Source organism: Trichechus manatus, unplaced genomic scaffold (assembly GCF_000243295.1).
Source record: "Trichechus manatus latirostris isolate Lorelei unplaced genomic scaffold, TriManLat1.0 scaffold00048, whole genome shotgun sequence".
Classification (NCBI taxonomy): domain Eukaryota; kingdom Metazoa; phylum Chordata; class Mammalia; order Sirenia; family Trichechidae; genus Trichechus; species Trichechus manatus.
The window spans coordinates 1606677-1660550 of NW_004443984.1; the positions used below are offsets into that span (position 1 = coordinate 1606677).

At 41.9% G+C, this 53874-nt stretch overlaps 2 protein-coding genes across 3 annotated transcripts; one reads left to right on the top strand and one right to left on the bottom strand.

Annotated features, from left to right (window-relative positions):
• Positions 1-3751: 3751 nt before the first annotated feature.
• ATP5IF1 (ATP synthase inhibitory factor subunit 1) lies at positions 3752-5814 on the bottom strand. Its single transcript, XM_004377039.2, has 3 exons — positions 5659-5814; positions 5472-5563; positions 3752-4012 (listed from the first exon to the last, which is right to left on the bottom strand). The coding sequence occupies exons 1-3, from the start codon at positions 5743-5745 to the stop codon at positions 3871-3873; spliced, it is 321 nt and encodes a 106-aa protein (XP_004377096.1). The 5' UTR covers positions 5746-5814; the 3' UTR covers positions 3752-3870.
• Positions 5815-10262: 4448 nt separating this feature from the next.
• DNAJC8 (DnaJ heat shock protein family (Hsp40) member C8) lies at positions 10263-37866 on the top strand. Of its 2 annotated transcripts, XR_002824236.1 has the most exons (10): positions 10312-10416; positions 12901-13014; positions 13611-13712; positions 23384-23440; positions 27587-27653; positions 28242-28336; positions 29974-30045; positions 34687-34778; positions 35702-35777; positions 37042-37863. XR_002824236.1 is itself a non-coding variant. In XM_004377041.3 (9 exons), the coding sequence occupies exons 1-9, from the start codon at positions 10339-10341 to the stop codon at positions 37162-37164; spliced, it is 762 nt and encodes a 253-aa protein (XP_004377098.1). In that variant the 5' UTR covers positions 10263-10338; the 3' UTR covers positions 37165-37866. The 2 variants fall into 2 exon arrangements, 1 of the variants encoding a protein (XP_004377098.1); XM_004377041.3 differs by lacking the exon at positions 12901-13014 and having other exon boundaries at positions 10263-10416; positions 37042-37866.
• The last annotated feature ends 16008 nt before the right edge of the window (positions 37867-53874 follow it).

The following is a 53874-nucleotide window of genomic DNA, read 5'->3' on the forward strand; positions in this document are numbered from 1 at the left end:
ATCTTTTCCTTGTATCCTGTTCTCTTCATTCTCCCTTGCTCCCGAAGGGATGAGACCAGTGGTGTATATTAGATGGCCGCTCACAGGCTTTAAGACCCCAGACACTACTCACCAAGGTAGGATGTAGAGCATTGTCTTTATAAGCTGTGTCATGCCAATTGAGCTAGATGTTCCCCGAGACCATGGTCCCCAGATGGAAGGATTTTTTTATGCCAGTGGTTCTCAACTCTTTTCTACATTTTGGAAAAACTGGGGGAGCTTTTTAAAAATACCCATGTCCACGCCCCAATCTCAGAGATTTGGGTTTAATTGGGTATTGGAGCACTGGTTTGTTTTTAAAGTTCCCCAGGTATTTCAATACGCAGCCTGGGTTGAGAAATGCAGCTATAGACTTACTGTGGTGAAAGCTTAAAGTAGGTTCTACTGCAGTTGTGTGTTTTCATCACATAGGCATGCACTGACATGCTGATAGGGATTCATGTCACAGCTGAAATGCTAATGCCAATGTCAACCGCTGGCACCTCTAGATTTACTGCCAGGAGCCTTCTCCTTTAGCACACAACCTCAGATGTCCAGGCATGTCCCCCTACCTATCCCACATTGAGGAGGAAGCTAACGGCCAACTAAACCACCATCCTGGAACTGCCACTCAAGATGTGGGGGCAGGAGTTCCTAAGTAAAATCCTTGCTCAGCACAAATCTGGTTGTGTGACCTTGGGAAAGTTACTTATCAATTCCCTGCTTCAGTTACCTTGGCTATAAAATTAAACTAGTGGTATGGACCCGATTCAGAAATATCATGAAATTATATGAACAAAAAGTTGTAAAGTGTTGGTTCCATAAATGTAGATTGTTATGCAATTGTTAAATAATTTTATTGTGTAAACTCCATAAAAATCTAAATTAATAAAGCACCCTGATGATTCTGAGATAGATGGTTAGGAAGTGGCTTTGATAGATCTGCTCCTGTAGTTCAGTCTTCCCTGAGTTTTGTTTGTTCAAGTCTTCTTGAGTTTCTGTGAGACAATAGCCCCTATTCTTTCAATAAATTATGCTTTTTCTCTCCCCCCTTAAACCAGCCACTGCTGGTTTCTGTTACTTATAAACAGAAAGGATTTTAAGAAATACAATAAACCAGTGTAGCATGTCCTAAATTGTGTTCTGTGGAATATTATGTTCTAAAATGTTAATATGTTTTGTGCAACAAGTTCTTAACATATTTTTATTTTAAAATCCTAAAATACCACTCATATTAAGAACTATATTAAACATGTATAAAGTTATTCTGATTATATTCAATAATCTGCCTTTATAGAAGTGTTCTATGCCCAAGAAAGTAGCCCCTGGGTGGCGCAAGTGGTTAAGTGCTGGACTACTAACTGAAAGGTTGGCACTTTGAACCCACCCAGAGGTGCCTCGGAATAAAGGCCTGGCGATCTGCTTCCGAAAGGTCACAGCCTTAAAAATCTTACGGAGTGCAATTCTACTCTGCACGCATGGGGTCTCCATGAGTCAGAACTGACTTGATGGTAACTGGTTTTGTTTTTTTGTATGCCCAAGAATGCCAGCAAATTCTCTTGAGAAACTACCTGTAGTTTCACCTGGAGGGCTTGTTAAAACACATTGCTGGGTCCTAGCCCTAGCTTCAGCAGGTCTGCTGTGGGCCCTGACAATTTGCATTTCTAACAAGTTCCTGGAGTCCCTGGGGGGTGTAACCATTAATAAGCTCAGCTGCTAATTGAAAGGCTGGAGGTTCGAGTCTACCTAGAGGGGCCTCGGAAGAAGGGCCTGGTGATCTTTGTCCAAACAATCAGCCACTGAAAACCCTGTGGAGCACAGTTCTACTCTGACACGCATGGAGTTGTCATGAGTTGGAACTGACTCTACGGCAATGGTTTTTTTTTTTTTTGGTTAAACAACTTCTCAGGTGATGCTGATGCTTATGGACACTTTGAGAACCACTGCTGTAGTATTTTCCAAATTTGCCTGATTCTAAGTACCACCGGGGGTGCTTCTGGTTACTAAGTGAATCTTATGACTTGGGCTATTTGTCTGATAGTCACTGGTTCATATGACATAAATGATCTTAGGATTTTAACACACATTTTGATGTTACTCAATATCTGTATCTTGCTTTTATTGCAGCATAATAGAAAATGTAATCACAGGTATGTCATAACAAAAAGACCATGAGCTACCATTTTCACAATGTTCAGTTATTTTTAAATTAAACCCAACCCAACCCATTGCCATCGAGTTGATTCTGACTCATAGCAACACTATAGGACAGAGCAGAACTGCCCCATAGGGTTTCCAAGGAGCAGCTGGTGGATTCAAACTGTCAGCCTTTTAGTTAGCAGCTGAGCTCTTAACCACTGCGCAAGCAGGGCTCCATTCTTAAATTAGGTTGGTCCAAAAATTATTCATTTAATCTTTTTAAGAACTCAAGCTTATAACTCTTCTTCACTTTAACTAAAGTTTCAACTTTTTGCTTGCTTTAGTCAATCATCGTTAGACTTATTTTTCTTTAAAATAAAATAGAAGAGTAGATTCTATGTCCCTATTGAGGAATCACCTCAGGAATATCACTCCTAATAAGGCAAGTGTTGATTAAAAGAAGTCACAAAAACACTATCATCTACAGACTTAAGGGATTAAAAAAAAAATTATGGTGATATATATAACAAAACATTTGTCATTGCAACCATTTTTACGTGTACGATTCGGTGACATTTGTTACAGTCCACAAAACTTAGGGGATTTTGTATGTCTTTTTTTGGGGGGGGTAGGAGGGTTACAAAAATGCAAAATGGAAGATATACTACAACTTATCTCTAATATTTAAACTTTTAAAATTTTGTACTGTTGTTAAAAAAAAAAGGATCATTTCTTGCACTTCATCTTTGAGGTCATTCTGTTACTGATCACTTGGATCCTAGCGCACACCTCAGAAGCATGTATAAACCTTCTATCAGCAGCACAGTAATTCAAAGTATCCTGTTTCATGGGAACACTTGTGTTTGGTAAACAGCCATCTAATGTCTTGAGTATATGGAGACGGTCAATGTTTTCTCCAAGCTTTTTTCAATAGCCCTTAAGACTTTTGTGATATAGGGTCTTGAAACAAATAGCCAGGGAGCTCTGGTGGTGCAATGGTTAAGTACTAAGCTGCTAACCCAAACGATGGCGGTTCAAACCCATCCACAGTCTCCACAGGAGAAAAGACTTGGTGATCTGCTCCTGTAAAGACTACAGCCTAGATGTACATAAAAAATAATTGATTCCGTTAACAGATTTGGATTAGGAGTCTCAACTCCAACATACTGAGTGACCATAGGCAATACATTATTTCCAACTTTAGTTCTTTCAATCTACAAAATTTGAACATGGTCACCTGATAGTGCATAAGGTCATATGAAAAATTCTCTAAATCATTTTTTAATTGCAAAATGGTGCCTTGAATCGCATCTTTTTAAGCAATCATCCTCCTCTGTCCTCCAGGCAGTTCCTGACCTCTATGCCTTGGATTCAGATTTCTCCTTCAAGCTTTCTCTGAACACCTTAGGATAGACTGGGCAGGGGCAAGCTTGTGTTACACACCCCACCCACCCCGCAACACACAGTTGTTTATCAGTGCTTTAATTGTCTGTGAGCTCCCTGTTGCAGGGACCCTGTCCATTCATTTTAGCAGCCCAGCAGTGTCTGTCCTCCTACTGTCCTCCAGATAGTAAAAGGCATCAAACACAGTTCACTGATGACCATTTATTATAATTTGTTGGTAGCACACAGACCCATATTAATTAAAGCAGAACTGTGTCCACTAGGAGTGGACAACGATTATGTAGTCATTCTCTGGCAAACGGTGTGCACTTAATCATCATGTTTTAGTTTCTTTATCTTCTGCTTGTGCCGCTCAATTTCTTTCTGAAGACGCTCAATCTCCTTCTTACTATGAACGATCTCTTCTTCATGGTACTTCTTCAAGGCTGCCAGTTGTTCCTTAGCCTGCGCTCTATAAGACACAGTGCCTCTGGGTTTAATCCCAATCCTTTACCCCAAAGAGATCTCTGAGCATAACCCAAAATACCTATGGCAAAAAAACAGGAGTCCCTGGGAGTCTGGCTGGTCATCCTCCTCTTTCCCCTCCCCACTAGTGGAAGAATATTCCATGTTAAGGAAATGACCAAAATGATTCCATTTTCCTGGTGCTAATGCCTGAAATTCCACCATTAGAAAGCTGTTCCTTTCAAATTCCTCTTTAGAGGAGAAAACTCCAGAGAGATGTGACGTATGTAAGTCCCCAATACCTTATCAGAGGAAAAAAGGAGTAAAACGGGGGGAGGGGAGGAGTGGGCAGACAAAGGAGTGTGGTTAAAGGACAAATATCCATCTATCCTAATTTTGTTTAGGGCTCTCTTTGTCTAGAGAAATGCATGGCCCACTGTAAAGGCCAAAAAGAAAGAATAAAGAAGCCTTAGGGTCTCTTACATGGGCAGTACTGGACAGTCCAACCTAGGTCTTAATGTTGGTTTCGTTACTTTTAGGCCTTAGTTTTCCTTAACCTTAAAATTAATATAGGGGCCCAATTAGACGATCTCTAAGGGCAGTATGCAACAAAGGGTTCAAACATATCAAAGATCATGAATACAGCGCAGGACCAGAAATGTTTCCTACTGTTAAAGTCGCCAGGAGCCGACTCAAGGGCATCTAACAACAGCAAGGGAAGTATCTTGGCCTGCTGGTACGGCAGGTGCCATGGACATAATTCTTAAGACTGAGCAAGCGAGGGCAGAAACGAACAGACAGGCCAAAGGAGAGGCAAAAGCAAGATTAGTTCCACGCTCCTCCCCAGCATGGATGTCAGTTAAAGATAACGTAGGGCTGGGAAAGGGATAGGGCCAGCCCACTTCCTACTCCTAAACGGAAGAGGGAAATCTACAGCCCAGGGTCTGGTCTGGGCAGGGCTACACAAAGGGCTTCAGAAGAGGGTGAAGTCCAGCTTTGCGCAGGTGCCCCCAGTTCCTATGACCCACACTGTCTGGTCGAGATGGAGACGCGTGGAGGTCTAGAAAGGGTTGGGAGAATCTGAAGAGTCAGGGAATCCATACGGGGCTTGCAAAGCTAAGGGGTGTGCGGAGAAAACAGAGCGTGGAGAGGGTGACAGGTGGGCAAGGGACAAGGGAGTGAGGCTCAAAGGGCCGGCAAGTATTGGCTGGTCGGAACTAGATACTGCGAAGAAATCTGGGGGACGCTTCATACCACCCTGGGAGAACTCCACGGCTGGAGATGGCAAAGGATACGGGGGGGTTATGCCGTTGGTGGAGAGTTCTGGAGGCCTGACGGTGGAAATGGCTTGGGTTTGGGGGCCCTAGGACTCTGCGGGCGCCCTATAGTGGCAACTATCGGGACCTCAAGTGTTGAGGTGTAATGGGTTAGGGGACCGGCTGGACTTGGAACCCCGTGGCCCTCACCGGAAGTATCGCTCCTCTTCAGCCGCCTCTCTCTTTGCAAAGGCCCCCCCGGCCTCTCGGATAGAGCCTGCACGCCTGTCGAGATCCTCCGACTGCGGAGAGAGACAGAGGCAATGGTAAAGATACCGAGAGGGAGACTGGGCCTGCGCTCAGGGCTGGGAAACAGCGGACACTGCCGCCGGCGTACCTGGTCCGAGCTGAAGCCTTGGGCTTGCATGGCCCTCGCTCCCAACGAGTAGAGCCGTACCCGCGCCGCCAACGCAGTGACTGCCATTGCTGCTACTGCTGCCCCTCGCTCGACACTGCCGCTGCAGCGGCTCTGTAGGCGCTAACCGCGAGGATGGCCAAGCAGCCAATCTTTTCGGTGGAGGGGCGAGATAAGCATAGGGGTAGCGAATCATGAGAGGGAGGAGGCGGGGTTTCTGGAATTAGCAGCGAATCTCGAACGAGACGCCTATTAGCCAACCCCTAGTAAGGGCTCTGCGGGCCGAAGGCCTGAATAGTAACAATGGGGTAGGGTGGAAATTGGGGAAAGGAGACTGTCAGAAGCCGATTTTGGCACTTGTACTAATTAGGACTTAACGATTCTAATCCTAAAGTTATTATTATTAAAAACCCAAAAGACACCTTCCTGGCCTACTAACATCAACAACGTGCGTAAGCCTTCTGTTTCCTGGCCTGCTAGCATCAATAGGGTTTGGAGAGCTAGGTCCAGGACGCTGACGCCTGGGGTGACCAGATTTAGATGATTAGGTCCGGAAAGGACACACGTGGGCGCGCGCACACATAAACACACACACACAGACGCACAGACACACACAGACGCACCGACACACAGACACACATCATGTTCATCTCGTAAGAGGTGTCCATGCTCTTTTATTGCTTTGACATTTCATTCTCTCAAGTCTCAGCTTAAATGTCACCTCAGAAAAGCTTTACCTGACCACCTTACCTAAAGAAGCTCCCATCCCAAGTAACCAAAAAAACTTAAAAAAAACAAACCCTTTGCCATCAGGTGGATTCCAACTCATAGTGAGCCTATAGGACAGAGTAGAGTTGCCCCATTGGGTTTCCAAAGCTGCAATCTTTAGGGAAGTAGACTTCGGACATCTCGCACAGAGCGGCTGGTGGGTTCAAACCGCGAACCCTTAGGTTAGCAGCCAATCGCTTAACTGCTGCACCACCATCCTGAGTAATTCTATCATATCTCTGTTTTTTCCTTGCTCTCAATCTCTCTCTCTCTCATTTCTGTCTCTCCACACTTTTTGCTTTCTGTAGTTATCAGGCCTAGTTCAAATAGGTACTGAGTTAATATTTGTGGAATGTATTAATATGTTGTTGAATGAACTTGATAACTTTACTTTTGACAGTATGGTACAATTAAGTGGAAAGAGCACATGTAGGAGTCTAAGGAAGGCTTTACCTTGACTTTCCTTCATCCAACCAACAAATGTGAACAAGACAATTGTAGTCTTTACTTTCACGAAGTTTATAGCCCTTTCCCAGGTCATTTTCTCTCTCTGGACCCAGTTTCTTCTCCTTTAGATGAAAGGGTTGGGTCATGATTATAAAAGTACTTTCTTTGCTTTCTGTGAAATAGTAGCAGAACTGGTTTTATTGATCATCATGGAAAATACCAGCACTGGTTTGTATGACTTAAATGGGAGGAAATGCCTGCAAAGCATATTTTTGTATGTTCATTGCAGAAAACTTGGATAAACATAAAAGCAGAAGAGTGGAAATAATACAGTAATCAACTGTAAGCCCGTTTCCTAATGATAATAGTTAGATGCGTGTCTAGAAGATCTTTAAGTGCCATTCCAGTTTCAGAAACTATTTCTAGTCCTCAGATACCTATTTCTTTCTCTCTCTTTTTTTTTTTTTTATTGTGCATTATGTGAAAGTTTACAGAGCAAATTAGTTTCTCATTTGATAGTTTGTACATAAAGTGTTTCATGACCTTGGTTTAATGCCCCACAGGGTGTCAGCATTCTCCCCAGTTCTGCCCTGGATTCCACGTTTCCTTTCATTTTGATTTTCTACCCTTTCCTGCCTTCTCATCTTTGCTTTTGGGCAGATATTGCCCTTTTGATGTCATATAATTTCTTGTTTTAGGGAGTATGTTCCTCTCTAGTGTTATCGTTTATTTTATGTGGTTGTCTATTGTTTATCTGGGGAGTGGTCTCTGGGAATGGCTTCAGTTCCTGGTCAGAAGGGTATTTTAAGGCCACAGTCTCGGGGTTCCTCCAGTGTCCGTCAGACCAGCAAGCCTGGTCCTTTTTGTGAATTTGATTTTTTTTTCTACAATTTTCTCCACTCTGTCCGGGATCGTCGGTTGTAATCCCAGTCAAAGCAGTTGGTAGTTGTAACCAGGCACCATCTAGTTCTTCTGGTCTCAGGGTCATGTAGGTTGTGGTTCATGTGATCCATTAGTCCTTTGGACTAATTGCTCCCTTCAGTCTTTGGTTTTCCTCACTCTCCTTTGCTCTGGATGGAAGAGACCAATAGTTGTGTCTCAGATGGTCGCTTGCAAGCTTTTAAGACCCCAGACACTACTCACCAAGTAGGATGCAGAACATTGTCTTTATGAACTATGTTGTGCCAATTAACATAGATGTACCCCGAGTCTATGGTCTTTTGTCTTCTAGCCTAGGAAATTCATCCTGTGAGGTGTTTGGTTATGTCTAAGAGCTTTCCCTGACTGTACCCCTGTGTGCTCTATATGAGCCACACCTACAGTCACGTATATAGAAATATCCATCACCAAACCTATATCTACCAGTGGGTGTGTTCCCATACACTCTCCCACACCTCTTGGCGTATCCATTCACAGATTATTGTTTGTTAACACTATTGTTAAGGCGCCCTGGTGGCACAGTGGTTAAAGTGATCAACAGCTAACTGAAAGGTTGGCGGTTTGAAACCACCAGCGGCTCCACGGGAGAAAAGATGTGGCATTCTGCTTCCGTAGAGATTTACAGCCTTGAAAACCCTGTGGGGTCACTATGAGTTGGAACTGACTCCATGGCAATGAGAACACTATTGTTGCAAGATTGTCTAAGCTATAGTAGTTACCGTAGTTGCCCTTTATTCTTGCATTCCTCCCAGTGTCCTCTCTTGCCTTTGTCATGTTGTGCTGACGCCGCCTCACATTATGTATTGCCTTTCCCTTCATCAATATTAACTCGTGTCTTCTACCTAATTGGTAATGTTCCCTTCCTCCCCTTCTCATGACACTGCTGTTTCTTCATCATCTTCTAGGCTGAGTATCCAGTGGAGGATCTTGCTGAGTACCAGGATGTTAATAAATAACAACAACAATGAAAAACAACAAGTGTTGTTGAGGCTGTGGAGAAATCAGAACCCTCATTCATTGTTGGTAGAAATGTAAAATGGTTTGGCCACTGTGGAAAACAGTTTTGGGGTTCCTCAAAAAAGTTAAACTTAGACTTACCGTATGACTCAGCAGTTTCGCTCCTAGGTATATACTCAAAAGAATCGAAAACAAGGACTCAAAGAAATACGTGTACCTGCATGTTCATAGCAGCACTGTTTCACAATAGCCAAAAGTTAGAAACAACCCAAATGTCCATGAATGGATGAATGGATAAATAAACTGTGGTATATACACATAATGGAATATTATTCATCAATAAAAAGGAATGAAGTACTAATACATTCTATAACTTGGATGAATCTCGAAAGCATTATGTTAAGTGAAAGAGGCCAGACACAAAAGGTCACATAATACATGATTCCATTTATATGAAGAATACAGAATAAGAAAGGCAAATGTGTAGAGGCCAAAGTTCATTAGTGGTTACCGTGGGTGGGAAGGAGGGAGAAAGGAAGAATCATTGTTTAGGAAGCATTCAGTGTCTGTTAACGGTGATGGAAAATTTGGCAATGTTATGGGTGATGGTTGCACATCATGGTTAATGTGTTCTTGCTGCTGTTAGTTGCCTTCTAGTGGCTCCCTCCCTACTCATGGGGACTCCATGCACAATGGAAGGAAATGCTGCCTGGTCCTGCACCCTACCCATAGTTGGTTGCACATTGGGCCATTGTGATTCATAGGGTTTTCATTGGGTGATTTTCAGAAGTAGATCACCAGGCCTTTCTTCCTAGTCCATCTTAGTCTGGAACTTTGCCAAAACCCGTTCAGTATCATAGTAACACACAAGCTTCCACTGAAGGACAGGTGGTGGCTGCACACGCATGAGGTGCATTGGCCAGGAACAGAGCCTTCATGGAAAGTGAGAATTCTACCACTGAACCACCAATGCTATGATTAATGTAATCAATGTGAAAAACAACAACAACAAAAAAAGTTTTGAAAGTAGATAGTGGTGATGATTACACAACATTGTGAATGTAACTAATGCCACTGAATTCTGAGCTGTACGTTTAAAAGTGGTTAAAATGGCAAATTTTATCACAAGAAATTAAAAAAAAAGGGGGTAGGAAAGTAAAAAAAAAAAAAAAAGAGAGAGAGAAGTATCCAGAATAGGCAAATCCATAGAGACAGAAAGTATATTGGTAGTTGCTAGCGGCTGGGGAGAGGGGGAGTAACTATTTAATGGGTACAGGATCTCCTTTTGGGGTGATAAAAATGTTTTGGAACTAGATGGAGGCGGTGGTTGCACAATTTGTGAATGTACTAAAGTCCACTGAATTTTTTATTTTAAAATGGTTATTTATTTATTTGTTATTTCATCTCAAACAAACAAACACCCAAAAAAGGTCCATCTAAGTTAGCAGCGTCTGGCTGGGGTGCGAGCCCTTTAAGAGTCGTATCAAAGCGGGGCGGAGCTAGAGGGTCAGACGTGTAGGAACCACGTGAGGCAGTGGCTGGGCAGGGAAAATGGCGGCTTCAGGAGAGAGCGGGACTTCAGGCGGCGGAGGCGGCACAGAGGAAGCGTTTATGACCTTCTACAGTGAGGTGAGTTCGTGATACAGGAATCCTGGCGTCGCGGCGACCCCGCGCGGGCCTAGTCTGTCGGCGGGCGAAGGCAGTGGGCCGCCTGGCCTGGGCCGTTGGGCGGTTCCTCCTGTCCGGCCGTCGCGGCGGCAAGCGACTGAGGGTGCGTGTGTGTTTCCCTTGATAGCTGCTGGGGGATCCCGGAGCAATGAAAGCGGGGTCAGGGTCTGACGTAAGGATGGAGAAGGCGAGTGAGGCCAACAAAGTGCCTGGGGCCGCGCAGGGTATCCGAGGTGCACGAAGTCAGGGGCGGCAGAGCCTGGGCCTCCCTGGGGGTGACTTAGCTGTCTTGGCCCCATTTTTATTCTAAACAGAAGTGATGTCTTCTTTTAGTCTTCTGTAATGAATTGTATTAGTGGTTATTGCTGCCATTCACGAACGCCAGGCACTGTGCATCATGCCAAGGAGGGATTATCCCCATTTTTCAGATGACGAACCTGAGGTTTAGGGTGGTTGAAGTTATTAGTTCGGGGTCTCAAAACAGATAACAGCTTGGTATCATATTAAGGCCGGAGTAAGCTTGGCCTTAGCCATGTTTGTTATCGCATCCCCAGCTCCTAGTACACAGTTAAAAAAAAAAGCCCCAGAAAACCAAACCAGTTGCTGTTGAGCAGATTCTGACTCATAGCGACCCTACAGGACAGGGTAGAACTGCCCCACAGGATTTCCCAGGAGCGTCTGGTGGATTCGAACTGCCGATCTTTTGGTTAGGAGCCGTAGCTGTTAACCACTGCGCCACCAGGGTTTCCAAGTACATAGTAGATATACAGTAATATTTGTTGAGTAAATGAATGAATGAATAAATGAAAGAAAAGCATGCCATTTGGAGCCAGAAGACCCTAGGCAGTTAACTTGACTGGGAGTGAATTCTTTTAAGGCATTAATTTGGCAGAGGCATTAATTTTGCAGATCTGTAATTTCCACGTCAGTGAAATGAGAGGGTTCACATTAAAACGAGTTTTTTTTGTGATTGAAGGAGTTAATAATAAGAAAGGATTTCATAAAACATAAAGCATAAACACCTTTCTCAGAGTTAAGACTGGAGATGGGACCTCTTTTAAGTTAGAGTGAATTTGAGTAATAGAGTTGCTCCCCATTAGCTGTGAGCTACTGAAAGTTGCAACCATGTCACATTCATCTTTATTTATAGCGTTTTTAACAGTGAGTGTTACATAGTGGGTTCTCCAAAGGATTACTTTATTTTAAAATGGAAAGTAACACATGCTCTACAGTCTGTCTTTTTAAAATGCTTAATTCACCTGAAAGTGTTAATGCCTTGGTATCAAAGTTTATTGGCCTCTGATGACCCAAAAGACCTCTTAAAAGTGTTAAAAAAAAGGGGAAAGATGGTATTTTGAGGTCTAAGATGTGCCTCTCTCAAGCTATGGTATTTTCAGTCGCCTTATATGCATGTGGAAGCTGGACAGTGAATAAGGAAGATCAAAGAATTGGTGACTTTAAATTATGGTGTTGGTGAAGAATACCGAATATTCCTTGGACTGCCAGAAGAATGAACAAATCTATCTTGCAAGCAGTATAGCCAGAATGCTCCTTGGAAGCAAGTATGGCAAGACTTCCTCTCACATACTTTGGACATGTTATCAGGAGGGACCAGTCCTTGGAGAAGGACATCATGCTTGGTAGAGGGTCATGGATAAAGAGGAAGACCCTCAATGAGATGGCTTGACACAGTGGCTGCAACAGTGGGCTCAAACATAGCAACGATTGTGAGGATGGTGCAGGGCCAGGGAGTGTTTTTGTTCTGTTGTGCATGGGTTCACTGTGAGTTGGAACCGACTCATAGCACTTAACAACAGCAACAGCAGTGGCACTTGTTTCACTTACCATCTCTTAGTTAAGCCAAAAAAAAAAAAAAAATTGCAACCCTGGTTTATGTGAAGGAAGCCCTGATGGTGTAGTGGTTAAGTGCTCTGCTGCTAACTGAAAGGTCTGCAGTTTTGAACCCACCAGTTGCTCCGCAGGATAAAGATAAGGCAGTCTGCTTCTGTAAAGATTACAGCTTTGGTTTCTATGGGGCAGTTCTACTCTGTCCTATACTGCTGCTATGAATCGGAATTGACTCAGTGGCAGTGGGTTTGGTTTTAGGGGTTTGTGTGAATTAGATGGGAGAAAGTACCTAAAGGAGGACACTTTATCATTTAACCAATGTTTATCATGTACCTGACATAGTACTAGGTACTGTTTAGGTGCTGGGGATATGGTAGTAAACAACAGAGAAAAATACTTGTCTTCATAGAGCTTACATTCTGTAGAGGAGGATAAACAATGAAGAAATATGTAATATAGTGTTAGGCAGTGATAAGTGCTATGAGGAAAAATAAGTCAGTGGGGGAGTGGTTATGCTATTTTAGAAAGAATGAAGATGCTGAGAAGGAATGGCTTTTTATGTTACTGAATTTCTTTCCAACCCCGTTTTGGCCATAGGAATAAAGATGGTATACCAGAGATTCATTTCAAGTAGCATTCAACTCTGACAGTGGCACCAAGGATGTTTTCCTGGAACTACCTGGTGTTTGTTCTCCTTAGCATTGTCTTCAGGTCAGGGATTTTTCTAATTTTCATAAAGTTATTAGGTAGGCAGAGTTCATTGCTCCCCCCCATGACCCTTTTTTATATGTTGCTTTTAGCACATAGTTTAGTGTAACTGTATTTTTCTTTTCTTAAAATAAAATGTTGTAAATGGAGTATAACCACACACAAGTACGTCTTCCATCATTAGACTGGAAACTTTTTGAAGGGGAGGGCTGTGAGTTATTTCTATTTGAATCCTTTTGATGCCGGCTCTGGAATCAAACTGCTTAGGTTAACATTCTGGCTTACAAATTGGGTAATTGGGAGCAAGTCACTTAACCCTGTAACCCTCTGTTTTCTTATCTGCAAACTGGGGATAATAGTAACATCTACCTTATAGGATTATTGGGAAGAATAAATACACATAGAGTTTTTACATCATTGAAGTTTAATAAATGGTAGCTGTTGTAATTATTCCCCAAAGGTGTTAGCAAAATATCTTGCACACTGTAAACACTCAAATAAATGTTTGCTGAACATGTGAATGAATAATGTGTTAAGATAGATAATTCAGAGTTTATTATTGAATTTTACTAATGAAATTTTTATCTGCTTTATTTTAGGTGAAACAAATAGAGAAGAGAGATTCGGTTCTAACATCCAAAAATCAGATTGAAAGATTGACCCGTCCTGGTTCCTCCTACTTCAATTTGAACCCATTTGAGGTTAGTTGACTGATATTGCTGTGGCCTCTGTGATGGGGAGCTTTGAATATCTGCAGACAGATTTACATCAGAACACACATCTAATTTGTATCATAGTTGGCACGGAGAAAAGTGGTGATGTAAAGTGACAGTATATAGAGTATGGAGGTTAACTTTGAATTTGGGTGGTTTTATTGTGAGCAGAGCTTGAGAGAGACAGCATGCTAAGGAAAATGAGATGGTTTTTGCTCTGTCAAATGTTCTCCATCTTTTAGCCACCCAAATATGTGTGAATTTATTTTCATACGTGAAGAGGTAGCTAAACGAAAACCAAACCCGTTGCCATCAGGTTGATGCTGACTGATAGTGACCCTATAGGACAGAGTAAAACTGCCGCATAGGGTTTCTAAGGCTTTAATCTTTACGGAAGCAGTCTGCCACATCTTTCTCCCTTGGAGCTGCTGGTGGGTTCAAACTGCTGACCTTTCGATTAGCAGTCAAGTGCTTAACCACTGCACCACCAGGGCTTCTTGAAGAGGTAGCTACCCCCTGATAAATATAGGATCTTTGGTTTAAACCACTTGTAAAAACTTTTTTTTTTTTTTTTTTTTTTTTGGGTTTCTGTTTTTTGAAGACTAATTTTTGAAGAATTTTTTCGTTTTGAAACAGTTTAGATTTATAGAAAATTTGCAAGTAGAGTATGAAGGCTTCTTTTTTTCTGAACTCTTTGAGAGTAAGTTGTCAACATGATGAACCATCACCCGGAAATATTTCAGTATGTTTTTACTGCAAATGAGAACATTCACCTACAGAACCAGAATATAACCATCAAAACCAGGAAATAAGCAGTGGTACACTGTTACTATCTAATTCAAAGAACCCATTCAGGGTTTACTGATTGTTCCAGTAAGGTCTTTCTCCAAAAGGATCCAGTCCAGAATCTCTTGTTACATTTAGTTGTGTGTCTTTAGTCTCCTTCAGTCTGGAACGGTTTCTCAGTCTTTCCTGGACTTTCATGACCTTGACACTTCTGAAGATTACAGATCCGTTATTTTGAGACTGTTTCTCAACGTTCTAGGTTTGTCTGAATGTTTCCTCATATTAAATTCAGTTTATGCATTGTTGGCAAGAATATCACACAAGTGATGCTGTGTTCTTCTTTTTCCAGTGTATAAGGTAGTACATGATTTTGATTTATCCTATTACTAATGATGTTGATCACTTAAAGAGGTGTCTGCTAGATTTCTCTGTAAAGCTATCCCTCCCTTTTTGTAATTAATAAGTTTTTATGGGGAGCTACTTTGAGGCTGTGTAAATACCATGTTCCTCATCAAACTTTCAGTTTACTCATTTATTTGTCAGTATGAATGTATGGTTTCCTGTTTTATTCAATCCGCTACTCATCTGTCAGTTGTACTGTGGTGGCTTGCGTGTTGCTGTGATGCTGGAAGTTATGCCACCAGTATTTCAAATACAAGCAGGGTCACCCATGGTGGACAGGCTTCAGCGGAGCTTCCACACTAAGACAGACTAGGAAGAAGGACCTGGCAGTCAACTTCTGAAAAAATTGGCCAGTGAAAACCTTATGAATAGTAGTGGAACATTGTCTGATATGGTGCTGGAAGATGAGCCCCTCAGGTTGGAAGGCACTCAAAATACAACTAGGGAAGAACTGCCTCCTGAAAGTAGAGTCGACCATAATGACATGGTTGGACTAAAGCTTTCAGGACCTTCATTTGCTGATGTAGCACGTCTCAAAATGAGAAGAAACAGCTTCAAACACCCATTAGTAATCAGAACGTGGAAAGTATGAAGTATGAATCTAGGAAAATTGGAAATTGTCAAAAATGAAATGGACCGCATAAACATCGATATCCTAGGCATGAGTGAGCTGAAATGAACCTGTATTGGCCATTTTGAATCATATGGTCTTACTTGTACACGTATGGATATTATCCTATCACTGACAGCATTGTACTTCAGGATAGATCTTGAAATGTTTTTTTTGACAATGCATGCAACACCATTCGTCTGAATTTGTCATTCCCAGCATAGCAGACCCTATGGTTGTCTGATTCAAAATGGCCAATATCAGTCCATTTCAGCTCACTAATGCCTAGGATATCGATCTTTATACATTCCATTTCATTTTTGATGACTTTCAATTTTCCTAGATTCATACTTTGTACATTCCATGTTCCATTATTAATGAATGTTTGCAGCTGATTCTTCTTATTTTTGAGTCATGCCATATCAGCAAATGAGGGTCCCAAAAGCTTGACTCCATCCATGTCATTAAGGTGGACTATACTTTGAGAAGGCAGCTCTTCCCTGTCGTATTTTGAGTGCCTTCCAACCTGAAGGGCTCATCTTCCAGCACTATATCAGACAATGATCTGCTGCTATTCATAAGGTTTTACTGGCTAATTCTTTTCAGAAGTAGACCGACAGGTCCTTTTTCATAGTCTGTCTTACTCTGGAAGCTCAGCTGCAACTTGTCCACCCCGCTGGTATTTGAATACCAGTGGCATAGCTTCTAGCATCACAGCAACATGAAAGTCCCCACAGTGTGACAAACTGACAGACGCATGGGGTCTACTATGCTGGGAATGAGAAATTGAAGAGGAATATGTTGTAGTCATCGTCAAAAAGAACATTTCAGGATCTATCCTGAAATACAGTGCTGTCAGTGGTAGGATAATATCTATACACCTACAAGGAAGACCAGTTAACACGGCTGTTATTCAAATTTACACACCAACCACTAAGGCCAAAGATGAAGAAACTGAAGATTTTTACCAACTTCTGCAGTCTGAAATTGATGGAACACGCAATCAGGATGCCTTGATAATCACTGGTGGTTGGCATGGAAAAGTTGGAAACAAAGAAGAATCGGTAGTTGGAAAATATGGTCTTGGTGACAGATGCTGGAAATCTCATGATAGAATTTTTCAAGACCAGTGACTTCTTCATTGCAAATAACTTTTTTCAGCAACATAAACGGCGACTATACATGCGGACTTTGCTGGGTGGAATACACGGGAATCAAGTATATCTGTGGAAAGAGACGATGGAGAAGCTCAGTATCATCAGTCAGAACAAGACCAGGGGCTAACTGTGGAACAGACCATCAGTTGCTCATAGGCAAGTTTAAGTTGAAGCTGAAGAAAATTAGAACAAGTCCACGAGAGCCAAAGTACAACCTTGAGTATATCCCACCTGAATTTAGAGACCATCTCAAGAATAGATTTGTCGCATTGGACACTAATGACCAAAGACCAGACGAGTTGTGGAAGGACATCATACATGAAGAAAGCAAGATGTCATTAAAAAGACAGGAAAGAAAGAAGAGACCAAAATGGATGTCAGAAGAGACACTGCAAGTTGCTATTGAACATCGATTCTCTAAGCGAACAGAAAAAATGATGAAGTAAAAGAGCTGAACAGAAGATTTCAAAGGGTGGCTCGAAAAGACAAAGTAAAGTGTCATAATGACATGTGCAAAGACCTGGAGTTAGAAAACCAGAAGGGAAGAATGCGCTCGGCATTTCTCAAGCTGAAAGAACAGAAGAAAAAATTCAAGCCTTGAGTTGCAATTTTGAAGGATTCTATGGTCACAATATTGAGTGATGCAGGAAGTATCAAAAGTAGATGGAAGGAATATACAGAGTCACTGTACCAAAAAGAATTGGTCAATGTCTAACCATTTCAGAAGGTAGCATATGTTCAAGAACTGGTAGTATTGAAGGAAGAAGTCCAAGCTGCACTGAAGACATTGGTGAAATACAAGGCTCCAGGAATTTATGGAATACCTCTTGAGATGTTTCAACAAATGGATGCAGCACTGGAAGTGCTCACTTGTCTACGCCAAGAAATTTGGAAGACAGCTACCTGGCCAGCTGACTGGAAGAAATCCACATTTATGCCCATTCCAAAGAAAGGTGATCCAACAGAATGGGGAAATTATCAAACAATATCATTAATATCACATGCAAGTAAAATTTTGCTGAAGATAAATCAGAAGTGGTTGCAGCAATACTTCAACTGGGAACTGCCTGAAATTTAAGCCAAATTCAGAAGAGGACATGGAACAAAGGATATCAATCCTGATGCCAGATGCATCTTGTCTGAAAATAGAGAATACCAGAAAGATGTTTACCTGTTTTTTATTGACTATGCAAAGGCATTCGACTGTGTGGGTCATAACAAATTATGGGTAACATTGCAAAGAATGAGAATTCCAAAACACTTAATTGTGCTCCTGAATAACCTGTACATAGACCAAGAAAACGGTCCTTTGAACAGAACAAGAGGGTACTGTGTGTTTAAAATCACGAAAGGTGTGTGTGTCAGGGTTGTATCCTTTGATCATACGTATTCAGTCTGTATGCTGAGCAAATAATCTGAGAAGCTGGACTGTATGAAGAAGAATGTGGTATCAGGATTGGAGAAAGATTCATTAACAACCTGTAATAAACACGTGACACAACCTTGCCTGCTGAAAGCAAGAGGACTTGAAGCACTTACTGTTGAAGATCAAAGACTACACCTTAACATAAAGTAAACAAAAATCCTCACAACTGGACCAATAAGCAACATCATGATAAAGGGAGATAAGATTGAAGTTGTCAAGGATTTTGTCTTACTTGGATACACAGTCAACACCTATGGAAGCGGCAGTCAGGAAATCAAAGGACGTATTGCAGTGGGCAGATCTACTGCAAAAGACCTCTTTAAAGTGTTAAAAAGTAAAGATGTCACTTTGAGGACTAAGATGTGCCTCTGTCAAGCCATGATATTTTAGATCGCCTCATATGCATGCGAAAGTTGGACAATGAATAAGGAAGACTGAAGAAGAATTGATGCCTTTGAATTAGGTGTTGGTGAAGAATATTGAACATACCGTGGACTACGAACAAATCTGTCTTGGAAGAAGTATAGCCAGAATACTCCTTAGAAGGGAGGATGGCAAGACTTTGGCTCAGATGCTTTGGACGTGTTAACAGGAGGGACCAGTCCTGGAGAAGGACATCATGCTTGGCAAAGCAAAGGATCCGAGAAAAAGAAAGACTCTCAGTGAGGTGGATTGACACAGTGGCTGCAACAATGGTGTTATACATAGCAACGATATTGTGAGGTTGGTGCAGGACTGGGCAGTGTTTTGTTCTGTCGTTCATGGGGTCACTGTGAGTCGCAACTGACTTGACGGCGTGTAACAACATTTTATTCAATAGATTATATTTCATTATTATTTATCTTGATGTAGACATTGTCCCACATTTCACCAGTGGATTACCTTTCAAGCTGGTTCCTGTGTCTTTCTGACATGTCTTCATCATTCTTTGAATAATAGGCAGTTTTCCTGACCCAGCCTGGAATCAGCTGTTTCACCAAGGAGCTTGGTTTCTTTCAGTGGAGAATGGTACATAGAAACCAAGATCTAGCTCTTTTGTATTTTACGTAACCCTACTTGGAATTAACTGTTTTATCAAGAAGCCCTGATTGCTTTTATTTAAGAAAGGTATATAGAAATCAAGATTTTGGTGTAAGGTAGACTCATTGCTATTCGGGTGTCACTGCTCCCAGGCCCTATTGATGGAGAAAATTTAGGAATGCTTGTGTATCCAATTTCAGTCCAACACCACAGTTTATTCTAGTTTTCTTTTCCGTGTTTGTAACTCCCTTCTCTTATAGGGAGAAATCTGGCTTTCATTATCGTTAATGGATTTATTTACTTGATCAATTGCCATTTTGCAGCCCTTCTCCTGGTGCCACTGCTTCCCTTATGTGAATACCCTCCTTACCTCATTTTACTCTGACATTCCACATCAGGCTGTTCCACTGTGTAGAAACTTCCTACCATGCCTGGACTAAAAACCGCCATGTCAGGCCACCCCTCTATGTGAGTACTTTCCTCAGCTTGTTCAGCTCCAGCTCCCTGCCCTGCCTTCTACCCCCTCGATGCTGTCCTGTCCTTCTTGAGCTCCAGCATTCCCCACTGATCCTTCCCATTAGGTAGGTGTCCTCCTTACCCTGCTCTGGCTTTGACACTCTGTATTGGCTGCCTTCCTCCATGGAGGCCTTCCTCATCTTACTTGGGCTCTGACTCCACACTCCAGGTCACCTCCCTGTGTAGAAGACCTCTACACTCTGCTTAGGTTCCAGTTCCTTCGCCTGGCCATATTTCCACACAAATGGTCTCTCCACCCTGCTTGTGCTCCAACACCTTTCTTTAGGTTGCACACCTATATTGGACACCTTCCTACGTGTGCACCCTTTTCACCATGCTTAGGCTTTCACAACCGTGCTAGGCTGCTCTTTTGTGGGGATGTCCTTTTTGCCTTGCTTGGGTTTCTATACCCTGTGCCAGGCCACCTTCCCTTGAGGACACACCCCTTACTGTGCTGTGCTGCGCTTCCATGGGGATGCCTTCTTCATCCCTCTGGGCTCTGACACCCTGCACCAGGTTTCCCTCCCATGTTGACATCCTCACCCTGCTTAGGTTCCAACACCCTGTGCTAGGTACCTGTCCACGTGGATGCCTTCCTCAACTCAATTTGGCACCCCATGTCAGGTGGTTCTCCTTCCTATATGGAAGGCACCCTAGTTGGGCTCTAGCATCCTTTAGCTACCCACCATTCACCTGTGGCCACCTTCTTCTTTGTCCCAGTTGGGCTCTGACACTGTGCTCTTGACCATCTCAACTCCCTACCCAGAGTGGATGTCTGCTTTGTTAAAGAATCTGATGGTATGCTTTTTCTATTTAGCCATACTTTTAAACTGAGCATAGTGCCGGGAAGAAGGGACATGATCGTATAACTTACCTTTGTTTTCCATTTTTTAAGGTAATTGGTGCCTCCTGTGGAGATCTGATTGACAAGAAATGACAGATTTTGGGGGACCAGTGTGAAGGCTAGAATTCTCATGCCCTACTAGTTAATGTGGTTCTGGAAGTGAAACTCTGCCTCGTACCTCCTGTCCTGACCATAGGAAGTGTGTTTGAATATGTGAAGATATGGTGAGGTTGGCACACCCAGGAGGGTGAGAGGCTGTTTGAGTGGGCAGAAGTCCATGACCGTCCATTAGAACCTTTTTTCTTTTCTGTTTCATACAGGTGTGCCAGCTGTATTATAGGTGTAGATGTCATTGTCTTACAAAGAGGTTTGGGCCATAGGTGTAGGCCCATTGTCTTCACTGTGTTTCATGGTCACATGTGGCACCCCCAACTCTTTAAAAGATTGAAAAGGGGTTGGATTAGCTTTGAAGCCACTCTGAATATTTGTTGCCAATGATCAGTTTATATCTGATATAACTCTTGGAAAAATAACTTTTGTGGTGGGTATGTTTTCATATCCTCTTCCTTTTTGCCAGATTATTTGAAAGTAGATCTATTATGCCTAAATACTTTAGCGTGCATCTCCCCAAAGCAAGAACACTCTTCCATATAACCATAACACCATTACCACACCAGGAAAAACATTAATTCAATGACCTCATCCATTATACAGTCCACAGCAAACAATCCCAGTTGTCCCCAAAATCTCATTTATAGCTGTTTTATTTTTTAAATTCAGGATCCAGTCAGGTTTATGAATTACATTTGACATCATCATTTGTTCTAAGCTGTAGCTTTATTGGAGACTTTTTTGTGAACATGGGAGGATTTCCAGCTTTTCTCATTCATTTTGGATACCTTTAGAGTTTATTGGAGCCCTTGTGGCGCAGTGGTTAGGAGCTATGGCTGCTAACCAAAAGGTCGGCAGTTCGAATCCACCAGCTGCTCCTTGGAAATCCTGTAGGGCAGTTCTGCTGTGCCCTGTTGGGTCACTATGAGTCAGAATTGACTTGATGGCAATGGGTTTTTTTGTTTTGGAGTTTGTTGGACTTTGGTTTGCTTCAATAGATTCTTTTTTCCCAGAACCAGTTGTTCTGTGTATATTTTTGTATGCATATAGTTACCTCCTCTTACCTGTAAATCTTTTTTTTTTTTTTAATTTTGTTGTTGAGAATAGACACAGGAAAACATACACCAGTTCTACCATTTCTACATGTACAGTTCAGTGACTGATTACATTCTTGCAGTTGTATAACCATTCCCACTCTCCTTTTCTGAGTTGTTCCTCCCCTATTAACATAAACTCACTGCCCTCCTAGGGTTTCTCATCTGTAAATCTTACATGGCTTCACTCTTCCTCTTGACTGACTCTTTCTCAGTTTCTTTCTCCCTTGGGAGAAGGTATGAAGAGGTGCACTGACTCTTGAAAATTCTTTGGTTTAAGGTGATTGTTCCTCCTCCTCCCTCACTCCTGATTGTATGCCTGCCATTTGAGAATGGGTATGCTCCTGTCATAATCTCCAAAAGTCTATGGAAAGCAGCAGTGATTCTCCTTCATTGCCTACCAATTACTGCTGTAGGTGACCTGTTTGAACATTTTGAAAGCTTGCTATAAATCTTGACAGTACTTCTTACCAGGTTTTTCTGGGACCCTATAAGCATGTGACTAAACCTGGAGATAAAACTTTTTAATTTTTATTTCTCTGGTTGCAAGACTTATCTTTAATTTTTTTCCCTTTACTCCCCTTAATAACTGATCCTCAGTTCTACTATCTTTGGAATGCACTTATTTCTAACCTCTATCATTCCTTACTAGTGGTTCTCAGACTGCAGTGTGCATACAACTCAGAATGTTGATTCTGCTTCTGTGGAAATGAAGTGGGGCCTGCTCTTCTGTAATTCAAATAAATCCTTCTCAGCCTTTACCCTTTCAGCACTTTACTTTGCCTTGTATACCAAATAAACAATAGATGTATGTTGAATCATTTGACTGCATATGATATCATCTGCTTAATTATTTCTTATAATTCTCTTCCTTAAAAAGCACTTATTATATGATAATTAAAAAAAATAGGTTTCCCTTATAAATTTTGCATTTCTAGTACATAGCATGTTCAGCAGGTAGTAGTCACTGTAAAAATGTTTGATGAATGAATGAATGTATTTGTGGTGATAGGAATAGACTCCTTGTCGAAGAATGTCTACACCAAGATATCCAGTGTTGAAGAAGAATCATTAAATTTACTTGTTTAAAACAGAATTACTCAAAAAATACAGATGTTCCTGCCATATGACCCTATCCCAGCTCTGCTGAGTTGGAATCAGTCTTCCCTAGAGTGGGCCCCAGGAATTGTTCTCAGGTTTCCACAGGTGATTGTGATATTCACTCTGGGTTGAGTACCATTGGACTCTGTAAATTATAAAGTGGAGCCAAGTGTGTGTTTCTGGATTGAGATGAAAATCTGGTAGCCAGCCTAATTTTTTTTTCTTTGTTGAGTTGTTATGCTTTCTTCACATTTGCCAAGGTAAGTGGGGGAAACTTTGCGTAATGAATGAAGGAGAAATGCAACATCTTCTCATGGTGTGGAAAGGTGTAGGAAAATGATTACTTTTCTGATAGAGTAAAAATAAGCATTGTATTAATTGGGAACCCTAGCACAATATAGCTATTATTCCCTGTTATTGATTGCTTATTCATATTTTTTTAAGTAATTTTTAGAACTCTATGCCAGTCACTGTTCTAGAACACTGGGTACTGTTCTAGATGCTGTTTATAGTATGTATAAATTATTGGGCACCTCTTAAATTTATAAGCTCTTTTTATGTCTTTTACAGTTTTGATTTTGATTTCTTCCAGGTTCTTCAGATAGATCCTGAAGTGACAGATGAGGAAATAAAAAAGAGGTTTCGGCAGGTACAGTATTAATTCCCTGTAATAGATAGAGTTGAATGTTTTGAAATGTATTAAGCGTATGATTCTCTTGGGACTTGATGCTTTGGGGCTAAAATTTAACTTTTTTTATTTTTTGTAACTTAAGGCGTAGGTAACTGTTCTTTAAAAAAAGAAAACAGTGATTTAAGATCTTAAATAACTTAATGACCATAGCTTACCTGTGAATAGAATGAATTTTATATCCAAATAGAATCTCTCCAGCCCCTTAAGTAAGAGGGAGAAGTACAGGGTAGAGTAGTAGAGCTGGCAGGAAGTCATACTTACCAACTGTTGCTTCCAAGAGAGAACCTATGAAAGGATTCATGACAGTTTTTTATCTTTAGCACCTCATCCCTCAATAATTTTATCTTTTGCTGACTTAAATGATTACCCATGAAGTACCTCATTTAATATAGAGTGTTGTTTTGAAAGTTCTCTAGGAAAGGAGATCCACAAACTCTGATTCTTGCCTATTCTGATATTTAATAAGTTGAGTCAAAAGTTTTATAAGAACCTTTTTTAACAACCCTTCCAGGTTTGATAGCTGAGTAACCACTAGCGTTTTCTTCAATGAGTTGAGTAGTCACAGTCCCTATAGTCTGTTTTTGCAATTTGCATTTTTTTCGCTCTCCCCAATTTCTGTGTATCTTTTTTGCGCTTCATATTTTAATAGGGTCTGACCAGTGCTGAATATAATTCTCAGCTCCTGCATGACATACTTGTTAGTATCCGGGTTATGCTTTCTTCTTCAATACAGTAATTGCCCCCACATTACTGACTCATATTCATCTTCTGATCTGCTGTTAAGCCAACATGTTTTTTATCTTTGCCTACTCAGTCATTTCCCATTATATAACTTTATAGCCTTTTTTCTTCCTGAGTTCTGCTCTGCACTTATGTTCAGCTTTTTTCCTTTTTCTAAAATTTCATGTTTCCTAATATAATGCATTAGCAGTCTTTCCTAATTTAATAAGCAAGCATTCAAGTCCATAGTCAAAACAACTTTTTATGTAACTACATAAAGGACTCAGTAAAGGTTCTTACTGAATCACTATATATGACCTAATGGTTAAGAGTATGGGCATTGAAACTAAACCTTGGTTGTACCACTTACAAGCAGTGTGAGCTTGGGCAGGTTACTTTCAGCCTGTCTGTGCCTGTTTCCTCATCTGTAAAATACACATAATAATGGGGCCTACTCCAGGGGGTTGTTAAAAGCATTAAGTGAGGTCATATGCCTAAGCACTTAGAATAGGTCTTGGCACATAGTATATCGTCAGTATATGCTGTCTGTTTGTGATTGTGTGTTAGACACTGTGCTAAGTTCTTTACTTGCATTATCTCATTTAATCCTTATAACAATCCAATGAGATGTAGGTATCTATTATTGTCCCATTTATAGAGGAGAAAACTGAGGTAGAGATGGGCAAAGTGAATTGTTTAAGGTCTTGTAGCTAGTAAGTAATGGAAGTTGAAATTAGAACCGTGGATTCTGGCTTCAGTAATGCTGGCCTTATCATTAGGTTTCCACTTGAGCTGTCATCTGCTAACACTGTTCCCTCTGTTCCAGTTGGTTGGTTTCTGTCTGCCAGTGACCGTAGATCCGATCCGTGGTTCTTAACCCTGGCTGTGGGAAAGAAGAAATCACCTGTGAAGCTTTTTTTTTAACCTTTTTATTATGGAAATCCTTTTTTACATTTAAAAAAGAAAGAATAGAAAAATAAACACCCGTATTATCCACCACCTGTATGCAACAGTTTGCTTCATTAACTATATATTTTTGGGGAAATCGTTGTAAATTATGGTCTCCGTGACACTTTACCTCTAAATACTTCAGCATGAAGGGGCTTTGGTGGCGCAATGGTTAAGTGCTCAGCGCCTAACCAAAAGGTTAATGGCTCGAATCCCCCAGCAGCTCAGTGGGAGAAAGACCTGGCAATCTGATCCTGTAAAGATTACAGCCTAGGAAACCCTATGTGGCAGTTCTGTTGTTTTCTATAGGGTCACTATGAGTCGGAATAGACTCAATGGCCACAGCAACAACACTTTAGCATGTATCCCCTCAAAAGATGTTTTCTTGCATAACAGTTTATCCCACGTAACAAAATTAACAATAATCTCTTACTATCATCTGATACCCAGTCTAGTAGAGGTTTAAAAAATGCAGATGCCAGAGACTGATTCAGCTGGTCAGAGGATAGAAAGTAGACCTCTTTTTTTTTTTTTTTTTCCCTCAATTGTGCTTTAGGTGAAAGTTTACAGAGCAAATTAGTTTCTCATTCAAAAATTTATACAAAATTGTTTCATGACATTGGTTGCATTCCCCACAATGTGTCAGCACTCTTCCCCTTTCCATCCTGGGTTCCCTGTTTCCATTCGTCCGTTTTCCTGTACCTTCCCACCTTTGCTTTTGGGCATATGTTGCCCATTGGGCTCATGTATTTGATTGATCAAAAAGCACGGTCCTCAACGTGTGTTATTGTTTGTTTTATAGGACTGTCTAATCTTTGGCTGAAAGGTGAACTTCAGGAATGGCTTCATTTCTGAGTTAGCAGGGTGTCTGGGGGCCCTGGTCTCAGGGGTTCCTCCAGTCTCTGTCAAACCAGTGAATTTGAATTTTGTTCTACATTTTTCTCCTGATCTGTCGAGGACCCTCTATTGTGACCTTCTGGACTCAGGCTGGTGGAGGCTGTGACTAATATTTTCCTTGTGTTTCTGGTTTTCTTCATTATCCTTTGCTCTGGATGGGATGAGACCAATAGATGTATCTTAGATGGCCACTCACAAGCTTTTAAGACCCCAGACACTACTAACCAAAGTCAAATGTAGAACGTTTTCTTTATAAACTGTGTTATGCCAGTTGACCTAGATATTCCCTAAGACCACGGTCCTCAGCCCTCAACCCCAGTAACTTGGTCCCTAAAGGTGTTTGGATTTGTCTAGGAAGCTTCTATGACTGTGCCCCCTTTGTGTTCTGTTATATATATGAGTATACGTGCTGTACATACAAATATGTATGTAAAAATATCCATAGTCTAACCCATATATGTACGTGGATATACTCCTATATGCCCTCCTGCCCCTATTCGGCATACGTATCTGTCTGTGTATCTGATTGTAAGTTATTGTTTGTTTTTACCGTTGTTGTAGGATTGTATATGTTGTATATACTGTGGTTGCCTTTTTTTTTCCCCTTGTGTTCCTCTGAGTGTCTTCCTTTGCCTGGTCAGGTTATGCTGACTTCCCCCTATATGGTGTATTGTCTTTCTCTTCACCAAAGTTAACACTTGTCTACCATCTAGTTAGTGATTTCCCCTTCCCACTCCTCCCCTCCCTGGTAATGATCAAAGATTGTTTCTTTCTGTGTGTAAACCTTTTCTTGACTTTTTATAATAGTGGTCTCATACAATATTTGTCCGTTTGTGATTGGCTTATTTCACTCAGCATAATGTCCTCCAGGTTCATCCGTGTTGTGAGATGTCCTGTGGATTCATCATTCATCTTTATCATTACGTGACCTCTCTCTCTCTCTTTTTTTTTTTATTGTACTTCAGGTGAAGGTTTATAGAACAAATAGTTTCTCATGAAGCAGTAGTACACATATTGTTCCATGACATTGGTCAGCAACCCCACAACATGTCAGCTCTCTCCCTTTTCGACCCTCCCTTCCATGACCTCCATATTTTTCAAAAGCTTCGCAGGTTTGGAGCACAGCCAGAACCACTGCTTTATTTTAGAAGTTCTTCTAGGAAAGAAATGATGTCTCAGACCTGGTTTATACCCTTTAGTGCTAGAATAAGGAACATAATAGGAAAGCAGTACTTTTCAACCCCTGCTCCCCCAAATTATCACAATGTCCTCATAATGCTAGGCTTCCGATTATTCTCAGCTTTGTCATTGAAACCCTAAATGTTTCCCAGTTTTGCATTTACCTTTTGGAACTTGAATTTTGTTAAAGACCAGTATTTTTGTGCATAAGATTTACTGATTTTTTAAAAAATGCTTCTAGCTAAGATAGTCTTTTTTCCCTGGAGTACCCAGAGTACTTGGTTGTAAGGAGACACAGTGTAGGTCAGAAGTTACTAACTGTTCTTCTTTGTGACAAACCTAACTTTTTTCTTATTGTAGTTATCTATATTGGTGCATCCTGATAAAAATCAAGATGATGCTGACAGAGCACAAAAGGCTTTTGAAGGTATTTGTACATTTACCTGCTTCTGAGTAATATATTCTCAATGCTCGAGACTGTCTCTTGTCTGAGTCAAGAAAGGAATGTTCTAGTTTTGTCTTCTGGTCATAAAGAGGCTGTGGTTTTCAGTAGAACAGTTGTCATTCCAAAGCAGAATGTTGCTGTTTAAGAAGTAGATCTTAACTTTGCTGTGTAAAACTTTTATATGCCAACAAAGACTGTTACTGCGTTGGATTTTTTTTTGAACGTAAAAATTATTGGAAATATCACTGAATTAAATCTAGATGTAGTGTATTTAGTCTTGTGTGTAGATTTAATTTTCTCCAAGGCTCTTAAGGAATTCATTGCTTTTAGTTGTATGTTTTTAAATTAGTTAAACAACAGTAAATAACTTAACAAACTAGGGAATGCTTTTAGATGGCTTAAGCCCATTTGCACTGCCTGAGTATAGTTCAGTTCTACTCTGTCCTATAGGGTCGCTATGAGTCGGAATCGACTCAACAGCAGTGGGTTTGGTTTTGGATTTTTTTGAGTATAGTTCAGACTTTCAGAGGGTATTTTGCAGAAACAGTTAATTTCAATGTTTTGCATTAGCTGTGGACAAAGCTTACAAGTTGCTACTGGATCAGGAGCAAAAGAAGAGGGCCCTGGATGTAATTCAGGCAGGAAAAGAATACGTGGAACACACTGTAAGTATTTATAGTGCTGCTGTGTTTACAGGAAGTACCAGCAATTTTTGGGCAACTTGTAGGAGGGTAAATGTTAGCATAGCAATGCCTGCTGGCTTCATTGGTGGCCACTTTTCTGGTCTCCACCACTTTGCTGTGGTGGTCGAGATAAGTGTGTGCCTATAGCTGTAATTACTGAGAACTCAGGGAGAGAAACGGCTAGGACATGGCTCCTACCTCTTTCCCTACCACCCCATGTTTTGGAGATAGAGCTTTTCTTGCCCTCTTGTTACATGTTGCCATGTTCCCCCATTCTGAGAGTGGAAAAGTAGAGCAGTGCTGTGACGTTTGACCCTTGATTTTTAATTTTTATCCTTGTCCCTGTGAAGTGGTTAGAATATGGGCTTGAGGAAGGCTGGCAAGGGGATATGAGTAATGTTTAAAACTAAGAAATTAATATCAGGGCTGGGAAGGACATTAGAAAGTGACAAAAGAAATGCAGTTAGCTGACATTACTTTTTGCTCTTGGGAGCATTACCTAAATCTCCTGTGTGATGGGAAATGTTAAGATGGCTTGCTTGAGGTAAGAAAGGCTTTTGTTTTGATTTTTAACTTACTGGGGCAAGAATCTCAAGGCCATTTATAAGAACTATTTCAGAGTCAGTGCTGACAATATGTTGGAAGAGAGTATGGATATGATCTTTCCTTTGAAGAGCTTTAGAATCTGAAACAGAAGTTTATAACCAATAATAATGAGTCTAGTTGAGATGAGGAAAATGGGTAAAAAAGAGGAGACAGAGGGCCATAATATGTCCTGTTGATTGTGTATTGGAAGTGATGGCACCTGTAGGCCCAATTCCTGTAGAAACCAGACAAGTGCCTGACAATTTCTCTTTAAATCATTGTGGTAGAAATACCCTTCTGTAGTTTACCTGTAAGAGAGCTATCTTTAGACATCCTGACCACAAGGTGGCAGTAGGGCCTTTCTGAGCTTGGAAGGCACTTGTTGGCGTTTTGCTGGTGTGATAGAATGAATGGTTATTTAATGGAGTAATGTCATTCTTGTGTAAATGGGTATATTTAGTCTTTTTTTTTTTTCAGTCTCAATGGTGGGCAAAGTGATAGAAACATCAATAATATGATGTAAAAATTATTAGTTTAAAGGGGTTTTACAGTTAAAATTGTCAAGAATACAGTTGTAGAAATGCTAAAACAAAAAAACAAAAAAACACAAACTTAATGCCACAGACTCTGTAACTTCTAAAACTTAACAAAATATATTGACTTTGCTATAAACACATAACCACAAGTTCTGAAAGGTAATTGGTTAATCCATTCAGCATGTCAAAGGCTCTTTGGATCTGGCAAAGGATCTGAGGAGTTGGGGATAACCCCTAGCTGACCCCCCTTCACCTTCTTGGTAGATTGGCTTTTAGATGAGGTCAGAGAAAGGACCCATGGTTCGTAGTTTTTCTTGATTACATTGGTGTTTTCGGGGTGGAAGATGAGGGGCTCATCTTTTTTTTAATGTAAACTTTTTGTTAAACTCTAACATACCTTCATAAAAGTGTACATATCATATGTGTAGATCTTGATGTATATTCTCAAAGTGTGGGTGCTAATCTTTTTATGAAAACTTTTTTTTTTTTTCCTTTTAGGTGAAAGAGCGAAAAAAGCAATTAAAGAAGGAAGGGAAACCTACAAACGTGGAGGAGGATGATCCTGAGCTGGTGAGTTAAATATGGGAAAAGTCCCCTGATGGGGTGAGATTGATTTTACTGATCGGTGGGTTAAACAGAGAGAAGCCTAAAGCATGATGCATATGTGCCTTCAACATTTTATTTTAATGTAAAACATTTTTTAATGTATGTTATTCATCCTTTTTTTGGTGTGGGGCTGTGGCCTTTTCTTTGAGTGTAAGTCCCCTGATTGGAGTTCCCCGTTGACTTTATTTTATAAACCACACAAAGCATTCTCTCTAATTTCTACTTTTAATTTCTTTTCAAGTGTATTGAAAACTTCGGTACTTGTGAAGCAGACTAAGAGCAAAATCATAGATATTTATGATTCTTTTTCCAGTTGTTTCCAGATGTCTCACCTGTACCTAATCCAACAGCAGTAATTTTTAGGGACTCGTGTTGATTGAATCTTGCAAAAGCATTCAACTTAGTTTTCAAAGAAATAAGTTTTTGTAACCATATTTATCAATTTCTGTGATACTTCAATTACATAACTACAGTAATAATTACAAATCGCATAAACAGCTTTGGAAACAAGTGCAGCTGACTCTTGATAAGCAGACAGCTGTCAGGTAGCCATAGCACTCTTTGCGTTCCCGAGGAAATGGAGAACATTGGTGAATCCAGTGAGTTATTTAGTAGAGCTTGGTTAGGGGAGATTCTACTTAAATATGTGTATCTGATTGCCTCACTAACCTGAAAAATTTAAAATCGTCTTAACCTGTCACAGTTTAGATCAATGTGTAGCTTATACCAGGTACTTATCTTGTTTTTCAAGATTTATAGAGGAGAGGCTGTCTTGCTAGGGAAACTTCCTTCTTGCAACTTCTTGCTTTAGTGATTTTTCGAACAGTGAGTGGTCCCATCTTTTTTGTGGTCACACTGTTTGAGAACGATTAGGTCTTCCCCAATAGCCACTTATTTGGGGATTTACTCTTGTAATGTTTTAGTATTTTCTTCTCAGTCCTATTTCCCTTCTATTTAATTGTCCTCCAGTCTTTCTGAAGACTCTCACAAATGCTCTTTGGTCCTTCTAAGTTGATAATTATTCTGCCTTTTTTGGTTATCTTTTTATTTTTCTGATTATACAGGAACACATGCTAATGATAGAAAATTTGGAAAAAGCAGAAAAATTAAAAAAATAAAAGTCCTTGTAACCATCCGTCCAGGAGAGTTAGCTTTTAAAGATAGTGAAATATTGTTTACAGAGACCTTCACCCCTTTGGTGTTTGTCCTTATGAGGGACTGGGGTTCATCATCATTGCTTTCACTAAGCAGTGCCTGGAAGGTAACAGCACTGAAGAGAAGTGACAGAACTGTTTTTTTTAAAAAATATTTTACTGTGTTTTCAGTGACAGTTTACACAGCAAATTAGGTTCCCATTTAACAGTTTTTATGGGTACTGTTCCGTGACATTGGTTACGATTTTCACAATGTGTCAGCATTCTCATCTCCATTCTGTTGGTTTTGTTTCCATTGATCTAGCTTCTCTTTCCCTGCTTGCCTTCTCATCTTTGCTTCTGGACAAATGTTGACCTTTTGGTCTCATGTAATTGTTTAAGGGAGCGTGTTACTCACAGATGATATTGTTGGGTACCTTAGAGCAATAGTCTTGGAGGTTCCTCTAGTCTATTGATCCAGTAAGTCTGGCTTTCTTTAGGAATTTGAATTTTGTTCTGTATTTTTCTTGCATTCTGTTTGGGACCTTCTATTTGTGTCCCTGGTCAGAATCATCAGTAGTGGTAGCTGGACACCATCTAGTTCTTCCGGTCTCAGGCTAGAAGAGGCCATGGTTCAGGTGGGCTGTTAGTTCTGTGGACTAGTTTCTTCTTTGAGTCTTTGGTGTCCTTCTTTCTCTTTTGTTCCAGACGAGTAGTGACCAACAGTTGTATCTTAGATGGCTGCTTGCAAGCTTTTAAGACCCCAAATGCTACTCACCAAACTAGGTTGTAGAACATTATCTTTACAAACTATGTTTTGCCAGTTGAGTGAATCGTCCCATGAGACTATGGTCCTCAGTCTTTTTTTTTTGTTTTTACTGAACTTTATTATTATTATTTTTTTAATTGTACTTCAGGTGAAGGCTTACAGAACAAATAGTTTCTCATGAAACAGTAGTACACATATTGTTTTATGACATTGGTTAACAACCCCACAACATGTCAACCCTCTCCCTTCTCGACCTTTTTTTTTTTTTTGGTGAAAATATACATAGCCAAAGATACACCATTTCAAAAATTTCTACATGCACAGTTCAGTGACATCGACTATGCTCTTCCAGTTGTGCTGCTATTCTCACTTAAGATGAAGGCTTACAGAACAAAATAGTTTCTCATTAAACAATTAGTACACATGTTGCCCTATGACAATGGTTAACAACCTCACAACACATCAGCAGTATCCTTACTCAACCTTGGGTTCCCTATCACCAGCTTCCTTGTCCCCTTCTGCCTTCTGGCCCTTGTCCCTGGACTGCTGTACCTCATTAGTCCCATTTGGTTTTACGGAGCTGTCCACTCCCCGGCCGAACGGTGAAACTCGGAGATGACTTCACCACTAAGCGAAAAGGGTCTCTGGGGGCCATACTGTTGGGGGTTTCTCCAGTCTCCTTTAAGCCAGTATATCTGGTCTTTTTTTTGTGAGTTAGAATTTTATTCTACGTCCTTCTCCAGCTCTGTCCAGAACCCTCTGTTGTGATCCCGGTCAGAGAAGTCAGTGATGGTAGCCAGGCACCATCTAGCTGTACTGGACTCAGTCTGGTGGAGGCCTTGGTAGCTGTGGTCCATTAGTCCTTTGGACTAATCTTTTCCTTGTATCCTGTTCTCTTCATTCTCCCTTGCTCCCGAAGGGGTGAGACCAGTGGAGTATCTTAGATGGATGCTCACAGGCTTTTAAGACCCCAGACGCTACTCACCAAGGTAGAATGTAGAACATTGCCTTTATAAACTGTGTTATGCCAGTTGAGCTAGATGTTCCCCGAGTATGGTCCTCAGTCTTTTAACCCAGTAAACCAATCCCACGAGGTGTTTCGATATGTCTAGGAAGTCTCCGTAACTGTGTTCCCTGTGTGCTTTATTATATATATGAATATATATACAGCACACTAAAACATGTATATACATATGCCTACAGATACACCTATACAAGCAGATGCATGCACTCAGATATGCCTTCCTGTATACGTATGTATGTACATATCTACCTATGTAACCACACTCATATTTTTTGGTTATTACTGTTGTTGTAAAACTGTATATGTTATAGCATTTACCAGAATTGTCCCTTATTCTTGCATACTTCTAAGTGTCTTCATTTGCTTTGGTCGCATTGTGCAGACTTCACCCATATTGGGTATTACCAGTGACAGAAACTGAGACTCCTTTACTTCCCTTTTCTCTGTACATCACTCTTTACTCCAGTGTCTCTGATTTAGGAGACAGGCCCAGTTAAATCTGCATGGTGGTTATTTTCTGTATTTTTTTGTACTTTATATTTGAGGGGAAAAACTTTTAAAGCCGGAGCAAAAACATAAGCTCTGTTCTTAAGATCTCGGTAAATGGTTAAAACTGATGGGGGAGGGAACTGTGATTTTATTAACTTTGTGTGACAGGGCTGGGTCACTTATGTTTTCTTCTTTCTTTTTTCTGTAATCCTAATAAATTTTAATAATTGCCTCTGTTTCTACCTTTGTAAGACTATTACATAGTAAATTTTTGAAAGGCTCTTTGCCTTTCTGTTTTCAACCTAATGTTTTATTATCTGTTTCCGTCAGTTAGAATATAAGTTCAGCTTCATAAAACTGAGATCCAAAGTGGTGGTGGTTTGAATCAGAGATTTGTTTTCTGTCCTATATAGTAGTCTTTGGAAAGATGGCCCTGGGGTGATATGGTGGTGCTGTACCATGTCTCATCCAAGGACTTAGTCTCCTCCTTTCCGTGGCTCTGCCAAAAGGATGTTGCCTCCATCCTTGTAGTCCAGGATATCTCATCACCTCACCCATGTGCCAAACAGCAGACTAGAGGAAAGAGGGTAGAAGGGATAAACCAGCTTCCTTTAAGAACATTCCAGAAAGTCGTTTTTCCTTACATTCCCTTGGCTAAAACTTAAGTTTCATGGCCACAGCTAGCTACAAGAAAATGTGGGAAAAATAGACTTTATGGTGGGTGGCCATGGGCCTTAAGGAAGAACTGATAACGGGGGAGGGAGTCAACTAGTAGGCTTGCACAGTTAGTAAGCCCCCAAGACTGGTCTGTTTGATAGCAGCTTCGTATCTTTAGTACCTAGCTTGGTAAAAAGAAAGAATGAAATTTATTTTTGGAAGTTCTTTTGAGGAAAAGGCCTTCTAAAACTCAGGTGGTGGTAATAAGGAAAAGGAGCTTTTTTTCTTATTGGATGCTTTTAATCAAAATAAGATTCTGTGTATCATCTGCATGGTAGAAGTAGAAAGATCTCATAGATGGATGTGTTATTTAACTCCCAAGAGAAAATCAGCATCATTAAGTGGGTCTCTCTGAAGAATCTTTTTTCCTTGCTGGGTTCTAATCTGCTTTTGACTTGGGCTCTATTTAAAAGTACTTGATTCAGATTGTTGGTAAAATTTTTAGTTTTCTTATGTTCTTAATTTTCTTGTAGTTCAAACAAGCAGTATACAAACAGACCATGAAACTCTTTGCTGAGCTTGAAATTAAAAGGAAAGAAAGAGAAGCCAAAGAGATGCATGAAAGGTACATATCAGTATATTCATTTAAACCTTACCTAAATACCTAGATCAGCCCAATTGGTCTTTGGGAGATTTTCCTAATGAAAGAATGATAGTGCATCAATCAAGAGACCATCTAAAATTGTTATCCAGAACAGCCAAGCTTTTGAATCACCAAGGTAAAAAATTATTGCTTTAACTTTTGGGAAATATTGAATAGATCTTTCCTTTGGGAGTTCATAATCAAGAATGGTGCGTGTTTTCTTTCTGATTTCCTAGAATAAAATAGGCAGAGTTATTAAGGCCATTGTTACTGAGGCCAGAACCTTTTGCGTGACTAGTGGCTGCTATAGTGAGTATGTAGTATCATATAGTATAATGACTTAGAAAATGTTGATTATTCTAAAGTGTGATATCCCTTGGTGCATCAGAAATGTTGTTAATTTGGTTTATGTATTTTGTGTTGTTAATTGGTGTTTAGCAGTAACTAAATTTTGCTCATTGAGGTTATTGTGTGTAATGTCCTTGTCTTGGATAGGGTTTTGCCCCGAGAACCTCTTGAGTAAGAACCTCTGCCGTTGCAATGGTCATTCTGCTTAATAACTGAAGTAAGGTTGCCTGGGTTCTTGATGTAGGTTTGTCATTGATTGAGCCCAAAACCTCAGATTATTGTTGGCTGGGCTTTCATTACCATGTCTGTGTGTCTTTATAACAGAGATCTTTGTGTCTGGCCCCACACCCCTGCCCACAGTTTCATCTGCATGTTTTAGAGCGAGATATTCACGAAAGTGCTATGAGCTGTTTCCAGGCAGCCATCTTTATAGCATCCTGTGTATAGGGAATTGATATACTTTATTTGCTTGCTCCTGTAGGAAAAGCCTTAACCTGTATGGTTAACACAGTCTATAAATATCATATAAATAGTCTATGGTCTGGTTTTCCTCTTAGGAAGCGACAAAGGGAAGAAGAAATTGAAGCTCAAGAAAAAGCCAAACGAGAAAGGGAGTGGCAGAAAAACTTTGAGGTAAGTTTTCAAGGTGGTCAGGGATTCTTATTCCAGAATTAAAAAAACTTCCCAGAATAGAAACTTTGTCCCTGGAGGCATCCCCACAGACAGGGAAATGGGATACATGGGGAAGAGTGGAAAATTTGAAGAATGAGTCTGGGCCCTAGCTCAGTTACCTTCAAGCTCTGTGACCGTGGGTAAGCGCAGTGAGGATCCCTGAATGGTGTTTTAGAGATTATGGTAGGCAGAGCTGCCACCTGGGCCCAAGAAAAATGATTGGTACGTCAGGGGTAAATATAGAGTAGGGCCCTCCTTAGAGGCCTGGTGATAGAAACTGAGGCTCATGTGACCCCAGTGTTTAGCCTGCAGAAAGACTTATGGCTTTGAACTTGACTCCTTTTCAAGACCCTGGTATATCCCTCACGTGCTCAGCTGATTTCCTGGGTTTTAGCAGCATTTTATCTTTTCTTCTGTAGAATTTAGGACTTAAGGTAGTGGTTGGCTAACCAGAGTTGATGACTTTGTTTCTGTCCCACTTCATGTATGAAAAGAGAAAATGAGCAGGCCCCTTGATAAAGAGAGAGAGATCTTAGTGAAACCCTTAACACAACTGGCTAGGCATCCGTCCATGTTTTTGGGGGTGGCAGGAAAAGGTAGTGGAAAGAGTTCCTGTAGTGCTGCTTAGTTGTATGGCCTTGAGAAAACAATTTAACCTCTCTGAGCCTCAGTGTCATCATTTGTGAAATGTGGGTGGCAGGATACACCTTAGTCAGGTCTTTGTGAGGATTAGAAATAGCATGCTAAACATCTAGTCCAGAGGTCCCGCCAAAATGGTGACCTCATTGTTATGGTGAGTGTTACTCAGTGTTACTTATTTACCCCCCTCCTCTTCCAACCTGGAGCTCATCCTGCCTTCTAGGGGTGATGTGACACTTCCCTGCGTCCGTGAAGTGGGAGAAAAGTTCTGCTGTGTTCTTCTCTTAGAGCTCTGGTGGCACAGTGGTTAAGAGCTCGGCTGCTAACCAGAAGGCTGGCAGTTGGAATCCACCAGCTGCTCCTTGGAAACCATATGGGGCAGTTCTCCTCTGTCCTACAGGGTTGCTATGGGTCGGAATCGACTCGACAGCAACAGGTTTGGTTTTTGGGTTTTTGGTTGGTTCTGCTCTTGGACCATTTCAGAGGACAGTGCTGGTCTGCAGGAGGGTGGGTGGGATGGCAGAGCAGATTGAGGCGCTTCCTCTCATTAACCAGCTTCCTCACTTCCAATTTCTTTTGTGCTTAGGAAAGTCGAGATGGTCGTGTGGATAGTTGGCGAAATTTCCAAGCAAACACCAAGGGGAAGAAAGAGAAGAAAAATCGGACCTTCCTGAGACCACCAAAAGTAAAAATGGAGCAGCGTGAGTGACCACCTGGGGTCACAGCCACAGAACCTTCCTCCAACTGCCTCCCCTCCTGCTTTGAAGGACTCATTCTTCCCACCCCTACCCCAACATAGAGTAGTATTTGCTTTTTAGTCCATTTTGTTTCAATACAATTTAATATCAATCAGAGTAATTCTTTTGTACATTGAAATGAGGAGCTCGGTTTTAAAACAAAGACCTTCCCCATCCCCTACCCCCAGAGCAGCCAGGATTGGAAGGTGCCACCATTGGTGCTCCTTCTGTTCCCACAGCCTGTAACTTAATGTTTTGTACTTCACTGAATTGTGATGGTTAGAACTTCATGTATAGTTTATGGAAATCATCCAATTAAACATGTTGCTTAAAATGGTGTTGCAGTGACTTTCGAGACAACCCTGGACCATCGTAGGAAGCCCTTTTCCTTCAGTAGCTTGTTTCTGAGCGTGGCATCCTTTGAAGCCGCAGATCAGACAGGGAAGGCAGTGCAGGCAAGCAGAGCAGTCACTTAATGCCCTGCCGCCCCATAGTGTTTGGCATGTGCCCTCCTAATCTGACTGACCAATCAGCTTGGCATGAGGCTCCGAGCCATGCAAACCTACTCACTTTCCAAAGAGCTAGCTGTCCTCTATCCAGTACCATTGTGTTCTAGCCTGTCTGTATTCGTTAGTAGTAAAATTCTGTATGTGTAATAAATTTTTGTACCCAAACCATTGATGTACTCTTCCTCAGGCTTTATTCCAAGGGTAGGTCCCTTGTCTGACTTGGCCCAACCCCGAAATGCTGGGGGCTCCCTACCACGTATTAGCTGAACCTTAATTTCTTCATCTGCAAAACTGGAATATAAATTACAACATCTTTTAGGGAGGTTTAGCGATGGTATATATAAGATATAGTGCCCAGTAGCTGTTGCTGATATACTGTTATTTCTGTGTAAAGTGAGGTTATTGATCATTGTGAGGATTAAATGAAATAATGTACATAAAGTGCCCAACTCATAGGATATGCTCAAATGTCTTGCTTGTTTTAAGGGACAGGATCAGCCCTTGAGAGGAGCATAAAGTGAGAAATAGAAAGATGGCACCAAAAATGTGAAAATATGAGGAACCATATCTTCAATTCAAAACCAGACATTTTGGGTTTCACAGTGTCTATCTTGTAGTATCAAGAAATACTTCGACCTTGATTTGCTTCTCTGTGGGAGGGGACAAAAACTTGGGTGTCTTATAGTCTTTTTTTTTTAAATTTTATTGTTCTTTAGGTGAAAGTTTACAGAGCAAATTAGTTTATCATTCAAAAATTTATACACAAGATGTTTCATGACATTGTTTGCAATCCCTGCAATGTGTCAGCACTCCCCCCTTTTCCACTCCAGGTGACCCGTTTCCATTTGTCCAGTTTTCCTGTCACTCTCTTCTCATCTTTGCTCTCGGGCAGGTGTTGCCCATTTGTTCTCATATACTTGATTGATCTAAGAAGCCTGTTCCTCACATGTGTTATTGTTTGTTTTGTAGGCCAATCTAATCTTCGGCTGAAAGGTGAACTTCAGGAGTGGCTTTAGTTCTGAGTTAGGGTGTCTGGGGCCCTAGCTGGGATTCCACCAGTCTCTGTCAGATCAGTAAGTCTGGTCTGTTTTTGTGAATTTAGATTTTGTTCTACATTTTTCTCCTCTGTCCAGGACCCTCTATTGTGATCTCAGTCAGAGCTGTTGGTGGTGGTAGTCGGGCAGCATCTAGTTCTTCTGGGCTCAGGCTGGTAGAGGCTGTGGTTCATGTAGTCCATTAGTCCTGTGAACTAATATTTTCCTTGTGTCTTTGATTTTCGTCATTCTCCTTTGCTGTGGACAGGATGGGACCAATAGATGTATCTTGCATGGCCACTTGCAAGCTTTTAAGACCCCAGATGCTACTCACCAAAATTGGATGTAGAACATTTTCTTTTTTTTTTTTTTTATTATTTTTATATATATATATATATATATATATATATATAGTTGTAGTTGAAGTGAAAGTTTACATTTCAAGTTAGTCTCTCATACAAAAATTTATACATAGTTATGTGACCCTAATTGCTCTCCCTATACTGTGACAGCACACTAGTCCCTTCCATCCCTGATTTCCCGTGTCCATTCAACCAGCTCCTAACCCTCTCTGTAGAACATTTTGTTTATGAACTATGTTATGCCAGTTGGCTTAGATGTCCTCCAAGATCACGGTCCTCAGCCCTTATCCCCAGTAACTCAGTCCCCCAAGGTGTTTGGATGTGTCCAGGAAGCTTCTATGACTGCCTCTTTTGTGCTCTATTATATATATGAATATACATGCTGTACATACAAATATGTATGTAAAAATGTCCACGGCCTAACCTATATGTGAATATACTCCTATATGCCCTCCTTCCCTTATTCAGCATACGTTTATAGTCTTTCCAAGTGCAAATGAGTACATCTAAGCCACAGATGAATTAGAGCACAGGGGTGGGTGGGTATGGCTCTGGTTAAAACTGGACCAAGGCAGCGGGAGGGAAACTTTTTGTCACTTTGCAGAGATAGTGCATGCCATGAGGTATTGTAGACTGTTCTGAGCATCGAGCAGCATCTACCATAATTCTAGCCTGCCAAAGTGACACCTATCCCCCTCCAATATGTGTGTGCACACACCCACCCCTTAGAGGTTATATGGTGGTCATTCAGCTCAGCTGTCTTTGCAAGTTAGTGAGGGCCAGACCTAGTCTTTGCCCTCAAGGACGCTGTGCCAGCAATCAGCTACTAGACTGCTTAATCATTCAACAAATATGCTGATCTGGGAATAAAGTGAAGGCCATGTGGCCTCTGCTGCCTTTGTCACAGCCTGCTGAGATACATGAACGAGTGAACAGGTGCAATGGTCATGAAAGGCACAGTGTGCGTCCATTGCCCAGAGGAGGGGGCCCGTCATCCTGTTCTTAGCAGCCAGGGAATGTTTCCTGAAGGAAGTGACCTTTTTAAAGTTCGAACCTGGAGGATGATACATTAGTTAGGAATGTTTTCAGCTGCAAGGAATACCTGGCATAAACAAGTAGAATATTTTGCTCACATGACAAGAAGTGTAGAGGTAGGTAGGTTCAGATATGGTCCATGGGCTCAATAATACCACCAAGGAACCAGTCTCTTACTGTTTCCATCCTTCTCAGGATGGCTTGTCACCTCATAGTTGCAAGAAGGTTGTGGGAACGCCACACGTCATACCAACTCCCAAGCAGAAAAAAGTCATCTGGGAAACAAAATCTTTCCCAGAAGATGTCACTGGCTAGAAAATGGGTCACAGCCACCTCTAAGGGATACTGGAAAAGTAGCAAAGGAGAATGGGCAGGTCACAGACCAAACATTATTCATCCCTTGGGGCTGGGAACCTACTGTTTCCATAAACTAAGATTTTGTTGGCAAGGAAGAAAGGGAGAATGGCTGCTGGATGCAGCTAACAGTGTCTGGCACAGATGGGTGGGTAGTACTTGAGAGGAAGATGTTTCAGTCAGGTAATAGCATGTACAAAGGCCCAGAGGCAAGAGCATGGCCTATTCATGGAATCGATAGGTGTTACGCCTACAGCATAGAAGTGGGATGAGGTGCGACCAGGGAGATCATAAAGTAGTGTTAAGGAATTTGGATTTCAGCTAGGTCGTCCCATTTTCCCAGCGAGACCAAAGTATCCTCATCTCCTTTCTAGCACATTTTAGCCACAGATCCACCTAGAAGATCAGGAGCAATCTTTTCAGTAATGACATGGCTGAGGGTGTGGGGTGTGGGTTGGGTATTACGTTGAGGCAGCATTAGTCAAGATTGGCCTCTAGGTGGGACAGGGGCTGTGGCAGCTTCTGCAGCACCTTCTGTCCATAAGTGGGTTAAGAGGTGCTCTTTGGGGCAGGAAAGGCAGATGGCCTGGAGACAATGAAAGGCTGGGTGAGCCACGTCACTCCTCTTCCATGGTTTGCTGCAAATAATGGAGCAGATAGTGACCACCCCCACACCTCAACTGCTGCCAGTGGGACTACTGTGGGCAGAGGTGAGGTGGGAGGAACCAGACAGATAGGGTTAGAATCCTGGCATTTGGGCAAGAGTCAACTCTGAGCCTCAGCTTCCTCTTGTGTAAAGTGGGAATTGTAACCAGAAGCACCAGCCCTTGCCTTTGGCCTCCCCCGCGGCCTCTCTGCCTTCTTGGGGCAGCCACAGCCAGGTCGGACCTTCCGGCCCATCTTGCTTCCCAGGGGCTCTAGTCAAGGCAGCAGGAAGTGTGTGTGGGAGGCTGCAGATGAGTCTGGGCCTGTGCTAAGGGTGGAACTTAGGAGGAGCAGGGTTTTCACCCGCTTCATTTCCTTTCCCCTCCCCACCATGAAACCTCCAGCCACCAACCCCTACCCTGGCTCATCTGGCTCATCTGCCCCCTTGCTGGAGGTTATCAGTGCTTCTGACCATTGGCGGGGGCGGGGGGAGGGACAGAGCTCTGCCAGGGTATTGTGGGTCTTTCTGACCCTGGGGATTGTGGAATGAGCGCTGACAAGGCATGGCGTCACCTTCCCGAGTATCTGTTCTGCCACTCATTAGGTTTGTAATGCTGTTAAATCTTTTCTCCTCTCTGGGCTTAAGCTTCCTCCTCTTTGGTAAAATGGAGTGAAAACCCTGTTTCACTGTTCCATGAATTCTGGTGAGATTCTACTTATTGTGAAAAGAACAAACCTTGCAAATGGAGGCAACAGGCCTGTGTTTGGAGTTCGACTGGAGTTTGGATCCTGGCTCCACTACCAACTGAGAGACTTCGTGCAAGTCTTCAGAATTCTCTGAGCCTCGGCTTCCTCATCTCTTAAATGTGTTGCCTTGAGCGTTAAGGAGACCTGGGAAGCCAGGCACCTGCACAGCTGAGTGGGTGCTCCTCACTCTCCCAGTGGGGCGTTTCTTGCTCTGGGATCTTTTTTCCTTGATGAATGAGCAGAGGATTGAGGATACCTGAGAAACTTGTTAAAAAGCCATTCTCTGGTCACCCTAAAGATTCTGATTCAGGATTCAAGGTGGAATGTGTGTGTGTGTCATGAATTGAATTGTGTCCTCCAGAAATATGTGTCAACTTGGTTAGGCCATGATTCTCAGTATTGTGTGGTTGTCCTCCATTTTGTGATTGTAATTTCATGTTAGAAAGGATTAGGGTGGGATTGTAACACCAGCCTTACCCAGGTCACATCCCTGATCCAATGTAAAGGTAGTTTCCCTGGAGTGTGGGCTGCATCACCTTTTATCTCTCAAGAGATAAAAAGGAAAGGGAAGCGAGCAGAGATGAGGACCTCATACCATCAAGAAAGCAGCACTGGGAGTAGAGTGCGTCCTTTGTGCCTGAGGTTCCTGCCCTGAGATGCTGCCAGACCAAGGGAACGCTGATGACAAGGACCTTCCTCCAGAGCTGACAGAGAAAGCCTTCTCCTGGAGCCGGCACCCTGAATTTGGACTTGTAGCCTACTAGACTGTGAGAGAATAAATTTCTTTGTTAAAGCCATCCAGCTGTGGTATTTCTGTTATAGTAGCACCAGATGACTAGCACAGTGTGTGTGTATGTGTGTGTTTTAATTGTTAACAAGCTCCTAGGGTTGGAGCCATGGGGCAGGGACAGCCAGTCCTACAAAGCAAGGGGAGGGACAAGGACTTGACGTTCCTTTCAGAGGTATCAATATCCTCACCCCATATCTGTAGGTCAGTGGAGGCAGCCATTCTCAGAAACAGGGCTGGGTCATTCCCAGGTCAGGGCCCAGCTCCTTCTCAGACAAAGGGCCCAGTTCCTCCCTCTCCTGCAAGCCAAGGCCCAGCCCTTCCTCCAACAGGGGCCTGGTGTTGTTGGCTGAGCTAATGTGGAGACGCCCCTGGCTGGATGTGAGTATTCCAGTGACCTCAGGGTTGGGGAGCCTGGGTTGGGCCTCATCTAAGGAGCCAGCTTCCTGGACTCAGATGCCCTGCCCACCCAGCAGAGCCAGCAGACAGACTTCCGCTAATTTTTCATGCTGCCTCTGCCGTGTGGGGATTGGTGTCTAAAGTGAGTCACACACCTGGTCTGGGCCTGCTTTCTGCCTCCTCCCCATTCCCTGCCCTGCTTCCTGAATTCCGGGAGAAGCCAACCAGGAAACATGCCCTCAGCGGCCCCCTCCTCTCCTTTGCCATCTCTGTCACATCCTAGACCACTGTCCTGCCATTTCTCAGGTAAGAGGCTAGTAGCCTGGGTGAGAGGGTCAGCCTTGGCTGCTTTGTCTAGCTGCCCAGCAGAATCCTTGATGCTGGTCAGGCTCTGCAGGGGTCCACAGAATGTCAGGGTGAGCTGGTTACATCTGACTTCCTTCCCGCCAGCACCCACAACTGTGTGTGGACACGCAACCCACCTTCATCACCCACGGACACAGCACACCTCCATTTACCCCTCAGATATTTAACACACACTCACCAACAGACAGCATTCTCTCACACACATCACACAAATGCACCCTCATCACCCACAGATGCAGTTCACCGCACCTCACAGACACACAGCATACAACAGATACAACCCATGGCCCCTCACTGCACATGATGCACAGACCATCTCCAACTGATACAGTGTCCCTTCCCATGATGCCGGTCGTTACCCACAGCATGAAACACACATCCTTACAGACACAGAACATGTACAACCACTCACAGCACATGAACCCTTACAGGACACAAGGAACCCAGACATGGAACACCCCTCCACTGACTCCTGCAAACAAGCTTACTCCACATAGACACACAAACACCTCCCTACACGCACTCACACATTCACACAGACTCACAATTACAGATCAATGCAACCACCTGCACATATCGCAGAAAGCCCCCTCATTGCCAAACAGGTCTCCAAGATCCTTGGGTGCTACTGGTCTGCCAGGGCCAGGGGTTAGGATCCAGCCTGCGGCACTTCACTGAGACATCTTCACTCCCCATCGTGCCCTTTGGGAAGTGCTAGTGCATTGAGGGAGCAGCCAAGGTGGCACAGTTGAGCGAGAGGCAAGAGCAGAGCCAGGGGTCCCGGTTGCATTGCAGAGCACTCTAGGAGAGGCTGTCTCCCTCAGCTGTCTGAGGGCTGCTTTCTATGGACCTGGGATTCAGCACAAGCTGATAATAAAAGAGCTAGCTAGCGTTTACTGAATGCGTACTGTGAGCCAGTTGTACTTAGCTGCTGTTAATTTGGCCCCCTACTCATGGGGACCCCATGCACTACAAAATGCTGCCCAGTCCTACGCTATCCCCACGATTGGTTACTGATCGGACTGTTGTGATCCTCAGGGTTTTCTTTCTTTATTTAATTTTATTTCTATTTTTGTTGAGAATATATACAGCAGAACATAGACTGATTCAACAATTTCTATATGTACGATTCAGTGACATTGATTACATTTTTCAAATTGTGTAACCATTCTCACCTTCCCTTTCTGAATTGTTCCTCCCTCATTAACATAAACTTTCTGCTCCCTAGGTTTCCTATCTAATCTTTCAGGTTGCCATTGTCAGTTTGGTGCCATATAGATAATTCTTAAAAGAGCACAATGTTTAAGGCAGACATTCTTTACTAGGTGTCATGGATTGAATTGTGTCACCCCAAAATATGTGTATCAATTTGGCTAGGCCATGATTCCCAGTATTGTGTGATTGCCCACCATTTTGTCATCTGATGTCATTTTCCTATGTGTTGTAAATCCTACCTCTATGTTAATGAGATGGGATTAGTGGCAGTTATGTTAGTGAGGCAGGACTCAATCTACAAGATTAGATTATGTTTTAAGTCAATCTCTTTTGAGATATAAAAGAGAGAAGCAAGTAGACAGGGGGACCTCATACCACCAAGAAAGCAGTACCAGGTCCTTTGGACCGGGGGTTCCTGTGTGGAGAAGCTCCTAGGGAAGACTGATGACAACGACCTTCCTCCAGAGCCAACAGAGAGAGAGGGACTTCCCCTGGAGCTGATGCCCTGAATTTGGACTTCTGGTGTACTAGACCGTGAGAGAATAAGCTTCTCTTTGTAAAGCCATTCACTTTTGGTATTTCTGTTATAGCAGCACTAGGTAACTAAGACAGTATATAAGCTAACCTATTATTTGATTTTAAGACTTCAGGGGATTTTTGTTTTTTTATTTTTATTTATTTATTTTTTATTGTACTTCAGGTGAGGGCTTACAGAACAAATAGTTTCTCATGAAACAGAAGTACACATGTTGTTTTATGACATTGGTTAACAACCCCACAACATATCAACCCTCTAACTTCTCAACCTTTTTGTTTTGGTGAAAATACACATAGCCAAAGATACACCATTTCAAAAATTTCTACATGCACAGTTCAGTGACATTGACTACGCTCTTCCAATTGTGCTGTTATTCTCACTTAAGTTGAAGGCTTACAGAACAAAATAGTTTCTCATTTAACACTTACTACAAATGTTGCCCTATGACAATGGTTAACAATCTCACAACACATCAACAATATCCTTACTCAACCTTGGGTTCCCTATCACCAGCTTCCTTGTCCCCTTCTGCCTTCTGGCCCTTGTCACTGGACTCCTGTACCTCGTTAGTCTCATTTGGTTTTACGGGGCTGTCCACTCCCAGGCTGAACAGTGAACCTCGGAGGTAACTTCACCACTGAGCTAAAAGGGTGTCTGCGGGCCATACTCTCGGGGTTATTCCAGTCTCCTTTAGGCCAGTAAATCTGGTCTTTTTTTTGTGAGTTAGAATTATGCTCTATATTCTTCTCCAGCTCTGTCCAGAACCCTCTGTTGTGATCCTGGTCAGAGCAGTCAGTGGTGGTAGCCGGGCACCATCTAGCTGTACTGGACTCAGTCTGGTGGAGGCCTTGGTAGCTGTGGACAATTAGTCCTTCGGACTAATCTTTTCCTTGTATCCTGTTCTCTTCATTCTCCCTTGCTCCTGAGGGGATGAGACCAGTGGAGTATCTTAGATGGCCGCTCACATGCTTTTAAGACCCCAGACACTACTCACCAAGGTAGGATGTAGAGCATTGTCTTTATAAGCTGTGTCATGTCAATTGAGCTAGATGTTCCCCGAGACCATGGTCCTCAGGGGATATTTTTGTTTTAAGGTTTAAAGGTTATCTCAGGGCAACAGTTTCAGGGGTTCATGCAGCTTCCTTGGCTCCAGAAAGTCTGGATTCCATGTGAATTTGAAATCCTGGTTTACATTTTCCCCCTTTTGATCAGGATTCCACTATAGAATCTTTGATCAAAATGAATAGGGTTCAAGATCTAGGTTCACATGGAGCTTAATTTCAAAAGAGGAAATGAGTGTCAAAGTAGAACTGTGCTCCATAAGGTTTTCAATGGCCAATTTTACAGATATAGATCACCAGGTTTTTCTTCTAAGGCACGTCTGGGTGGACTTGAACCTCCAAACTTTCAGTTAGCAGCTGAGCACAGAGAGTGACTTGAAAAGTAGAGATGGGCAACTTTAGACAGGATAGTCAGGAGAGCCTTTCTGAGAAGATTGCCTTTGTTCTGAAACTTGAGTGGCCAGAAGTATCCAGACCTGTAAGGATAAGGAGAAAGAACATTCCAGACAGAAAGAACACAAGGGCAAAGTCTCAGAAGTAGCAAGGAGCTCAGTGAGTGTGAGGATGAAGGCCGGGGGGATTGGTATCAGCTGTATTGGTGCCCAGCACCTTCCCAAAGCTCACAGTTGCTCTAGATCAGTGCTCCTCAATCCACACTGTAGGTACTCTTGGTAGATTAAATTAGGTATGAACGAAGGTGATCAAAAATTCAGCTTTCCTTAAGACCCCAGTCTTGTGGGACAACTTGGTCAATTGGCATAACATAGTTCATAAAGATAATGTTCTACATCCTAGTTTGAGGAGTAGCGTCTGGGGTCTTTTAAGCTTGCAAGAGCCCATCTAAGATACAACTATTGGTCTGTAGTCTTCTAGAGCAAAAGAAAAAGAAGGAAGCCAAAGACTCAAAGAAGAAACTAGTCTCTAGGACTAATAGCCCACACGAACCAAGGCCTCATCTGTCCTGAGGCCAGAAGAACTACATGGTGCCTGGCTACTACTACCAACCTTTCTGACCAGGGACACAATAGATGGTCCTGGATAGAATGGGAGAAAAATACAGAACAAAGCTCAGATTCCTACAAAAGGCCAGACTTACTGGACTGGTAGAGACTAGAGGAATGCCTGAGACTATTGCCCTGAGATACCCTTTAAACTTGCAACTGAAGACACTGTCAGAGGTTGCCTTTCAGCCAAATAACAGATTGGCTCATAAAATACACTCTCAGCCCTGAGTACTGTGCTCCTTTAAATAATCATCAATACGAGACCAAACGGTCAATATTTACCTTAAAGCAAAGATGAGAAGATAAGGGGGAGCATGGAAGCTAGATTAGTTGAAACAGAACAACCAGAATGGTTGAGAATGAAAATAATGAGAATGCTGACACATTGTGAAAAATGTAACCAATGTTACTGAACAATATGCATAAAAATTGTTAAATGGGAACCTAATTTCTGTGTAAACTTTCACCAAAAACAAAATAAAATATTTAAAAAACAAAACAAAAAAACCCAGGGTTTTTACTGGCTGATTTTCAGAAGTAGATTGCCAGGCCTTTCTTCATAGTCCATCTTAGTCTAGAATCTCCTCTGAAACCTGTTCAGGATCATAGCAACACACAAGCCTCCACTGACAGATGGGTGGTGGCAGTGCCTGAGATGCACTGGCTAGGAATTGAATCTTGGCCTCCTGCACGGAAGACAAGAATTCTACCGCTGAACCATCACTGCCCTCACTGTGAGCCAGACACCACGCTAAATGGTTTTACAAGAATTATTATTTATGCAATACCTTTGGGAAGTAGGTGATATGATCCTCATTTTATAGCTATGGAAATAGGCTTAGAGAGGTTAAGTAATTTGCGCAATGTGCCACAGCTAAGAGGAAGCAATGGGATTTAAACTTAGATGTCTGCTGTCAAACATAACCAAAAATGCACAAACTGCAGAAGATAAACTAGACAACTGGGACCTCCTAAAAATTAAATACTTAACGTGCATCAAAAGACTTCTCCAAAATAGTAAAAAGAGAACCTACAGACTGCGAAAAAATTTTTGGCAATGACATATCTGACAAGGGGCTAATCTCTAAAATTTATAGAAAACTTCAACACCTCAACAACAAAAAGACAAACAATCCAGTTAAAAAATGAGCAAAGGACAGGAACAGATACTTCACCAAAGAAGACATTCAAGTGGCCAACAAATACATGCAGAGATGCTCGTGATCATTAGCCATTAGAGAGATGCAAATCAAAACAACAATGAGACATCATCTCACCCCGGCAATAATGGCAATGGTCAAAAAACCAGAAAACAATAAACGCTGGCTAGGGTGTGGGGAGATTGGAACCCTCATACACTGCTGATGTGATTGTAAAATAGTACAACCACTGTGGAAAACTGTATGACACTTCCTTAAAAAGTTAGAAATACAGCTACCATGTGACCCAGCAATCCCGCTACTAGGTATATAGCCTAGAGAAATAAGGGCCGTGACATGAATAGATATATGCACACTCATGTTCATTGCAGCATTATTCACAATAGTAAAAAAATGGAAACGACCTAAGTGTCCATCAACAGATGAATGGATAAACAAACTATGGTACATATGCACAACGGAATACTACATAATGTTAAAGAATAATGATGAATCCGTGAAACTTCTCACAATATGGATGAACCTGGAGGACATTATGCTGAGTGAAATAAGTCAATCACAATAGGACCAATATTGTATGAGACCACTGTTACAAAAAGTCAAGAAAAGGTTTACACACAGAAAGAAACATTCTTTGATGGTTACCAGAAATGGGAGGGGGAGGGAGGGAAAAATCACTAACTAGACAGGAAACCCTGGTGGCGTAGTGGTTGAGAGTTACGGCTGCAAAGAAGAGTAAAGAAAATCAAAGTCTCAAGGAAACAGTTAGTCCAAAGGACTAATGGACCACATAAACCACAGCCTCCACTACCCTGAGTCCAGAAGACCTAGATGGTGCCTGGCTACCAATACTGATTACAGTATTGGTATCACACTACCGTTTGGAATCACAGTAGAAGGTCCTGGACAAAGAGGGAGAAAAATGTAGAACAAAACTCAAATTGGTGAAAAAGGCTAGACTTACTGGTCTGATAGAGACTGGTGGAACCTCTGAGACTATGGCCCTTAGATACCCTTCAAAACTGGAAATGAACCCACTCCCAGAGATCACCTTTCAGCCAAACAGTAGACAGGCCTATAAAGTGAACAGTAACACCGTTGAGGAATGTGCTCCTCAGAACAATCAACCATTCAAGACCAAAAGGGCAGCATTTACTCAAAAGCGGAGTTCAGAAGGCAGGAATGGGCAGGAAAGAAGGGTAAATGGAAACAGGGAACCCATGAGGAAGTGGGTAGAATGCTGTCACTTTGAGGGGATTGCAAGTAATGTCACGGAACAAAATGTGTATAAATTGTCGAATGGGAAACTAATTTTCTCTGTAAACTTTCACCCAAACCACAATAAAATGTTCCAAAACAAACAAAACAAGACAAAACTTAGATGAGTCTGGCGCCAGAGTCCACTTTTTATTTATTTATTTATATTTCTTAAATAGATAACAAATTAATATAGTTCAAAATTCAATAGATATAAAAGAGCATACAGTGAAAAGACTCCCTCCTATTTCTGTTTTCCAGCCACCCAACTCTCCTCTCTGGAGGAAATCCAAGTTATCTCTTGGAGAACTCCCTTTTAACTACTGAGTTAGACTCATGCCCTGTGGGTTCGTTGTTTACAGGGAATTCTAGTCCTAAGGATTCCAACAGCAGTGCCAGACTCTGGGGCCTTCCCATGCCCTCCCCCTGCCCAAGCACAAAGCCAGAAAGCTCTAGGGCTCCTTCCAATTTAAATCCTCTGTTGCCCTAATCCCTGGGGAGCTCCCTGATCCCAGGTCCCTTGGGCCTGAGTCTTCTGCATTTTTGCTCTTCGCTGGAGGCCCTGGCCACACCCCTTAGGCTTTCTTTCAGGATCCTGTGCATGATGGGGTGACCCTCTTACAAGTTGGGAGAGGGGAGCAGCTCTCACTTTGGTGTTACATTATGCGCCCAGGTTGGAGAGGGAGAGCAGGTGGGATACAGCCCTGACCAGAGGAGGGAAAGGATGAAAGGTAGAAAGGGGGAAAGTAGAGAGAGGAACGGGGACTAGCTGCCAGGCAGGGCCCTTTACACACGTCAACCCATGGTAAGGCTGATGGTATTATCCCCACTGTACAGATGAAGAATCTGAGACTGGGAGAGGCTGAGCGACTTGTCTAAGGTGATACTGTTGTTAAATGGCAGAGTTAGGATTCAAACCCAGGTCTGCCTGATTCCAAAGTTTGAGCTCTTCCTACCAGGGCATGTTGCCTTTTGTTCTGTTGGGAAGAGTGAGAGAGTGAGAAACAGAGGATGAGAGAGAGACGGAGAGCTCAGGAGAGAGAAGTTGCTGTGAGGCGGAAGAGAAGATGCAGGGCTGCCAAACATCTGGGCTGGCCACCACAGAGGAGGGTCTCAGAGGCCCAAGTTACTTTTGGGCTCTCAGAGGTCTATAACTTTATAGGAGTCCCCCTCTTCCAGTGACTCTCCTCTGTTTTGTTCCTTGGGACTATTGATTTATTCTTGTGTCTATACCATTCTGTCTTAGTTTTTTGTCGTTGTTGTAGTGTGCCATCAAGTCAATTAACCAATTAACATAGATTAGAACTGCCCCGTAGGGTTTTCTAGGCAGTAATCTTTACGATCGCCAGGTCTTTTCTCCTACGGAGCCACTGGTGGGTTCAGACCGCTGACCTTTCAGTTATCAGCCAAGCGTTTAACCATTGCACCCTTTATAAAATATTGCACCCATACACGATAGGACAAGTCCCCTCACTTCTCATTCTCCAATTATCTTGGCTAATCTCAGGCTCATGTATCTCTCTCATATAAAAACATATATAGCATAATACCTAGGTACCCACTGCCAAGGTATTATTGCAGATATAATAGAAGCTGCCTGGATAGTGTCACCAATGTGCCATCCTCTCTCTTTCTCCCCAGAGGTAATCATATCCTGAAACTGTCTTTTTATATATATATATATATATATATATATATTTTCTTTTATTGTTCTTTAGGTGAAAGTTTACATCTCAAGTTAATTTCTCCTACAAAAGTTTATACACATACAGTTACGTGACACTAGTTGCAATCCCTATAATGTGACAGCGCACTCCCCCTTTCCATCCTGGGTTTTCTGTGTCCATCCAACCAGCTCCTGTCTCTTTCTGCCTTTTCATCCTGCCTCTGGACAGGAGCCGCCCATTTAGTCTCATGTATCTGCTTGAGCTAAGAAGCACACTCTTCCTGAGTATTATTTTATGGTTTATCGTCCAGTCTAATCTTTGTCTGAAGAGTGAGCTTCAGGAATGGTTTCAGTTCTGGGTTAACAGAGCATCTGGAGGCCATGGCTTCAAGGGTTCCTCCAGTCTCAGTTAGACCATAAGTCCAGTCTTTTTACGTGAATTTGAGTTCTGCTCCACACTTTTCTCTCGCTCCATCAGGGACTCTCTGTTGTGTTCCCTGTTAGGGCGGTCATTGGTGGTGGCCGGGCACCATCTAGTTCTTCTGGTCTCAGGCTGAGGGAATCTCTGGTCTCCTGGGCTAATATTTTCCTTGTATCTCTGGTGTTCTTCATTCTCCTTTGCTCCAGATGGGTTGAGACCAATTGATGCATCTTAGATGGCTGCTCGAAAGCTTTTAAGACCCCAGACACCACTCACCAAAGTGGGATGCAGAACATTTTCTTAATAAAGTTTTTATGCCAATAGACCTAGATGTCCCCCAAAACCATGGTCCCCGGACACCAGCCCCTGCTACTCTGACCCTCGAAGTGTTTGACTGTGTTCAGGAAACGTCTTAGCTTTTGGTTTAGTCCAGTTGTACTGACTTCCCCTGTATTGTGTGTTGTCCTTCCCTTCACATAAGATAATTCGTATCTGCTATCTAGTTAGTGAATTCTCCTCTCCCTTCCTCCCCACCCTTGTAACCATCAAAGAATGTTTTCTTCTGTGCTTAAACCTTTTCTTGAGTTCTTATAATAGTGGTGTCATACAATACTTGTCCTTTTGCAACTAACTAATGTCACTCAGCATAATGCCTTCCAGATTCATCCATGTTGTGAGATATTTTGCAGACTCATCATTATTCTTTATAGTTGAGTAGTATTCCATTGTGTGTATGTACCATAATTTGTTTATCCATTCATCTGTTGATGGGCACCTAGGATGTTTCCATCTTTTTGCTATTGTGAACAGCGCTGCAATGAACATGGGTGTGCATATATCTTTTCGTGTGACAGCTCTTATTTCTCTAGGATACATTCCAAGGAGTGGGATTTCTGGATCATATGGTACTTCTATTTCTAGCTTTTTAAGGAAGTGGCAAATTGATTTCCAAAGTGGTTGTACCATTTTACATTCCCACCAGCAGTGTGTAAGTGTTCCAGTCTCTCCACAAGCTCTCCAACATTTATTATTTTGTGTTTTTTGGATCAGTGCTAGTCTTGATGGGGTGAGATGGTATCTCATTGTAGTTTTGATTTGCATTTCTCTAATAGTTAATGATTGTGAGCATTTCTTCAGGTATCTGTTAGCTGCCTGAACGTCTTCTTTTGTGAAGTATTTGTTCATATCCTTTGCCCATTTTTTAATTGAGTTATTTGTCTTTTTGTTGTTGAGGTTTTGCAGTATCTTGTAGATTTTAGAGATTAGACCCTGATCAGATACGTTGTAGGCAGAAATTTTTCCCAGTCTGTAGGCTGCTTTTTTACTCTTTTCGTGAAGTCCTTTAATGAGCATAAGTATTTGATTTTTAGGAGCTGCCAGTTATCTAGTTTCTCTTCTGGTGTTTGTGCATTGCTAGTAATGTTTTGTATTCTGTTTATGCCATGTATTAGGGCTCCTAGCATTGTCCCTATTTTTCTTCCATGAGCTTTATTGTTTTCGATTCTATATTGAGATCTCTGATCCATTTTGAGTTAGTTTTTGTGCATGGTGTGAGGTATGGATCTTGTTTCAGTTTTTTGCAGGTAGATATCCAGTTATGCCAGCACCATTTGTTAAAGAGACTGTCTTTTCCCCAATTAACAGACTTTGGGCCTTTGTCAAATATCAGCTGCTCATAGGTGGATGAATTTGCGTCTGGATTCTCAGTTCTGTTCCATTGGTCTATGTATCTGTTGTTGTACCAGTACCAGGCTGTTTTGACTACGGCAGTGATATAATAGGTTCTAAAATCAGGTAGTGTGAGGCCTCCCACTTTGTTCTTCTTCTTCAGTAATACTTTACTTATCCGGGGTCTCTTCCCTTTCCATATGAAGTTGGTGATTTGTTTCTCCATCTCGTTAAAAAATGCCATTGGAATTCGGATAGGGATTGCTTGTATCTGTAGATTGCTTTGGGTAGAATTGACATTTTCACAATGTTGTGTCTTCCTATCCATGAGCAAGGTATGTTTTTCCACTTACGTAGGTCTCTTTTGGTTTCTTGCAGTAGTGTTTTGTAGTTTTCTTTGTACAAATCTTTTACATCTCTGGTTAGATTTATTCCTAAGTATTTTATCTTCTTG

Coding starts and splice junctions, on each gene's coding strand:
- ATP5IF1 (XM_004377039.2), bottom strand. CDS start 5,745: ATGGCAGTCACTGCGTTGGCGGCGCGGGTACGGCTCTACTCGTTGGGA. Junction 5,564..5,658: donor AAGGCTTCAGCTCGGACCAG/GTACGCCGGCGG, acceptor CTCTCTCCGCAG/TCGGAGGATCTCGACAGGCG. Junction 4,013..5,471: donor GAAGAGGAGCGATACTTCCG/GTGAGGGCCACG, acceptor TGTGTCTTATAG/AGCGCAGGCTAAGGAACAAC.
- DNAJC8 (XM_004377041.3), top strand. CDS start 10,339: ATGGCGGCTTCAGGAGAGAGCGGGACTTCAGGCGGCGGAGGCGGCACA. Junction 10,417..13,610: donor TTATGACCTTCTACAGTGAG/GTGAGTTCGTGA, acceptor GCTTTATTTTAG/GTGAAACAAATAGAGAAGAG. Junction 35,778..37,041: donor AGTGGCAGAAAAACTTTGAG/GTAAGTTTTCAA, acceptor TTTTGTGCTTAG/GAAAGTCGAGATGGTCGTGT.